At 41.2% G+C, this 72,089-nt stretch overlaps 1 protein-coding gene across 1 annotated transcript; it reads right to left on the bottom strand.

Moving 5' to 3' along the window:
• Positions 1–14,546: 14,546 nt before the first annotated feature.
• Positions 14,547–70,949, bottom strand: MMRN1 (multimerin 1). Its single transcript, XM_048847627.2, has 8 exons — positions 70,276–70,949; positions 52,513–52,632; positions 48,474–48,580; positions 41,277–41,375; positions 36,565–36,738; positions 29,256–31,235; positions 21,325–21,471; positions 14,547–20,049 (listed from the first exon to the last, which is right to left on the bottom strand). Exons 1-8 carry the CDS (start codon positions 70,830–70,832, stop codon positions 19,628–19,630), a joined length of 3,606 nt encoding a protein of 1,201 aa, XP_048703584.2. The 5' UTR covers positions 70,833–70,949; the 3' UTR covers positions 14,547–19,627.
• Between the last annotated feature and the right edge of the window lie 1,140 nt (positions 70,950–72,089).

Raw genomic sequence — 72,089 nt, 5'->3', positions numbered from 1 at the left:
GAGCTGAGTCTGTGGGGGAGGGGGAAACAGCAGAGGAGGGGCCGGGGGCGAGCCTCCTGGGCCAGAAGCTCAGGGGCGGGCAGGAGGGTCCCGCAGGCCGGATGTGGCCCACGGGCCATAGTTTGCCCACTTTTGCTCAAAAGCCTTAGCAGCTAACCAGCAGTAACCTTAGATCACATGATACCACAAGATAGAGCACTGTAATGGCTCAACAGCTGACAGGTAACCACAGGATGCCAGTTGATATCAGCTTTAGATATTTTAAAGATACGAATATCAGCAAATGTCCGACCACAAGAATGCCATGGTAGCTAATTGACGTATCCGCTAATAAACTGGAGGTAAAAGGCCTAGTAACCCATGGGAGAAGGGCACCCCAGCATGTGTCAGGTGTGGATGTTCAAATAAGGAAAAGGGGCTGAAACCCCTACTCAATATGCATTTGGCCTAGCGGTGTCAGCATAACTCATTCTGGCAGCTGTCCACTGGCCTGCGTGCCTTACGAGATGCCAGGATGATGACCACTGGTGGGGATGAAGAGGAGGATGAGGACTTACACTTCAGGTTTTTCTGCAAGGGATCGTGTGACTAAATGAATGCTCAAACACTCATTCTGTATTATCTCTATCTACCTGGCTGAGTGAAGTGTGACACTATTGCAAATACAGAAGGTTCTGCCAAAGTGTGAGTGTTGTACCTGTATACGTCAGGATTCCCAACTTAACAATTCTAACAACACTGGGCCTGGTCTCAGGACTAGAACCTATGAAACCTCAGAGTGTTAATTGGGAATCCTTAAGTAATCAGTCAATAGATCAGGCAAAACTGCTGTATAGATAAAGAGAACCTTTCTGCCCCAGAGTGGTCTGCCCACAAGTGACGACCCACCCCTCCCCAGAATCCAAATAAGCCACAAGTGTTAAAATGATATACCTCCATACCAATACCCTTTGCTTCCAGTTTCATTTATCATTCCCAAGCTGCAGGGGGGAAGACGAGAACGTGCACACTCCTGTTCTGAAGTACTTATTGTATGCCATTCCAAAAGCCAATAAGACACAGCTGAAGAGATATAGCTGAGGTTCCACACTGTTGAATTTCAGACATACTGGAAGTGTGTTCTAAATGGCTAAATTGAACAAGGAATGATAGGGAAGTCAAAAGGTGCTAATATACATATTGCATTATTTTCTTCTGCGCCTGTGTAGTTAGAGGACCAGAACCTACAATAAACTGAGAATGTGGAGTTGCCTGTTTTGATTTTTATTTAGTAACATTAGTGGAGCCAGCCTGTCATTTCTGCTGCTAGTTCTGGACACGTGTACACTCGTTCTCCATCTGGACTGCCACTAACTAATGGAAGTACCCCTTGCCCCCTAAAGAAAGAGAAACACTTTGTGAAAATTACCTTATGTCTGTTCAAACATCTATTGCTGACTGCCCATCATGGTACCGGTCCCCCGCTACTTAGCCCTACTGATAGGGTAAATGAAGGAACTTTTATATCTTCAGACTTCCCATTATGATCCACAGTGTGGTGCCCTTAAATAGCACCCTTTGTGTGTAGGTGTAATTGGCCAATATGAAGTAGTTTCTATTCACTCCTTTTAGTAAATGCACAGCACACTGAACGTGTATGCGTATAATTTATCATGTCAAAGTCACTTTATTTTACCCAGTATTGTTCTTTCCTTTCTTCTCCCCCTACAAATTATTATTCTGTGTGAATTTCCTACATAATTAAGTGGTTTGGTTGCAGTTCCAAGGTCTATAAAACGACAAAGGGAAAACTGAAATAGCTGGCTCTGAAATTGGTTTACATTCAGCAGTGCTGCCTACCATTTGCTTAGACCAGCAGATGTCAGCCTAAATTGAGAAATGGAAAAGAAATACTGTATCATAATGTTAGTGTCTCATGTACCAGATGGGAGTTTTACACAACATGGCAGGAGCAGTTAGCCAACAGTGGTTAAAATTCAGCGTTGGGACTAGCACGGTGACACTGCATGCACTGATAACGTTTTTTGATTATGGAACTTAATTGTATCATAGATCAATGATAGTTTAATTTATGAGGATTGATTTTGTTAATTCAAGCAGTTCAAAAGGCACTGTTAAAGCTTCAATCCATTTAACTGTATCTGACTTGAGCTTTGCTCACAGTATCAGAAGATAAATGACTGTATACAGCTAATACCTTTTAATTTTTCCTCTTTTTGTCTATTCATTTCAACATCTGTCATTTACTGTGTTATATTTAAATGAGAACTGTTGGTTATACATAGGGCCCTGCCAAACTCATGGCCATGAAAAACGTATCATGGACTGTGAAATCTGGTCTCCCCTGTGAAATCTGGCCTTTTGTATGCTTTTACCCTATAGAGACCAGCGTTTCTCAAATTGAGGGTCCTGACCCAAAAAAAGAGGTGTGGGGGGGGGGTGTCAAAAGGCTATTTTAGGGGAGGGTTGCAGTATTGCCACATTTACTTCTGTGCTGCCTTCAGAGCTGGGCGGCCAGAAAATGGTGGCTGTTGGCCAGGTGCCCAGCTCTGAAGGCACCATACCATGCCACCCTTACTTCTGTGCTTCTGCCTTCAGAGCTGGGCGGCCAGAGAGGGGTGGCTTCTCACTGAAGGCCCAGGTCTGCAGGCAGCAGTCAGGGTGGCAATACCATACCATGCCATCCTTACTTCTGCGCTGCTGCTGGCAGTGGTTCTGCCTTCAGAGCTGGGCTCCTGGCCAGCAGCTGCCGCTCTCCGGCTGCCCAGCTCTGAAGGCAGAGCCATCGTCAGCAGCAGCACAGAAGTAAGGGTAGCAGTACCAAAACCTTACAAATCCCTGCACAACTCCTTCTTGGGTCAGGACCACTACAATTACAACACCATGAAATTTCAGATTTAAAAACTGAAATCATGAAAACTTGATGATTTTTAAAATCCTAGGACCATGAAATTGACCAAAATGGACCGTGAATTTGGTAGGGCCCTAGTTATACAGGATATAGTTTGGGCTTCTGATATTTAAGCTCCAGTTGCAAAACAACCCCTACTAGTTTCCCTCACTGTCATTTTACTATTACCATACATCTGTAATAACAATTCGACAGCTAACCCTTCATAAAAAATAATGTTTTGGTGCAGCTACATTGAATTGTACAAGAGGGTATCTGCTCAGAGAGAGAGAGAGTGTGTATGTGAAACCACCGTCCTCCAGAGATTATGGTTTCAGGGTATCTCAGATTATCAGGCAGGGCATAACTTTGCAAAAGCTACAGCCCTGGTGCATTTACCTCACATCCAGTACCAGTAAACACAACTGGTGCCAAGTCTCATGATTTTATTACAAGTCCCATGCTGTTTGGGGTTTTTCTTACAGCCCCAAGTACTTAGAATCATTTTATCTGAGAAGCTCAGATTTATTGACAATCAATCAGTGTGTAGCCCTCAACGTTGAGGACTAATGCCTGGAAAATCAAACCTGAAAGGGTCAAACTGAATGCAGCCAATGAAGTGAGCTGAAGCTCACGAAAGTTTATGCTCAAATAAATGTGTTAGTCTCTAAGGTGCCATAGGTACTCCTTTTCTTTTTGCAAAACCCAGAAGGCAAATCAAAAAAACCCAATTTTAGTTTTTTAAATCTTATGAATTTTCAGCCCTCACTGATGACTTTTGAATGCTTGTGATTGTCAACACTGACTGTGCAAATCCCATGAGAAATAACAAACAAACAGTGCAGGAACACCTAGCTGGCTTTAACTAGGTTGCTTTTCCAAGCAAAATCCTTTGCAGGCCCCCTTTAGCCTTGGATCAGTTCCCGGCTCCTTCCTCTAACTCTTGCCTAGCCTGACAGATGGCTCGAACAGCAGTGTCAATAGAGTGCCTGCATCCCTGCACTCTCTCTGGTTTATGCATTTTACTCATGGCCCAGCCTAGCTGCAGCCTATGCCCTTTACAATGAGCTTGCAACACCACAGCCAGGCAAATCAATGAACATTTTCTCTTTGCTAGAATCTTTAATCCCAATTTACACTAAGTCACTTCCAAGTAGAAACCCAGAGACTTTTCTAGAGCCATCCCAAGTGTACATTGCTTGATGGGTGATCAACTTCTCTTGGGAGCTCAAGGAATTGGTAAAGCCTCACCAGGTGAGGAGCACTGCTGCACGGACTGTTCCAAAAGCAAATGAATCATCATCACCCAGTAAACAAATGATATGTCACTGGAGATGAGAAAATGGAAAGCTTTCCTACTACGTACTTTGTTACAACAGCACTGGCAGTGAGAAGTAAGACTAGAAATACACGTATTGCTGTTAACTTTGGTCTTGTGACTTTCAGATCAAAGACTACAACAGGCCACATTCACATCTGGTTCCAGTTTAGCTCATTAGAAGCCAACGGAGCTAGGCTTTTGCAGACCAGCTCAGGATTCTGGCATTACAGAAAAAGAAGACTCCAAAGAAAGCTTAGTATGTGCTTCATGATTACATGCGTCCCAACACCAAAAGCTCAAAAAACATGAGCCAGACCCCAAAATCTTGAGCTTTTTTTTTTTAAAAAAGGTGAAATAGTGCTTTTGGTCTGTTTTGAGTTCTGATCTCCCCCTGTCCATCCCCAGTTACAGTGTCACCAGCTCTCCCCCATTTGTACAGTCAAATGGTTTTAGACTCCCCCACCCCCTGCTACAGAAGCTGTTGCTAACCGCCTGATGGTGCAGAGCTCCCAGCTTCTCTCCAAACCCCAAATTCTACTTAATTAATTTTGTGCCCCCAGCCACATGTCTAAGCCTTGCCCCTCAGTGTACCTGTGTGTCTCCTGAAGCGGGGGAGTGGCTGCAGAAAGGTCCTCTTCTTCCCCTTCCCAGCTCCTGGAGTTCTTCACGCCTCCTCAGGCAGGGGGCAGCTGCAGCAGAGCCCCAGCTCCAGTGGTTCTCCACCCCCTTATCCCAGGCTTGGTGTTGCAGGTATGGGGAGGGGCAAGGGAAGAGTGAGCAGAATCACCCTGAACTGTTGGGCTCTTTCTGCTCTCCCCTTCCCTCCTGTGAGGACAGCATGCTGTTCCCTTTCTCCTCTTCTAACTCCACCCTCCTCTGGCTCCTGGGGAGAAGTGGGCGAGCCTGGCTGCCTCCTGGAGCAGAGCTAATTGGCTACTCTTCCCCAAGAAGCAGGGAAAGCAGCCAGTCAGAGGGGAGGCTTTCAGCCAAGCAGGGCTGAAATTCCTACAAGGGCAAGAGAGTCTTGTTATCCTGAGACTGGTTTCAGCAGGGCCCAGAGTCACATAACTTGCAAGGAAATCAGGAGAGTTGGCAACGCTGGTGAAGAGAACAGACTGGTTGATTTGCCCACTTACTATTGGTCTCGTCTCATGCCTTCTACAGAATAGCACCAGTCCTGGATGGAGAGCCTTCTCCTCTACACCTTCTGTCTTTTGGAACAGCTGTCTCGCCTCTCTTCAAATTTCAACATTATGTTTTTCCCTTTGTCTGTGACAAAAGATCCATCTCCCTTCTATTTTGTATTATTTAAATCATGGTGGGGTACGATTTGTAGGAAAGACACTGTGTAGTAAGGAGTTATACTGTATTTTTGAGGAGATGAAAAAACACCAACTGAAAAAAAGGAAGTGATTTGGCTTTAAAATAAATAAATGGAGACCTGAAAAAATTTGTTCCTCCACTTACCCTAAAATCCTTCAATTATGCACAGTGAATTCTTGATCCTGCAAACATTTGTGCAAATGACTTAACTTTGTTCAGCTGAGTAGTCCCACTGAATTCAATGGCACTACTCCCACAAGTAAAGTTATGCCTGTGCTTCAGAGTTTGTGGGATCAGGCCCGTAGCGTTTGAGCAGTGCACTAAAATCATACTACTAATACGCACAAATTAATTCCGCAACTCCCACTTCCTTATTTACTGCTCATTTTCCGTGTAATCAGGAAAAATGTGCTAAATGAACACCTCAGATTGACTAGTTAGGTCACAACATATCACCTTTTGTAAACACAAATGGACTGCCAGATTAATTGAGGACAGGGAACATCTACCCATCATTCTGTGGGAAAGAGAAATGAGCTGGAGGCGCCAACTAGTAATTGGACAATAAATAAAAACCAAGCAGAAGTATTTAAGTTATTAAAGCTAAACTATTAAGAGAAGAAGGATGGCCAAGTGATTAGGGCAACAGACTAGGTCTTGGGACTCTTGGTTTAAGTCCCTGCTGCACCACAGACTTCCTGCTGTGTGACCTTGGGTAAATAAACTCATCCTCTTTGTGCCTCAGTTCCTCTATGTAATATGGGGATGATTGTCTAACCCCTGACATGACCCGGGTTGACAGCGGGCAGGATCGAACCCCCGGGGACCTTTGGAGGATAGTGCATGAGCCTCTACCGCTTGAGCTAAAAGCCAACTGACTCAAAGTGTGTAGAGCAAACTCACTTAACTCTGTCTCTCTTTAAGTGGTCTCAGTACCACTAAATGGGAAAGAACACCACACCCAGAAGCTGTCTGTGTGGGTTACAATTGCACTGCCCTACCTCACAGGGATGTGGTGAGATTAAATGTATTAATGATTATAAGGCACAGTAATGGGGGCCATATAGTGCTTAAGAAAGACTAATTTCCCTCCAGAGATAGCTGAAGGATGAGATCATTTTCAAAAATATTTGTTTCTGCCACTGTATTCCTCTGTTCTAGTTTGCTAAACAATTGTAATCATTCCCCATTGTTTCCAGAGACTTATATACATTATGAAATGCACCTCTCCATAAGCTTCAGCCCTCTGAGTGCAAGCTAATGAATCAGTCATCTTTCTTTTGTGTTTCCTGTTTTGCTTCTTGCTCCTGCTACGTTCTATAGTCTTGTGCCTTTTCTCATCTGATTCAGCATTGCCTTCCAAGTATTGCTTTTCCTTTGTTACTTCCTGTTTTCCAATTTTGCATATTATAATCTGTTGGCTTTGCAATGTTCAGGTTACACTGCAGTTTCTTTCCTTTCCATTTTATGGCTGCCTTCCCGCCACATCTGTTTCCCCCCCGCCCCTTATATAGTACTTTTCATCATTATTGGCAGGATGCATCTCTCACTTAGTGCTTTTAATTTTTTTTTTTGCTTGCTAAAGCTTTTTGTCCTGAATCTAGTTTGTCTCTCTCTCTCTCTCTCTCCATCTCGCATTTTCAGGTTTACATTCCTAGGCTCTGATCCCGCTGTGCAGCCGCCTGTTACAAAGCAGAGCGTAGGAATCTCTGGGGAATGGCCTGTCAAATTCGTCTACTTGGCGATCAGTTACGATGGGTTGGCAGGTGGTGTGTAACTGATCGCTGCATGAGCAGAAATGTATTAGACTGATAGCAATGTTGCAACAATCTAAGACAGAGATTCTGTAAGAGATAGAAGCAGGAAGTCAGAGATAGAGAACTGTATGAACATTGGAGAAACAAAGAAGTGAACTCTATTGCAATGTAATTATATTTTCCAGAGTATCGGGTTTATTATAATCTAAATATTATCTTTAAGAGTCAAGTTACTTGTTTTAATTGTAGCCAGAGAATGTGGTTTCAGTGGCACTAGAATGAGGGAAGAACACAACACAATGTAAAGCAGTCACCACCCCTTTTTAATGTTTACATTAGGTTTTTCTTTATAAGACTTGTCTTATAAACTCATTCCATGCAGTCAGACAACAAATATTTGGCAACAAACATTGACAAATACAGTAAAATATAATTGGGCAAAGGGATTTTGAGGATTGGTTCATGCATGAAAATATTGTTGTTTTTGTAAGAATTTGTGGAGTTGATCATTATGGTTCCCCCCTCCTCCCCATCTTTTTTGCTAGCTGTTGATGGTGAAACTGGTGGCCACATGCGGGTCAAATTAAAGTGTAGTCACAGAGCAAGATCTCATCATATTCATAAAGAAAATCACAGAATTTCACAAGTAGGTATAATTTTCAAAATGGTACAGAGAGTTTCATTTCATGCTTTCAATTAGAATGAGTGTGGATTAAATGAGTCAGTTGATTTAAAATTTTTCAACTAGACCTTCTGCATCATGTGCTAAATAGTTACAGGCAGATCTGGCAGAATTTGGGAGCCTTCATACAGGTGAATGGGGCATGAAAATAACATTTCGTGGAATTTTCTTGGAAATGGCTTAACATTAATCTTTATACAACTGAAATTTTGAGCAAAAATACTTTGAAACTTGGAAAGCTTTAATTAACTCAGTTTGTTTTTCTGAATTAATGAGGAAATGTAAAGTCTCTTACTTCAATGGGTTTTTTTAAATTTTATTTCATTTGTGAATATTTTCCATAAGAACAGCCATACTGGGTCAAACCAAAGGTCCATCTAGCCCAGTATCTGGTCTTCCGACAGTGGCCAATGCCAGGTGCCCCCGAGGGAATGAATAGTCTCTAAGGTGCCACAAAGACTCCTCGTTGTTTTTTCTGAATAGAACAGGTAATCACCAAGTGATCCATCAGTAATAGAATTTTTCAGAAATGGCTCATTTGTGCTTCTGATATTAGCTGGTTCCTTTTCTTTTGCAGTGATAAGCCTTCTTTTGTTTGAGCCAAATTCTGCAATCTTTACTACCGCAAATCTCCACTAAGTGTAATGAGAATTTTCATCAAATAAATATCGCAGAATTTGGTCCACAGTGTTGAGCCCTCTCTTTTTCAATTCCAAAAAGTCAAAGGACTCAGTGCCAATGAAAGATAATGTCTCCCCATGGAAGAAAGATCCCAGAGAGAGAAACAAAATTGTTTAACTGTATTTCAGTGTCTGCTTTTTCATCATAAATAAATAGAACCTTATCGGATAGATTATTTCGCAAAAAATACTTTTAGCCAGGAAGGAACACAGGGCCAGATTCTCCATTGGTATGGGGCAGCATGGCTCTTTTGAAGTTATTTTCCATCTGCAGAGAATGTGGCCCATCATGTTCTCTTTGGACACTCTTGCTTGACATGTATTGTGTGTTTGTGGACTGATTCTATGGGGTGCGATTGTTGTCTCCTAGCTGTTGAGCACCCTCAATTCCCTTTGAAATCAGTTGGCTAGATTCTTCTTTCAGTTACACTGGTCTAAATCTGGGTGGATTTAGATCACTGTATCTGAGAGCACAGTATGGTCTGAGAAGAGTTAAGGGCCATCAGCACCTTTGAGAAGGAGCTCAACACTTCATTTCTGGCAGGAATTAAGATGAGAGAGTCCAGATACATCCTTGGCGAAAAAAAATCCACACATTATGAATGAACTACTTAACTTCTTGAGACAAAACTTCTTGTTATATGCTGGTGTATACCATCTCAGTGGTGTTTTTGAGATGAAACTCACATTTACCACTCAAAATTGCCCCCAGACTGTTGAAAAGAAATGCAAAACAGTATTTAGATGGTGGAGAAAGACACTCCTCACACTTTAACTTCAGGAGATTTTCAGACATCCCAGACTAAAATATCACTGAGGTACTCAATCAAATTTGAAATAGCTTCCCTGGGAGGTTGATAAATAAACCTGTGTATCAGCAGCATAACAATGACTGAAAATTGGGCTCCAGAATACTGAGAGAAAGCTGTGGACTCAGAACAGTGTTGGTTTAAGGATGGAGCCTTGTGGGACTTCACAGCACCTTTGTACTGAACTGGCAGAAAAAAGCATCTTACATGCAAGGAACTGCGTATAATGCACTAACTAAGAGACTAAAACTACTAACAGGCAATATCGAGGCTCATGGAGAGATGAGCTCCCATGATCAGTTCCATCACACTCAACAGACAGATTGAGCAACGTAAGGCATGGCAGCATGCTGTTATCAGCATACATGAGCACATGACTGGTAATGCAGCTCTGCAAAGAGCAGTAATCATGCTGTGGGAAGATCAAAACCCAGACAGAAATTTCTCATTAAGGTTGTTAGCTGGGAAGCAACTTCATAATTTTGTTGTCATTGTCAGTGCTTTTTAAAATAATCTTCCAAAGAAAAGTAGCAATTTTGTGGTTGTTAAAATATTGTCCTGAGTCATCAGTCTCGTCCCCCCCCCGGACCTTTCCTTTTATTTTTCCTCAATGCTTAGGAAATAAAAATGAGCCAGTTTAAAAAGGTAAAAGCAAACAAAGAGTGACATACAACATTACCATCAGGACAGAGTACTGCTCAGTGCCAGTCTAGTACTATTCACCTTGAAAGTGATTTAATTAAATAATTCTGATAATACTCCAGGTATGTAGATAAATATTATTATCCACATTTTATAGCTGGTGAAACTGAGGCTCTGATTCAGCATCCTTTCTTTATTCAGCCACACTCAATCTGACTGTAGATGCGGAACTCACGCTTCTCATGATTTCCTTCGTATAGGGCTTCAGAGCGAAGTGGCACAATGCGTAGAGAAGCCCAGTGCTGAAGGCATAAGCGTGAAATCTTGCCGAAATTGAAGTAAGTGGCAAAACTCCCATTGACTTCAAAGGGGTCAGGATTTCATGCACATTCTATGGAATCTATGTACAGTGTGATTTCCCCACATTTTTAAATGTGCAGATATTCACACCCTGTGTGTGTGTCTGTAATACATTAGTTCCTTCTGCAACCATATGCTTTCCAGACCTTTGTTTTAAATCTGTACACATAGGGCAGTCTTTTTAGCATCACCAAGCTAAAGTACTCGCGACATAAGACATTGTAGTCATTCTGCATAGATCTCCTACATATGGAAGATAGAGCTGTTCACATACATTTTATATTTATTCATAAATGTTCATTGGTACCTGTCACCGTATTACCCTGGTTCTGAAAGATTTTTTTAAAAAGACGCCTGTATATAGTGGGCAGGCAGAATAAAACATCCTACCTCCTGACTTCAGCTGGTTGGAAATTTTTGAACATTTTTACTGTTGTTGGCTAAAAAAATGGCATTTGAAACCCCCTCCCCCCCGACTTTTTAGTGAAAAATTTTCAACATTGTTTTGCTTTCAATGGATTTTCATGCTATTTTTAAGATGTAAATGACTATATTTTTTATTAAAATAGTTATCAGAATTATTCTCTTGTAAGAACTGTTTTTCAAAAATAAATCATTTTGAAATTGTTATTGAAATCCATTTTTCTGTATGGAAACAAATTCAAAAACCATTTTGATAAACAAGTCAATAACATTTTCCATTTAAATTATTGCAAAACAATCCCCACAAAATGGGTAATTTTCAAACCCTGTGAAATTAATACAATTTTGACTTTTTCACAATTTGTTTTGTGTGTGTGTGTGTGTTTGTGTGCACGTTTTGATCAGCTCTATTCCTGGCTACCAGCAATAATCAGGGAAAGGCATAACACAGACCCCAACTATGCAAATTCTTACACATGAACATAAGTGGGGCTATTAACCATACTAAAGTTACACATGTACATAAGTTCTTGCAGGTTCGAGGCCACAGCTTATGCTATGCCCTGCACACTGCTAAATAAGACTGATGTGCCTTGAGAGGGAGTGGGTTCCATCGCTTGGACCCTTCTACTGTGAATGCTTAGTCATCCACGGATCTTTTCAGGAACAGTGGAAGTCACATATTACTTCCCACCCAGCTCTACTCTTCCTCTATTCCCTTCAGTATTCTCCCCAGCAAGTTTCATAAACCTACTTAATTCTTCATTCTGAGATCAATTTTTTTATGGACAGGTAGCAAGACTGTCTCCCTTTTATATTTTATTAAAGCTTCTAAGTCCATATGTTATGTATCCATTTTCTTTTCATTCAAATTCTGTCCTAGGTAAATAGGAGATCTTTTTGCTAACTAGCACACCAGAGATTTATTCATTTAAATCGCAGTAGCTGGAATAGCAGTTAACTCTATATATCTTTCATGCAGCAGTGGGAAACTATATTCCTTACTGTGTCACATGCCTGCTCTCAGAAAAAATGCCTGATCTGGGTTTGTTGAAATAATTGTAACCCTTTCCCCCTCAAATTCTCCTCTCCCCAATGATAGTCCAGACTAGCAGATCCTGTTGTTCATGCATCTCCTTAACCATCTATCTGGGCAAGTGGAAAAACTCAGTTTAGATAATAGACAAATGATATGATAAATGCTGGATTTTCAATTTATGCTGAATAAGAAAAGTTTGTCGGTAAAGAATTTAGCCGCTTTCCTTCTTTCAACCTCATTGCCAACTGACTCATTCTGCCACTGACATTCCAACATCACCCTCCACTTTATTTCCTGTCGCCTCCACTCTGTTATTGATCACCCGTTGGCAATCCAGTAGTATGTCTTGAAATCTGTAAGGATCTCACCAATATATTTGTATACTGTGTCTAATATTTTCGTATCCAAAGAAAATTTCAGACTTTGCTGCGCCAGCATGTTCTCAGCAACGGTCACTGGAAGGGTCATTTCAGAAAGTCACCTGTGCAAAGTGGAGTAAAACACACTAGCAAACCATAATGGTATTCTTATATACTTGCTTTGCACTCACTTTACACAAAAGGAACTGACTGTACCTAGTGCAAGACAATGGAGAGTCAGTCCCATTCTGAGCAGCTTCTATTCAGAGTAGGCTAGGAACTCCATCTGCTTCCAACCTGAGAAATGTAAATCAATCAGGTGATTGAAAAAAGTAATTGTCACCAGCTCTTCCCACTTGTGCCTGAGAAATGGACCAAACCAAGCGTAACAGAAGTAGTAAAAGAGGCTAAATATTTGTGTAGGAATATATGTCTCAACACAGATTAGAAACCTGTGGGTCCAACCTTTCTCCCATGAAAGCTACTAGAGTTTTGCTATTGATTACAGTGGGAGCAGGACTGATCCCTATAGTCATTGCAGTTAACACAGCTGAATCCATATTATGAGATGGAAATTGTTGGCTATTTTGTGGTTCTAAAAAATGTAGGCACAAAAGTGAATAAACTGATTCTTTAAAAACAGCCTCCACCATCTGAATCTGGACCACTTCAGATTCTGATCAGTTCAGGAAAGTATCTATTCTCTCACAGACAGGTGTTTTCTTAGGTGATACTGGCATCAAAGCATTCAGCAGGTTTAAAGTCAGTCTGCCACCCCCAGGCGGGCTGATCTGTTGAATGGAGTTCCCTAACCTAAGGAACATACACTGGAGTATTGCAGCATGTGACTGAGGGGAAGTGGCAGTTCAGATCTTAGGGCAACACACTGGTGTGCATATTTGAATAGGATATCCAACCCCTGCTCAGCAGAGACTGACAGTCATCCCAGAATTATATTACTCAAGTTAAGGGCATCTAGCAATCAAGGAAAGAGAGTTAAGAGTTGGGAGAGGAAACATGGGAAGGTACCAAGGCTGATTGTACTCAAACCCAGGAAGGAAATTCAAGACGGAGATCAAGTCAGGGGAGTTTGGGGAAAAGGATAAGGATAGTGGGTAGGGTAGGATTACATGTAGTTGGATTGGGAGGAGATTGGGCAGTGTTTCAGATTAATACGGTATCTAATAGTACTAATGACGAAAGTCTTTTCATAACGCTTATGACTAGGAATTTTGGTTGGGAATTTTCTATTGAAATGATTTTTTGATGGAAAAAGCTGCGTCCACAACATGGAAATATACTCTTTAATTTTCAGCCAAACATATTTTCTGTTTCTCCTGTGTTTTCTGTATATGTCAATGGGTATCTATGGACAAACTGCACTATTGTTCAGGTCTCTGGGGCATACAGTGTTAAAGGGGGTGGTTAAACATATACATTTTGGGCTACATCCTGGAAGTCAACGAGATCCTTGCAGCTCTCGACCCACTGAGAATCCACTCCTGTGTTCTGAGGCTTAATGCTGTCTTTTGTAAGTATAAGCAGGTAATGGCACATTCTTTGACAGACACTAATCATAAACAACAAATGCACATGTATGTTTTTACCTTTCATGATAAAAAGCAATAAGTAAACCAGTACTAACTCATTTCCTCCCCCCCGGTAAGGCAATTTGCAGAGAGGTCAGATTGTTCAGATAGAGCCAAGGATAATTCTCCCTCTAAACAGGTGTATCATTTTAGCCATTTTTTAATTGCCATCTTTCCTGGCTTTGCAACAAGATAACAAGATAGAATACTCTAACAGATATTCAGTGTCAGACACCTGTGATTTCATCTGAGACAATCGAGCCCTCGTCATGGTAAATCTTCATCGATATGAAATGTACAGATCTTCAATAATGTGTTCACACAGCTTTCAAAAGACTTATGGTATTTACAAAGAATTTTTGTTCATTGCAGAGAAAGCACTTGTACAAATCCCATAGATTTGAATCGCAAGCTTTCTGGAAGCCTTGTATGCTATTTGTAAACAGTCACATCCTTGGTTGTGCTTTGTTTGTATGTTGCATTTTCTAAGATAAGAATCCTTTATAACAACGTAGCAACCCGCCATCAAGAAGATTTTCATAAGGATTTCTGCTTAGGTATATGAAATATGTGAATGTACGGTTGGCGTTTCTGTAAGGCAACCACCCCAAATGTCTAAGTATTGTGTACTGGGGCACTGAAGTACATTTAAAGTGAACATGCTGCCGATAATATATTTCTTAGCAATTTTATTACCAAGATTGCAGATTGAATTTTCTTGCCTAAACATTTCGAGAATGAAACCCTATTTAAAGGCAAAGGTTTACTAGATCTTACTCATGAAGACAAAATGGCATTTACAACACACATTATTGTTATAGTTCAAGAATGAGTGGCAATTTTTCACACAGAAAATGAAAAAAAGATTTCACTGTGCACATTAAATATACAGCAATGTTAAATTCATAGTATTTCTCATTGAACATTACTGAAACAGTGACTTGAATTAATGTGGTTCAGCAAATACAAAGGCTTCCCCCCCAAACAAAACAAGAAGAGTCTCCTTTTCCACTTACTTCATAGATCTCCAGAATGGTAATGATTTCACCTGGTTCAATGAAAGGGCCTGTGCATTCTAACAATAGGCTGAATGGGTAAAGAAGTGTGAAGTTGATCCATTAAGGATTAGATGAAAAATATGGACTCAAGTAGCCTAGCTTTGGTATATCTGACACCCCTGAAAATGTTAATCAAGTCTCAGAAGTTACTCAGTCACTGTGTAATGCACTCAGGATATGATCAGTAAATGAGAGTTTGATTTTACATTATAAAGCTCAGCATGGCAGAGTCCATGTCTGTGTCTTGTACAATGCCAAGCTCAGTATCAGCACTTAATTAATAAGGATAACAAAATGCTTGCAACTTTGTGATCTTGCGAAAAACTGTTGTGGGTGACGTTCCTTTGGAAATAGTCTAAAATTGTCTTTTTGGCTTTCAGGAGTATGTCTCTCTCCTGCTCATATAGTTGAATCCTAAAGATGCAGATAAGGCTGTAATAGGAGTTTCAAAAGCATGTAGGCTTCCATAGAAGAGATTTCACAGCCAAAAAATAAACAAAAGGAAAAGGACGGGAGTGCAAGGAAGCCAATAACTCTTCTATCTACAATTCATGACAGCGATTCAGGTGCTGATTCTTGAGGCTCGTATAGAGGAGTGAGGTGGAAAGGACTTGGGGGAACGCTGCTTGTTCCACTACAGAAGAAGGTATACACTGTTTGCTCGAAAAAACTGCAGATTTCAGCATGAATGATAAAAAATATGAGGGGGAATGCATTCAGTGATAACTACGTTTGTGTAGGTGAGGAAATGATAATGCAAGCTCCAGAGTAAATTGGATGGGCTTGTCAAAGCCAAATCAGATAATGTTGCCATGGTTATTGAGTCACCCAGATAAAGAGACCAATGTTCGCTCTACTGTATAAAGGTTTGGGATAGTCTTTGTGATCCTTTATGTGGGCTTTTGGGAGATACTAATGTCCAGATGTGCAACCGGGTATCTCTGTATCATCAGGGAAAACAAATCAAAGAGTTAAAATGAAGGGGAAGGGATGTCAAAATGCTGTTGGAGCCATCGTTTGGGACGATTTCTAATCGGGTCACATGAGAATCTAGATTGATTGATTTATCACTATCTTTTCTGCAAAATGGGTAGTCTTACTGATTTTTTTGATCCGCAGTTATGTTCAGTATCATGTGTTTTATTTGATCAAGTGGCTTATATACTTCGTCAGATGCCCAGAAATGAGTTTTAAAGGCTGAGGCAGATACATGCACACGCTGTAGAAACTGCATTTAAGTTTTTAACAGGAACACACAGGCAATTCTACTTTGTTTTATGAGTGAAAAGATCATTGTGAGTTAATGCACAATATATACTTGCCAGGAGATTCAGCTTATTGTGTATTTAAAAAAAAAGTTATTTTCCCCCTTTATCGGTGCAATAGGAATAGCAACAATGCTACTGGGGAAGATGATTTCCAATTTATTGCTACTCAAGGCCTGGATATAATCAGAGTTCTTGGTCCATAGCTAATGAGTTTGGAATTTTTGTGGCAGAAAAATTAAAAAAACATGATGACCTATCAAGAATCTGGCTGCTGTGAGAATATAATTAGTGCCTATGAAGCTGGAGACCCAGCTTGAAGGATTTTGTGGCAAGGGCAGCAAGGGCAAAGAAAGTCACATTAAAAAGAGATGCAATCTCTGGTGGGTCATTTGAATTTCATCTGCAGGGTAATTTCCACGCCATTTAGCCATCTCCACAGCAGGAATAAAGAGGACTAAATACGTTATTAAAATGACAAAGTCATACAAGGGGAGGGGTGGGATTTGGGAATGTGGGCAGTACGTTTGATAAAATTCAGTGAGAGTAGGATGAGTTAGTGTCAAATCAGGGATTTCAAATGTTTACAGAAAGATACGGTACACTGGGGAGGAAGGGGCTGGAGCACACACATTCAAGGTTCATGGTGTGTTGAGGATTAGTCTCATACAAGCGGAAGAGAGGATTATAAAACCACTACACTAGTGTGGTTTGCATTTGTTCCCAGCACTGGTGACTCTGCTTATTTGGGTGTCGGTCAACGAGCTGCAGGTTACCTTTCTGACAACTTATGCATGGTGAGATCCATTAATAAACCATTAGTGGATTTAGGCCTCCAGTAAATGCACTGTTATTGAGGCTTTTTTTCTCCTTGAAATTCAGATTTTTAAATCTAGGCTTTTCAGAGCAAAGCATGTGCCTCACTTGTTAACTATCTGACTGATATAGGCAAAGAAAAAGGAAGGGGCTTTCTTGCTTTCAGATCACATGGGAATCAGAGGAAAAACAAATGCAGTAGGTCAGACTGGTCTGTGGTAAGTGAGATGCATGTTTTCAGTCCCAAACAAGCCTATTGTTCCCCATTGGTGATAAACCAGGGTTAGATCAGATTGTGAGATCACTGTCTGCTCTCCCTTGAGGTTTTCATCAGTTGAGAGCAGCCTCCATTTTCAGTGTAGGCTCCAAGGAATCTCCTTGCTGGCATATGCTGCCAGGGGATATGATGAATCAACTTATCTCCTAACCACCCTAAGAACACCTCCATCCTGCTTGTGATGAATGTAGCCATGCTACTCTCCTTATTTTGCTTTCTGTGCACTGCACCTTTAACTTTCTACAGAATGCCCCCCTCTGCAGGGGGAGCTGCCAATTTTTGAGGCAGGGTTAATGCAGCATATTACAGAGGAGACATGCACTGCCCTCTCTCATGGAAACTTTATTTTTGTTCTTTCTGGTTGTGTTGTTTTCTTTTATCTAAAGTAAACACCCGACTGCACGGGAAACATAACTGTGCACGTTTAGGGGGGGCTAGCTGACTGACACTCTTAAGGGAGGATTTTCTGGGGGAAGGATCCCTATCAGGGTCAGTTAGGACATAAGGTAGAGCAGACTTTGTGCAAATTTGGCCTATAATGTTTGTTCCTGCTAAGTGTGGGAGTCAGAGCCTTTTGGAAGGACAAGTGTCTGTCCATTACCTTTACTTCCATAGAAAACCACTGACCTTCATTAAAATCACAAGTCCTGAATGGAGGCAGTATTCAAATACCTTGAATTCCTAAAAAAAAGCAGTTATGAATAGATTGCCTAGCTTTAGGCTATATTTTCAGATTATGGGACTCCAAAGTATTTCTCCTGACTTCAGTGCATTTCTTTCTTTCTTGTTTAAGCTTCAGGTATATCTACCAATGAGTACTAAGAATAAACCTGGTGTTTTGTGACTTTCTTAGAAACAAGTTCCTGGCAAATGAAAGCAATATAACTTAGAGAGCATCCAAAACTTGTTGGACCAGATTTTCAGCTGCTGTATACTGGTGTAGCTCCATTTACGTCAATGAAGCAGTGCTGATTTATAGCAATTGGGGATCTGATCCATTATCCAGCAGTGAAAGAAATTATTTAAACAAGCCCAATTAGGAGTCTGATACCCAGTGCCTTGCACCCTGTTTAGACATTCACATCTGAGAAAAGTGAAGGCCAATTGGCACGAAATGCTGCCAGTACAGAGTTCTCTGTTCATTCATGTCATTGATAGCTTTTTACACCCACTTTGCACTGGTGTAGGCGACTATAAATGGTGTCAGGCAGTGGAGAATCAGGCCTGCAATTTTTAAACCAATAACATGTTCAAACTGGTACCACCAGACATTTGGATGCATGTTCTAATTTATATTGTCTGCTTTATCACATGACATCAACTTGGAATGGCTCATACAGAAGGAACCCATCTTGATTGCATTAACAATCAATCAATTTGAATAATGTGCAGAAACAAACAAAATCTTGTATATTCATTCATAGATTTCAAGGCCAGAAGGGATAATTCTAGTTTGACCTCCTGCATCACTCAGGTCAAAGAACCTTATGCAATAATTTCTGTATCAAGCCCATAACTTCTGCCTGAGCATATAGTACACTATAGAATATATTTTTAAAAGATATCCAGTCCTGATTTAAAAGCTCAGTGATGGAAAATCTACCAATTCCCTGGCTAAGTTCTTCCAATAGTCAATTACCCTCACTGTTAAAATGTTGCACCTTATTTCCAGTCTGAATTTGCCTAGCATCAGTTTCCAACCATTAGATCTTGTTATGCCTTTTTCTAGTAAAGAGCTATTTACTACCATGTTGTTTATGTACAAGACCATGTACAAAATTATGAAGAAAATATAGCCTTAAAATACAAAGATATTCACAAATCATATAAGGCCAAAAAGAAAATACACATAGTTTTCACTTGATGCAATAAGCTAAAGAGGAGCCCAAATTCTGAGCTGCAAATCCTATGCAACACCTCTGGAGTGAAGGGGGTTGCAAAGGGAAAAATCAGGGCAAAATTTGACCCACCGTATGCAGACTTGGGGGCTGATTCTCCACTGCCTTGTAAAAGCACTCTTACCCATTCAAGGTGAGCACAAAAAATGATCAGATCAGAATTCTCCACTCACTTATGATGGTGATATTTTCATATTACGGCCCCTGTGGACTCTCTTGTCACAGGAGTAAATGGTTATACAAGGAACAAGGCTGTGGAGAATCAGGTCCCTGGACTCCTGAAATTTCACCTGTCCTGCAGGATGGGAGTATCTTTCTTAGAGAAACTCAGTGTTATGCAATGGAATTTACCTTGCAGGAGAGGAGGAAATTCAAGGTACAGACAAATAACTCTGCAGGCTGCTTCATTCAAAGGTGGTATTTTGCATTTATGGCTGACTTATGTACGGTACAACAAGTAACCAGTAAATGTAGTGACAGGTGGATACTTGGCTGGGATGGAGCCAGTTGCCAGTCTGAGCCAGACTTCTTGACCATAGTTTAACTCCAGTAAAGCATGCCCAGTTATTACCCTGTCAATGTACTTGTTACCGTTGACATTTTCAGACTGGAAAGCGAGCTTGTCTATTCCATCAACCACTAAATAGCCAGAGACGCGAGGACTGGAAGATGCAATGGTGTACTCGAAAACATACACCCCAAGATATGGAACACGGAACTTTCCACTTGCTGGGACATAGGAAGATCCATAGTTGACATCCAGATTATTAAATCTGATGGGGCCAGGAGTCGTCATCCCATAGGTGTGAGAGGCAAAGAAAGCCACCATAGGTGCATATCTGTAAGATCCTTTGGAAAAATCTGCAAAGAGTAAAGAGTATTTCTGAGATGTGTTTCTTGGTCTTTCCAACCCACTCCCCATGTGTTGCATAATTAAAGAGGACCCATACTGTATGTCAGAGTTTCAAGTAGGAATTGAAACAGACTCAGTGTAGAAACATTTAAGGCATCTCGTCAAGTAGCTTCAGCAGCTAGAATAGAAACAAAATGAGTCCCTATGCACTGCAGAAAATGCAGTTTCCTCCACAATTAGTGCCAAGTGCACCTACAAAAGCTGTATGTCAGAAACAGCAAGGGAACTTCATTGTTGACCGTACTGCATTATTATTAAGAAAAGCTTTTATTTTTGACTCTTGCCCCCACTGCAGGATCTCTTTCTTTCCCTGTGTCACAAATCTTTACACAGTGTGTATGGGTGTTCTGAAGCCAGGGATTGTGCTCACAGGCCCTACACAAATATGGGAGAGATTTAGCACTCCTGACAACAAATGGGGGAAAATAAAAATGTATGTATGGGTTTTTTTCCCATTCCAGCTGAGCATACACGCTAATATCCCTGCTACTGTACAAATGATTTTATTCACTATTCACATGTAGTCATGAATGAGAAGCAGCCAAACAGCTGCTGCAAGTAGCATTCAAATCACATTTCATGTGGCTTGGATGTAAAATGTGTATTTATTTATTTTTAAGCTTGGCTGAACAAATATATTTTCTGCTTTCCCTGTTCCCAGTAGCATTTATGTGGCTTTCAGAGTGCAGATCGTTAGGTGGCCTAGTAATTCCTCTGATTTGATTGACTGGCTGAGGATCTGGCCCCAGGCTCAGCAGTAGCTAATGGGATTTACAGCACACCCCAAGAAGTGCTGGGCCCATCATTTCCCAGTGAAGGGATTTCACTATTGTGTAATAAAATTCCATCTCAGCTTGTTCAAATACATTTCTAACACCTTCCCCAGTAACCTGTCTACTCAACCCACCACGGAGCTCTCTCGGTTTGTGGCTGGCTCTGTGACCCAGACCAATTAAACCTTGTGATGTGGGCCATGCTAAAAGAGGGTCATCAACAGGAATTAAGTCCTTCAATGCTAAAGCACAGGACTCTTCTACTTGAGCTAAAGGAGTAACTTTAACTGGTAGCAGCAGTAGTAGGCCCTTATCCTCTGTGAACCAGTCTCTAGAGGGGGCCACAAGATATTTAGTCAGTGTATGATGTTAGCAAATGCTGGCTGATTGGTGCATGATGCAAAACGCTCATATGCGTTAGTATGTTGCCTTGCTAAATACTGTACTTACCTACAGTCACAGAATTTTCATCCACCAACTTCTTACTGCAGTTGACTCCTCCAAAGGGGTGGCGACAAGCACAAATAAAACTCCGCTTTTCATTGATGCAGGTTCCTCCATTCTCGCAGGGGGAGCTAGTGCAGCCCAAGTACTCACCTGTTTTAAAGGGAAAAAAATAACCTGAATTGTCATGGTCGCTATATTCACCAACGTTAATTACAATGACGCCCACTGGGTCTTGACTAGGGCCATGGAAAACATTTTTATCCATACCTAAAATCAGGTGAAATTCCCCTTCTGAATTTGTGTGTGAAAGTCAACTTCAGAGAGCGTTCAGTCAGAGCAGGACCTTCCCTATCAGTCAGTCAATCTGTTCTACCTGCACATCTTCACTCCAGGCAGCCAGTTCCAGGAGCATTTTCTCTCTCTCTCTCTCACTCACTCACACACACACACACACACACACACCCACACCTCTACATGTCTTGTCAAGATTGGCTAGATGAGATAAGATGGAAGATGTTACAACCCTGCCTACTGTGGGTGGATGGCCCAGGGTCATCTAACAAATTTGCAGTTAGGCCATGGCAAGTAGGCCCATTGCTGGTCCTGAATCATTGTCCACCAATCCACTGCAAGCTATCTCAGGGATGGCATTCATTACCCACCACTCCATTAGGTGGCAGCAGAACTGGGAAAGGTCACCAAATTTGGGTTATTCTGGACCAAGATGGGCATCAAGTTCCCATGTCTTGGAGCTCTGCCAGCCGCCCCTCTCTTATAAAGTCAACAGGATTCATCTTGGATTCTCCTGAAGTTGTGGCGGTATGGCACAGGGACAGAGGCAATCCCTAAGATATATCATCTGAGCTCTGGAACATCATGATTTGTTCACTTAAAACCTTGCGCCTGCAATTTTGGGCATGCTACCACAGAGGCTGCTTTGAAAATCTGTCCCTGAAATTAAAGAATGTACAAGGTTCAAACTGTTCAATGGAAAGTGGTAAAGATTAAGAGCTCCCAAACCACCTGAAGGCTTATGTACTTTTCTGAGCAGGGAAGCTCGCAAATTTTTCTTCCCCAGTTATACCGGTCAATCAAAGCCAAAAATCATAGAGAACATTTTTCTTTGCTGTAATTTGTGGTGCATTGGTCTCAGCCATACTATACAACAGACTCCGGTCTTAAGAGCAGAGTCCAGCAACTGAAATTGTGTATAGTCCTATGAAAAGACAGCAAGTTGGACAACTTCTAGGTGTGTAAGAATAGGATGGTAAATTTAAAGGGGTCATTGGGAGATGAAAGGTCCTTTCAGAAAAGCTCTGATTGCCAGGGGAAGTGTTGTATTGTCTCTTTTCACAGATAAACTCCATGACTGTGAATGAGGTACCTTTAGTTTCCAGCACAGCCATTTCAGGTGCTACTGCATTTAGTCACATTATTTATATGATGAATGTTATTTCACTGAACAGAATGTTAAAGCTTTTTTTCTGTTTCTGCAATGTCTCTTGAGTTTAAACTGATCAGACTTATGGACTGAAATACCAAAAAGGTTCTTGTGTATCTCATGTAATTTTTCCCGACAGTGAGTATCATCCGTCACAATAGTGCTTGAAATAAAGCAATGTAAGATTGCAGTGTCAAAAGTCACAACACGGGCAGCTGAAGATGAAGCACTTGTTTGCTCCTGCCTGGATAATCGCTTTGCTCTATATTTAATTGAAGTGACTCTTGACTCACATTTCTCAGACTCTCACAATTGCTTTTGTTGTATGTAAGGAAGGATGGATAGTGGCTGATTGTGCCACAGTTCAAAAGCACCAGCTCCTCTGCGTGGACAGCCCAGCGTGCATGGGATGCTGAATGTATCTCAGCCTGTTAACTGGCCTGTGTTTGTGCCTAGCTGCCAGGGACAACCAAAAAGGAACACATATATCCATGAAGCAGCCAGAAGGAGAGGCCAGTGAAGCAATCTGCATTCGGAAGGAGACGGTTGGTTAAAGGGCTGCAAAGAGAGGAACACGTGTACCATGGAGAGTGAAGTTAAACTCATCAAGAGAGACCCTGAGCTGATATAAATTGGCATAAGTCAATGGAGTCACACCAATTTACAGCAGCTGAGCATCTGGCCCTCCAATTCCTAGAGACGACCAAGCCAAGTTATTAAATAATCCATAAAAAGTGACAGGTTTCAGAGTAGCAGCCGTGTTAGTCTGTATTCGCAAAAAGAAAAGGAGTACTAGTGGCACCTTAGAGACTAACCAATTTATTTGAGCATAAGCTTTCGTGAGCTACAGCTCACTTCAGCTCACGAAAGCTCATGCTCAAATAAATTGGTTAGTCTCTAAGGTGCCACTAGTCCTCCTGTTCTTTCTTCATAAAAAGTGAGGAATTTCCCAGAGGTGCTCATCCTCTAGCTATCTGCTAACGCACTGTAGGCTCTGTGCTGTGCTTGTAGTACACTATGACCCTGTCAAGCCACCAAATACTTTCCTTCTCCTTGCACCATTCAGCACTACATGACATCCCTAAACACAACTGCCATACTATACACATCTTCTGAATGGAGGAAGTTGCAAACAGACTTCACTTAGGGAAATGTCTCTGAACACAGCATTTCATCTCTTTTTATTTAAGCCTTCACAAGTCACTTAAAGGGACAGGTAAGTGAAAGAGAGGCTCAGCAAGGATAGTTAAATGAAAGGTTTAAATGGCAGAAATAACTGCACAGGATAAGATAAACAAGGTTACTAGTTACATGCCATACAGTGGGACAGAGGACAGATGTAGCATTAAGGCAGAGTTCTGCTACTCTTGGTAAAGGCACACAGCCACAGTCTCTCTTTAGGGAATATTCTGCCGATTGTGGTACAAACAAATCTTCACACAAGTAATGAAACTGTCAGTATCCACTGAGGTGCTATTTACAAAGAAATCAGATATTTACTAATCTGATGGAACAGATTATTGCAGCTGGCCTGTTTATGGAGAGGCATGAGTCCAATTATTTAATTTGGGAATGGTTTAAGAGGAAAGCATTTAGAAGTCATTTCTCAATGCTTGGTTTTCAGTAACCGTGACTGTCTAACTACCTGCAACCATTAAAAGATGGGCAGAGTTTGGGATTATCCTGAGCCAAACTGATTTCTAACACTCCCATAGGCTGTCATACTGCAACGTAGTCACAATTAGGTCAGTCGTCTGAATCTGGCCCAGTCTGACAGCGATAAAAGTAATGGCTGTTCAGTGGCACAGGCGAAATGAATTCCTGGTCTCAGTCCAGTGGCTAGATGTCCATAGCACAAGAGGCACAGATTGATTGACTGCCCTGGAGGCAATCTCAGCCGAGAGGCCAAAGCTGCATGGAATTACACTGTCACCTCACTGGTAGCATTCAGGGTTGAAGCACATTGGCCTTGCAGTGGGGAGGTAGCTTGTACTGCAGTAGCTCTATCCTTATGGGTTTTTTTTTTTGACAACAGAGAATGAGAGTCTCCAGGACCTCCGTTGCAATGCCTTTTGTGAGCACTAAATTAAAAAAAAAAAAAAAAAAGCCATCACCATCGCCTTTCATCTGCCTATTATTCTATCAAACTAAATATGCACAATTGAAGTATGAAGAGTCAAATTGAATTAGAATAATCATCAGTCTCTTGCAATTAAAACACTTAATGCAAAATACAAATGGGCTTATTTTACTGCAGGCTTGAATGATAAAGCAACAATGAAAGCTTAACATTTCTGTCAGGAAGAGTCAGAATTTACATGTATCAGTAAAATGTGACCCAAAATAGATCTCTATTTCCACATCTACAGACTTCAGAACTCCATCTTAAGCCTCATTATGAGTGTCCCACCCCCAATGGAACAAATGGGAATTGGGCATTAAAATTAAATGGTCTGATATAGCTTATTGAAAGACAAAAACATTCAGTCTGTACTGTTGTTATCCATTATTGCACATACCATGCTTCTGGGGAGTCTGAGCCAGAAACAATAAGCAGAAAGATAGAAAATAAAGTGGAAATATTATTGAAACCTTAACAAACTATAACTTCTGGGATGCTTGATTCTCTGATGAACTGTGAACGGTTGACTTTAGTCAGGTCCATGTGAGTGTACTGAGATGGAAGGAATGGAAATAAGATACAGGAGATGAGAACAAAGAGAAAATAACCTTTATGCTTATCTCTCCCTTTCCTGGTCTCTCGCTCTCTCACACACAGGCACAAAATACATCACCTGCTCAAAGACTGTCATCCCACTGAAGTCAGTTACTTGGTGGAGCCATTACTTAGATCATAACTTTGCATTTACTTATACGCATACAGAGTTCAAACTCACACTGTAGTCTCACTGATTTCAGTGGGACCCCATTAACATTAGTCACAAAATTCACATTCATTTAAGTAGGGTCAAATCCTGATCACACTGAAGTCAATGGAAATTCTACCTTTGATGTCAGTGGGACCAAGATTTGGCTCTACTTCCATATGGGTTGCAGGATTAGGCTCCTCAAGCTGTCACAAAACTAAACAGAGGGCTTGTCTTCACTACGGGGACATTGACGCCACTGCAATCGATGTAGCGGGTGTCGATTTTGCAGGTCTAGTGAAGGCCTGCTAAATCAACGGCAGATCACACTCTGGTTGACTCTGATACTCCACCTTTCCAAGAAGAGTAAGGGAAGTCGACTGGAGAGCGTCTCCTGCCAATGCAGCTCAGTGAAGGCACCGGTGTAAGTCGACCTAAGCTATGTCGACTCCAGCTATGTTATTCACATAGCTGGAGTAGCTTAACTTAGGTCGACTTACCCTGGTAGTGAAGACAAGCCCAGAAAAACAAACATCTAAGTCCTATTAAAATCAGTAATTAGAGAATTGTAACTCAGTGGCGATGCTGACCATTTGTATTTGGAGACTCTTATGGAGTGTTATGTATGGTTTCTTAAAATATGGATGGGGGGGCCTTTCTGGATGAGAAAAATCCCTCCCACAAGGAATAGGACAGAGTGGACCATAGGCGTAAGAGGGATAATGTTTAGACTATTTGTAGAACTGTACAGTAATAAACTAGTGACAGTGCTAAGGGGTTATCTACAGTGTATTCAAAAGCCTCAATCTCTTCAGAAAATCCTATAGAAACCTTACTTTCAAACTGTATAGAAAAATTACTTAAAAAAAAAATGGGTGTTTGCTATTATCTGCAAAGATCCCTGCTTTCTACAAGCACATCCAAAGTTATCAAGAAAGCTATTTGTGAAAATTCAGTCATATAAATAATAAATAGGACTGACATTTATTCATTAACGCTTAAAAATAAGCAGCTGGCAGCTTCCTGTGCTCCAGGCAGTGGCCCTTGTGACAGTTTCCAACAAAGTGAAAGATCCAGGAGGGATCAGTGACATCATTTTTTTTTCCCTTTAGTTTTAATTAGGATCAAGGTTTTTTGAGTTTCCATCTTTTGTGCAATGACAGAGGCAGGCAGAAAACAGAGATGGCTCAGAAGGAGTTGCTGTTCTTAGGATAAATAATTGAAATTTGCTTTTATTTTATGGAAAAGGTTTTGCACATTTCAGTGCATTTTTAAGCATCTTTCAGTTGCCAGATAAAAGATTGACTTATCCCCCGAAGGATAAGACAACTTTGAGCCCAATTCTTTGATCTTTGGGTTAATGGGGTTAATGTGTGTTTAAACTGAAGCATGTGCTTAAATATTCTGCTGAATAGCTGGACTTAAACACATGCTTAAATACTTGAACTGAAGCCTTAATCAGTGTTTTTTCCAATAAAGCTCAAGATCTTGCAAGCTATCACGAGAGGGTCTCAAACAGAGTGAAACTGCAGTTTTCTTTTTAAATCCAATGGATATTTAGGAATCTTTTTTTTTTGCACCATTGGCTTAGCTTTAGTAATGGATGTGTGGAAATGGGGAAAAAACTGGATAGGTTCCTGCACACAATGCAGATTCCAAGAACCTGGGGGAAAATGGGATAGGAAAGGTGGATGAGTGACACAAAGAGATTTGCCCATGCTTAGGCACGTATAAACAGGGGAGTGTAACATGGACATTTTTATTTCCCTTACCATTCCCTATCCTGCAGAGACCGTGAATAATTTTTTCAAAAAGTGCCCAAGTGACTTAGGAGCCCACATCCCATTTACCAAAGTCACTTGGACTCCTAAATCGCCAACCCATTTTTGAAAATTTTACCCAGCATCTTAATTTTTTTCTCATTTTATTTCCTCTTCCCAGAAGTGACACAGACTAAGCATTTGCTTGTGTTGTAGAATTTCAGTCAAATCTTATGCCCAATATTGTACCTCACATTTTATCTTTTTACTTTTTGATATTAGACCTCTGACATGCAGTTAGGAACCCGTTCACATGTGATTCTTCTCTGAAACGTGCCTTTGTAAAAATGACATCATCTTACTCAGCAGGATCTGCTTTTTAAGTATATTCAGTTAGACCCATTTTACTGGCGAGAGCCCTGATCCTGCAAATACTTAGGCATGTGTTTAACTTTAAGTACACTAGTAGTCTTAATGAAGCTTTCAAGTAGCTAGCAGTAGTCCCATAATATCAGTGGGACTGCTCACATACTCAAAGGGAAACATGTGCTTCAGTGTTTGCAGGGGCCTATATTTCCCCGCCCCCCGCACTTCTGTTAGTACTGCAAAGCCAGGCCAGCTGACAGCAATTCCAGGCCCCAGGGCAGAACAGTCAGTGGGCCCCATGCCCGCAGAAGCCACGCACGTGCGGACGTGGTCCGCCTGACATTTTGGCGGAGCCGCGCCTGCTCTGGCAGGTGCCCAGTGAGATATTTCGGCTGCTCTGCAGGGTGCACTCTTCCGGCAGGGCCAGGGCTTTTACATGCCCACCCGGTAGGGTTGCCAACTGTCTAATCGCACAAAACCAAAGACCCTTGCCCCACCCCTTCCCTAAGACCATGCCCCTGTCCTGTCCCTTCTCTGAGGCCCCACCCTCTGCTCACTCCATCCTCCATCACTCAGTCTCCCCCACCCTCACTCATTTTCACCAACTGGGGCAGGGGGTTGGGGTACGGGAGGGAGTGCTGGGTGTCGGCTCTGGGAGGGTGTATGGGTGTGGGAGGAAGTGCAGGACCCCCCCCGCGCCCATTTAAATTGCCCGGACCCCTGGGCAATTGCCCTCTTCCCTCCTCCTCCCCCCGTCGGCGGGCCTGTGCAAAGCTGATGCAACCCTTGAAGAGCAAACTGGATTCCTATTCTGGTTTTCACATCTTTATTCTGACATCCAACTGCAGAATCTTTATAGCTAATGCATTAGCTGGACTGCCACTTGATTTTCAGATTCTCAGTTGAATTTGAAAGGCTGGGCTGGTATTTAAAAACTAACCCATCATTACTTTTACATCCTTTCACTGAGGGAAAAACCATGGGACCTCAGGAGGTCTTTTGTAAAAAGTCCATTTCTAGAGGACAAACATACTTTAAGAGTATGTCTACACTGCAATTAGACACCTGCAGCTGGCCCATGCCAGCTGAGTTGGGTTCAAAGGACTTGGGCTAAGAGCTATTTAACTGTGGTGTAGATGTTCAGGCTTGGGCTGCAGACCAAGCTCTGGGACGCTCGTACCCCACATGGTCCTAGAGCCTGTGCCGCCACCTATACTTGAACATCTCCACTGCAATTAAACAATCCTGCAGCCCGAGCCCCACGAGCCCAAGTCAGCTGGCATGGGCCCACTGCAGGATTTTAATTGTATTACACAGACACCCACAGTCACAGATATGTTGAGAGTGAGCTGCTGCATTATTTACTCCTAGTCATTTTTTCGTCAAGTTTCCTGCCAACTCCGTTGGGACTGCTAATTGACTTGGTTAATCACATTGATTACATAAGCCTTTATGATAACATTAAAGACCCCAGCAGCTAGTGCCTGGAAAATGCATTACCTGGTTCTATAGCGTTGTCTGTGTTTCTCTGACTTCGGCCTGCCAGACTTGTGGTGGCATTCACTGTCCCTTTTTTCGCTGCAGCTGGTTTCTTTACAGTCTGTTTCATCTGCTTCTGAAGTTTGGTAATATTGCTCAGAGCATCAGCCATGGATTTGTCCACATACCAGGTTAAATTAGACAGGATTGTCCCTGTTTTTATTTCTAATACAGACTCTATGAGCTCTTTTAGGCCTCTCTGCAGCAGTGGGATATCAGGTTGAGCAAGTTTAATTAACTGGGGTACACTAGCATTCACTTTTCGAATGCTAGCTGAGGCATCCTGACACAGCCCCCAAGCCTCATAAGCAGTCTTGTTCAAAAGAGGGATATTAACTGAGAAACGGATAGACTTTGCTTCCAGTGCCTTGACTCTGGAACTCAGTGTCTGTAACTTGAGAGAGACCATTTGTTCTTGTTCCGTTGAAGCAACTTTGCCTTTTTTTAGTGAAACACAATTATTCACCAAAAGCTTGGTTATATTTGACTCAATGCTCTGCAGGCGAACTTCTTGATCTTTTGAGACCACTGTAGAGTGTAACAGCTTTTCTTCTAGTCGACTGATGTCTTGTTGGTGCTCAACCATTTTGGATGATGTTTCATTTAAAATGTGGTAAACTTGTCTGAGGTCAGGGAGGCTTTTTTTCTCATGCTCTTCATATGGAAAATTGGAAAGGTCCTGAATTACTTTTGAAGCATATTGGTGGCTTTGCTTGTCATTGATCAGTGTCTGAAGGGACTCATTCAACCGTTGGAACTGGGGAATAAATGCCAGTATGCTGTCCATCTTCTCAGCACCACAACAGGCCTCGGTCTTATTTTGCAGGACACTTAGAGTATCTTTCAGAACGTAGTTATCCTGAATAGAATCAACAGCACTGTTTAAAACTGTCATGGTCTTATTTAAGCCATCTTCTAGGTCCATGAGGCATTCATTAATACGTCTCTCAAAGACTTCATCTCGAGTTTGAGCCTCACTTTTAAGTCCGTCCTGACTTTTGACAATTTCTTTGACGGTGGAACTCAGACTATTAACAACAGAGGTTAGGTTTGCCAACGTCCTGCTGATTGCTTCCACTTCAATTTGCTGTTCATACTCTGCTGTCAGACTAAACGGTGGTCCCTGCTCAATCAAGGGTTGGAGGATCTCCATATCGTAACACAAATCATTAATTTGCTCATTCATTTTGTCCATCTTATTGCCCAATGGAAAGACGACAGCAGCTAGGGTTTTGTTTAAGACATGCACGTTCTCTTCTGTGCCCTTTAGCTTTATTTGGAAGTCATTCCTGCACTTTGACAATATGTCTTCACATACTGTATGAACAGAATCTCTCTGAATCTCTAATGTAACAGTAAGATTGCTGATCTTGATATCTTGTTCTCTTAAGTCATCATACAGCTGCAGCACCATTAGGCCATGTTTCTTCACTTTCTCATGTAGAGTGAGAATATATTCTGTAACATTATCATTCACTGCTTTATCTACTGGAGGGACATTTTGGTCCGACATCTGTTCAGCTGATAACAGTTGCTCATGGACCTCTTTCATTTCTGTAAGAGTCTTATTCAGAGATTCATAGTAAATGGTGCTTCTTGACTGCTCATGCTGCAAGTCAACTTCCAAGGATTTCTGCTTTGCCTGTAGTTCTTTGATGGGCTTGTCACAAGCAAACCTCATCTCCTCTTTCATCTGTACCATATCATTCTTCAGCTCCAGGATTTCATTCTTTGTTGGTCTGTCTTCTTTGTCCTGGGCATACTTTTGTTGGGTCTCATTCATCTGTTTGACTAATTCTTTTGTGCTTTCAAGATCCTCTGATAAACTAGACACAGTCTTGAAAATTTGGGCCACTGTCTCTTGCATGTCACTTTGGTAGACTTTAAACTGCTCTCTGATAAGGTCTTTGACTAGTTCATTGATACTTTTAGACTTGAGACCTAGAAAAAAAAACAAGAAAAAAAAAAGCAAAAACCAAATAACTAAATAGTCTTTTGTTTATAGACATCCAACATTCTTTCATCTCATGAGTACACACAGTGTGTCGTAAGGAACTGAAATGTAATGGTTGTCTCATTGTGATCTGTTTGCTTGTAAATTTAATTTAATATGGTAGTAATAAAGTGGCCTGTTGGTGTTTGAGGACCTGATACTGTTTCCAGTGAAGTCAAATGGAGCTTTACTGATGATTGCAATCAGCTCAGAATCAGAGACTGAATGTGTGGGTTCAACATTCATTTGCCTAGTCCCAAGCAGAGCAACAGAGAAGGTGTGTGTGTTCTCTTGGCTTACTCTGAGAAAAAGGCTTAATCCTTCCCCTCAACCACCATGTTTAGAAGACTAGGGGAGGAAATATCTGTTTTACCTTGTCTGTGTTTGGTCAGGAGGGGGAGAAAGAAAGAAAATTCATTGTAGCCTACCTGTCATCCATGGAGAGTGAGTGGATAAAAGGAGATGGACAGGAAAAAGGGAATCAAGACAGAGGGGATGGATCCTTCTAATTTTGGTACAACTGACACTTTAGAACTTGTAGGCAGCAGCAAGACCATTGAAAAAGGCTGGTGCTTTGCAGGTCACACCTTTGCCTAGTTGTAGTGGCACCTCTTGTACTTTTAATTTCGTTCACATAAGTACTAATTCTAGAAGGAGTTATGCCAGTGGAATTAAACCATGGTGATATTTGGCCTTAGGAAGAGCATAAGTCATACCTGACACATGGCTCTTTACAAGTAGCCAAATGTTTGCAAAAGCCACACATGCTTTTGGTTCTTGCCTATATAACTTCTGAAAATTATTTGGGCTGCAATTAGGATTCAGAATGAAAAGTGTTCCATTCAACAAGCCTGACTATATAGGAAGCTCCTTGTTTTAAGCATCTTGAATTGTGTGTGTATTTCCAGCTGGAAAAGCAGTGAGCCAAATTGGTAACAGTAGCTTTTTAGGAAATAAGAACAGACCTGCTGTGTATTGTGTCTGGTGAAATGACCGGTAAACGCCCCAGATGCTTCGACAAAGAAGCTGTCAATAGTTCAGCTAGTGGCTTTTTTGAGCCAAGAGAGATAACAGGGAGGAGGGGTTGTAGGTGCAAGAGCATGAAGAGATGCCATTTAAGAAATGGCAGGGAGTTCTCCTGGCAATTCACGCACTTATTTATTGTGTTCCAGGGTCACAGAGGTTTGGGTGATTTTTACACACACACACACACACACACACACACACACACACACACACACACACACACACACACACACACACACACTAACAGAGCAAAGGAATAAAACTGGGCTCTCCAAGCAGAGTTTTTTGTTGCTTAACTGCTGGACACAAATCTGCTGCAGCAGGAAAGAGGCAAAGTCAGAGACGATTGTAAGGAGGAAACCTGAGAATGAAAACCCAGTGGGTGAAGAACTGAAGATGTGGTTTAAGAATAAAATAATTTACAGACGCACTGTGGGTGTCTTCATCCAGGAGTCAGAAAAGTTGCTTCAGTTTGAAAAATGTTCCAGATTTTTAAAAGCGTAAACACGGGGGCAGGGCAGGACCTTAATGGATACGGAGAGGCACAAAGTACCCTTGTCAGCGCTCTTCATCTAAGCAGCATCAAGCCTTGCTACTATTTAGATGGGAGACCACTTCAAAGGAAACCTGGGTGCTGCAGAAAGAGATGTTTGTTCGGGGCTATGTGGTACCCTTACCTTCCCGGTCAATCAGTGCTCCGCCTTAGTGGAAAGCAGCCTGTCTTTTGTGGAGCCGCAGCACCCCTGCTTTTCGGATATCCCCCCCATTATCAAGCAGATTGACAAAATGCACAAGCCTAGGTTCTGCCCTGCCACTGCTGGGGGGGCATGGATGAGCGTTCACATTGCACTCCCCGCCAGGACCTGGCCCAGGCCGGGGAAGCTAATGATTCAACCAGGGGACCAACTCTGGTGAGGAATCCTGGTCACATGCCACCTAAGACTCATTGTGCATATGCTAAGAAGAAGGATGCTTGCAGATCAGGGTAGCCAGCCAGCTGCTACACAGGGAGTAATCTGCATCCTTTCAGTGGCTGCAGTGACCCTTTTTTTTTTTGCCCTGGAGAGAGCAGGGCAGGAATTGTGCCTTCACAGGGGTTTCCGTCTCTGAATCACAGTCACTTCCTCTTGGGGCTACTCCTTGGGTGGTGCAACTTATATTGCCCCTTTGCTCAGGGCTGTGCTGGCAGCTGTATGTTAGTTAATTTGTAAACCAAGGTCCCTGCTACTGGTGGTCAGTAAGGATCCCTGTCCATTTTAGCAAGATTACAGGTATTAATCCTGGCCAAATTCCAATTTGGCTACTTATTTATAGTCTGCAGCTATAAATTCCCTTTGCAGTTTCAACTATTAATGAAGGAATAGCATGTATCAAGGTGTACATGCAAAAGAGGGCAGAGTTAAGGTTTCATGTCCAATTGTAACTGGCATTTTTTGACTTCTAATTGCTTAACTCTACAGTCAATTTAATATTTTAAATATAATATAAAGATACTGTTATAATAATGGAAGGATTCTATTTAAAAATGTCAGAAGAGAAAAAAAGCAAATGGGAGAGCAAGAACGTAGTTTGAGGGAGAAAATAGATATAAAATTTAGACCGAAAATAGAGGGGAAATGTTCAGAGAGAATAACTTGGGCATGAAGAAGGAAGGGAGGTCTGTTAATGCAGCGAAGAACCTACTGAAAAGGTCTTTCTATTCTTGGAGTATCTGATACTCATTATACAAATGCAAGGAACATGACAGATACCCTGGTGATTGGTGCCATATGTCTAAGGTAGGACAGAAATATCCAAGTATGCTCTGAGGTGCAAAGAGATGAAGAATTTGGCATACATGGTACTGTCAGTACACAGAACAGAGCTCAGCAAGCAGCCATTGTGGCCGAGCAAATAGAGCACTGTACTGGACACAGGAGACATGGGTTTGAATCCTGGCTCAACTGATACCCTGCTGGGTGACCTCAAGCAAGTCACTTGTGGCTCCATTTCCCCATCTGTAAATTGTGGGAAATGATACTGGCCTCCTGTGTAAAGTGCTTTGAGACCCACTGATTAAGAGCGAGGTACTCGGTAACCATGACTGAAAAATTAACAGATATTACAAGTGTTGGGATAAGGAGGAAGAGGAAAAACATGTGGAGAGCACAGGAGAGGAGCAGAAGATCTCAATGGAAAGAAAGATGGTCTGTAACTGAAATAGGAGGAACGAAGTGGCGTACAATCCTTGTGGGCTCACCCCAATCTGGTATGCTGTTTTCCCTAGGGGGAATATGGAGGGAGCAGTACTTGTGTACCCCAGACCACAGAAACTGCAATTGTCCCTACCCCGATGAAGGCTCCATGCTCCTCGGAAACATGTGTTGCTGCACCTTTTCATGGGGTGCAGCATCCTATCCACTGTGCATCTGTCCTACTTCTCAGGTCAGTGCGGAGGTGGTCTGAGGACATGGCCCTTCTCCACCTCACCCCAATCTGGTATGCTGTTTGCCCTAGGGGGAATATGGAGGGAGCAGTACTTGTGTACCCCAGAGCACAGAAACTGCAATTGTCCCTACCCCTGATGAAGACAGCACCAGGGAGAGATGTGATCCTAGTTTCCAGTCTCCCCACAGCGCACCTGAAAAAGATTGGCAACAACCCGGGCCTGAGGTTTATAATTAGAGCTAATAAAGGCAGTTGATGGCAGCACTTTCATCATAGCAACTTGATTAGGAGATTGATTTATGTTGGTAATCTAACACAGAACTAGTAATGGGAGATTTCATGTAGCCAGGTAAAACATGGGGCATGATAGGAAAAGGCAATAAAAACTCGAAAACCATTTGTAGACAGACATAGTATAAAAACTGCTATTCTTATAATGTACATTCGTAATTAGGTTTATAATGAGTCCAAAATATAGGTAGAAAGCATGGGCATGGGATTTCAGCAATGCATATCTTGGAAGAATGTGTAAATGATGGATAACACAGAAAGGAATAAAGAAATGGATAGAAAAGATGCAGAGGGGAAATGGGAAATGTTTGAAGACGAATTAAATGTGTGCCCAAGAGTCAATAAATGTAGAAGTGAAAGCAGGCCAATTTGAATGAGAGAGACAGTACAAATGTGATCAGGGGTAAAGCAGAACCACACAGCATGTGGAGTATACAACTCTGGAGACAGAAGGATTGGAAACATGAATTACATTTCGTAGATTTAGAGAAGCGAAGTTTAGAGAAGCATGTTGTTTATGCCTACAATACCAGTTTCCTAAAATTATTCTTTAGCCAATGGATAAAAAACCAAAGTAAGTAGTTGGGGGCAAATCCTGGGAAACTGAGCAAAATGTTGCAGTTCTGAGGGAAGGAATTTTCAGCCCTGATCAGCTGAGGTATCTGTGCAGCTGGACCATAGCTATTACTACGGGGCATGCAAAGGAGTAGTTGATGTGTGTCCTTGCTCCTCCTTGTTTTCTGCAGGTGGATCCGCACTGACCCATTGGCCATGCCCTTGCCACCTTCCCAAAATAGCTATTTTCTATTTTCTTACTTACTTTAGGGGTTGGGGTTCATGTCATGTTTTTTTTAAAAAAAACAAAGAAGTCAAGAAAGAACTTGACAACAAGTACCTTGTCTTTGCTATGTTTTTACCTCAGGAGAGCTCTCACAGGTAACACAAAGTATAAAAAAAAAGAAGTTTTTTTTTTTTTTAAAGCAGTGAAGACAAGCCCTCATTCAAATGCCTTAGCCACAGCTATCCTTCTCCTTGGAGATAGGGCTAAACCCTCAATTACCATTTGGAAAATTTTACTCTTTATCACAAAGGCAAATTTTTCAATAGAATGAATGCTGGATTGTAAACCAAACAACAACAAACCTCCTTAAAGGTTTGCCCCAAACCTGTGTGAAACATGTATTGCACAAATATTATTCAGGCTTCTCAGAAACAGAGCAAAACCCATCTCTCCGACAGCTAGCAAAATGGAGAAAGTGCAAAGGAAAGGAAATTTGTAGAAGTTGTAGATAAACTCATATCCCCTAATAGTGGGTTGGTTTAACTTACCTTGGAGAGTACACAACATATTGTATTGATTATTTACTATTAAAGAGACCAAAATAAAGGTCTTTTAAAAATTGTACTGTCAAAAGAAACAAAGAAAGAGTTCCCTCTGCAAATATGGAATAATAATAGAGGTCAGCATAAGAACATTTTTCCTGGCACCTTTAACAGGGTGAGTGATTGCATTAATTTCTTTCTTTCTTTTACCTTTTAGGAAAGACTGGAAGTCTCTACCCTTATCTTCACTGATTTTGCCTTCCAGAGAGGAGAGTGTCTTGCTCACATCACTCATGGTAGCAGAAATGTTGTCAACCTTCTTCTGTAGAAAAGTCAGTTTCACCTGCTGGCTGCTAATCTGCTCTTTCATTTTTTGTGTCACTGCTTGGTGGAAGAATAGAGCAAAAAAGAAGCTTTATTAAATCATAGGGGAAAGAGGAAGTGGATTTTTTTCTGAGAAGAATTCGCTGAAAGTAGAATGCAAAGTTTCTGAGTTACAATTCATGAGTGAGTCATCTTAATTTTTGTCATATATCACATATTAGTGACATTCAGCAGCACAGCAGTAACTAATTACTGAAGCATCCCATATCCATTATCAAGTATTTATCGTTCTAGAAGAGCTCTTTGAATGGTTAACCTATCTTAATCAGCATAATCCCAGTCTTCTCCCACCTACCACCCAGTGGAGGATTCAGTGATCATTAATTCTTTGTCCCTTAATAGCACCAAGATATTTATTTTCACTGATCATTTACAAATCAATCAACACATGTCGTTTGAATATTCAGTTTTAAGAAGATACATCCATTTATGAGTGATAGGATCAAAAGAAGGACCCTCTGAACAGGGCGGCCAGATCCATCAAGAATGAGCACCAGAAAAATAAAAAAATAATAATACAGGATAGAACCTTTATAGTTCTGACACTAGCATTCAAAAAAGAGCTAATTGCCCAGTCTGGGAAGTTCAGTTATTAAAATATCAATCCAAATTGCCCCTCCTTGTGGTTGTGGTCTATTGAGATTAGTGGATGTCTGGTTCCCAGCTTTTAAATTAGCCAGTCGAGAAGTAAGGCCCTGATCCTGCACTATTAGGGCTTCACGCATACGCCTGCATTGAACATCTTGCAGGAGTGGGTTTTAAGATTGGGATTTTCAAGAGCCTGAGAGAGTTAAGCACTCAAAATATGAGGGAGTTGCGTGCCCAACTCCCTTAAACTCCTTTGAAAATCTCACCTAAATGACAACTTTAAATATATAGATAGATAAATACAGATTTGTTTGCATTACCCCATATGGACCAAACCATGTTTTGACTTAATAAAGCACCTTGCAATGGATCCATACAAATATTTATTAGTGGAGATCCATAGTATTAGTATTGATCTTGTGTCACTTCTCATTATGGCCTCAGTGTCTTTTTCCATGGCAGCAAATGGCAATAGTCACAAATTTGGTGGAAGTATAAAGACTACACAAAGGAAGTAGCCTGCAAAGGGGAATTTTCTTTCAACTGTGCAGTAGTGCAATGGGACAATGATTCTTCAGAATTCTAGTTAGCAGACTCGGTGTTTACACCATCTAGTTTAAAGTGCGGGTCTATGTTGAAAAGTGACTATTTACCACTGGCACTTTCTTATTTAACAGTTCTCCCTGTGGGTAATCTTAGGGTATTGTTGTCCGGGATAGGTCTACAATATGCATGAACACGAGGCTGCAGCAGCATGGATTTTAATACAGGGTCCACAAGCCCACACAGGCCCTGGGTTTACTCAGGTGACTAGCCTGCTCTGAAGCCTGTACTGCTGCAGCTGCACTCCTATTACTACCTGAGCTAACTAGAATAAGATAGCTTGGGTATGTCTGTGTGCTGCAATTACACCCTGATTGCAGTGTAGATGCGTCTTTCCTCAGCTACTGGCCTTAGTGACATTAATAAGAGATTTTGACTACTTTTCACTCCTGTTTACACTTCAGCAATGGGAAAGCAAGTTGAATTCCATTTTGGCTCATGCATAATTGAGAGAACTGTTAACTATATTATATCTGCAGATTCTTTCCTCAGTTATGTTTGTTGATCCTCCCCCCTCTCTTTGCGGCCCCTTGTAGACAGTAGAATTGGATAAGCATAACAATGGTCTGCAGAGAAGGGGATTGCACAGGTATAAGAGAGAACAGAATCTGGCCTGCAGAATTGGTGTAACTGGTAACGAAGCATGAGACAGGAAGATTTGAGTGTCTCGGCCCGGGATGTGTTTACAGGGCTGGCAGCCAGAAAAGACATCTTTTTACTGGTCAACTGAGCAAATCTGATCTAAAAATCATTGAGTGACAATACACATGAGATCCTAAGATACTATCTTTAGAGAGTCACTTTTCAGGGTAGACTTGCACTGTAAGAATTTAGGAGTGAAATAAAATAGTGAAGAAGTGGTGTGCATTCATTTGCCTGTTTATTTTTACGGCTATTTTATGGTCTGCAATTGAGCTCTTCTTTGTCTTCTCACACCATCTCACCCTTGTTGTTGGTATGAGAGCTTTCTCTTCTGTAGCTCCCACTTGAAACACCCTTCCTGTATGTCTGTCCGGCAGCCACTCCCTTTCTTCTCTTGCCTATTCCTTTTCATTTCTCTCTTACTCTTGGTATTTCAGGGGAGGGAGGGCATTCTCCTGTCAGAGTAGCATAGCAGGTCTGAATTCTGACTTTCTGCTCTCCCTATGAATCTCCCCAAGGGAGAGTGGCATACTGAGAAATGAAACTTAAGGATCAGAATTTTACCTACAACAATTATTTGATCTGGCAAAGTGTATTGGAATACAAGGCCAGATGCAGAGGGGATGTAAATGGAGAGGTAAGTAATAGGGTACTTGTTACACCATGAGCTGGTGCAGGCATGTGCAATTCAGACACCAACAGGAAAAAGCAACTAACAGAAAGGTGTACAAAAAGGTGTAATCTAGCTTTATATCTTACACTTTCTTTCACAGCCCGTGGATTCCTTTTCTGGCATCTCACCAGGTAAGTTATATCAGTTCACTACTGCTCACACTGACTTGCCCACGTGTGGGTAACAGCACCATTTAGAGAGGAACAAATAGTTTGCTGTACATAATTTATCGGCAAATGGAGTCTTGCGTTCTTCTTGGGAATAAATATATCACAAGCAAACAATTTCTTCAAACATTCTTCCTTCAAAATATTCAGCATATTTATTTTGTGATTTTTTAAAAAACATCATGCACTGATCTTGAGTAGTTCTCTGTCAGTATCCGATATATAAACTGTTGGCTAATTGGAGTGGGCTGATAAGTCATATTTTATTGGATGTATTTGTAATTCACCCACTGGCATGAGTAAAATTTGGTTTCCTTGACTATTTGTACAGTGTGGCAAGGCTCCTCCTTTGTCTCGCCCGACTTTGCACTTCCCCCTCTGACAGTGGCATAGCCTGCTTTAAATCAGCCCCCCTCTAGTCAGTGTTAATCTTCCCCCTCTGTATTCTCGTATTAATATTTTCAAAGTAGGCCGTATCAAGACAGGCCCAAGGAGTGTTCCTCCAGCAAACAAAAAGAAATCATTTTACAAACACAAAACAAAAGGGGAACACCTTTCCGGGGGGGGGGGAGGGGGTTGTTGTCCTGCTGTTGGCTGCAGGGTGTCCATCCTTCTCCTCAACAGCCATTCAGCTTGGGGGGGTTCCCGCCTTCGGGAGGATTGCAGCTGCTCACCTTAGAGAGGTCTGCCTCTCTACCACCACTAGCCCCAGAGCAGCTCCTCTCTCCTTCCCCTGGCTAACCAGAGGAAGGGGCTTTTAAAGGTCTCAGACAGCCTAATTGGACTCAGGTGTCCCTCACTGACCTGAGGTAACCCTTCTCAGCTGATAGGAAAAAGGGCCTTTATCATTCTAGGCCAAGGTTAACATACCTGCCTTCCCTCACACTCTTGCAGCTGCCCAGCCTGACTTTGTCACCACAGGCGATTACGGAATTCATTGTCTGGAACATTTGTGCTCATAAAACTCCAACATAAAATAGTCGTGGAAAATGAATACAAAAGGGAAGTGAGCCTGGCCAAAGCATATGCATTCAATACTGTAAAAGAATACAATATGTGAGGGGGTCTTTTTTAAGGTATCTAGCTTCATCAATGTTTAGGTCCTCTCTGACTTTAGCTTACTGATTGTATAAAATTACTCATGTTACTGATTGGGGTCTGACTTGGCTTGGCTCTGCCTACATGTGCATAACAAAGAGCCAATCCCTGCCCCAACATCCTCACACTCTAACTATGAAATGATAGACAACAGGTGGTTGCAACTAAGAGAAGGGAAGAACAGAGTAACAGAGAGACAATTATGATTAGCACAATAAGCTGGGGTCATATCACACTCTATTCAGAACAGACCCGTAAAGTATTATTGTATAGCTTGCTTGTGATTCCATTTGGGAAGATGACAATCAAGTGACACCAAACTCCTCTCGTCAAACATTGAGCACTCTGGCGGAAATGCTACTGAACTGGTTTAGAATAAACATATCAGTCTGATAAGAACATATGCAACAGAGAGCGCTAAATCCTCAGCTGGTGTAAATCAGCATAACTCCCCTTTCTTCTGCAATGCAGTGCTAAGCTTTGCTGCCTGTGGATCTGGCCTATTTTTAATAGAGGCGTTGTGGCCACAGTGGGTTTTGTTTTTATTTTGGAGACTGAATCTTTTAGTTGCCTGCTCTTAGACACGGATCCAGAAGGTTCAGTTCCCTCCCCCCTCTCAAAGTAGCACCACCAGTAGAACAGAGCTACAAGAGAATCTGATGCTTCATCTCACAGCTTTTGGCAGCTGGGGATGTCTTTTGTAGTAGCTTTAATAAATAGTGTTGACAATGATTGTGTTAGAGATGACAGTAATTACAACTGCTGACCTGGGTCATTGGGGTCCTGCTGGTTTCCCCGTGTCTCTGCATTGATAGCTGTGTTGCTCTCAGCTTGGTTGCTATGTATAAGCAATGGATGTTGTTGGTCTAAAAGAGGGGGGGAAAGAAAGGAGGTAAGCAAAACATTCAGCATGACTACTTTATCCCGTACTCAGCAATATTGGTACTGCTCTTCATTTCTCCATTCTATCTCTCCCAAAACCTAATTGTCTGTGGTGATTCCTCAGTTAGCAATTTAGCCCATCTGTAACACATGTGGACCATTGGTGAAGACAGTGACTGGATTTAATTCTGACCAGAGAAGATTATAAATGTCTCACAGATGTTGCAATTCATTGTGATTTGTAGAAGTTGGTGCCAATACAAGATTAAACCTCCCCTATAATTAGGAACATTCAGAAATCTGGATTAAATTTAGAGTAGAGGCTTTAAGACAGATATAAAACAAAACTAATTTATAAAAATATCTTATGTCTTTGCCTGATGGCTAGCTAAAGAAATTTTCAGCTGGTGTCTAACAAAGAATAGAGAATGGCTTTTTGCTTATTGAAAATCAAACATTTTAAAAAAACAGAATTGTACAAACAATACATTTTGTGAGCATCAAACTAAGTACAGAAAGGTAATAAAAGTCACCTTAATTGACTACGGAAAGCAGCATAATCTAGTGATAGGGATTCGGTACTCATATCTGACTTGCTCTGTGACCTTCATGTGGCTTCTCTGTGCCTCAGTTTCCCTAGATATGATGGGGGTTATCTGTGCTTTACCACTTCAAGTATTTTGAGAGCAGCAGATAAAAAGTGCCACATAAATGACAGGCATTATAATGGATAAGTGAACAACAGAGCTAATTGGATACACATTTACCAAGAGTTAAGCTACAACAGAAACAAGAGATGTGCCTGGGCTGCAAAGTAAAGATTCATGTTTGGATCTGAACTTTCCCTAAACTGCAAGAGGAGAGGAGGGAGATTTGAGATGAGGGCTTTCATGTGCTACACACCTCCTCTCTAAATGGAAAGAGCTTTTTTGTGTGAAGAGAATGGCAATATTAAAGTATTGCAGGGCATTTTTCTATAAGTCAACCACAACATTTAATAAAATAACAACTCCCTATCTATTTAAAGAGGAGATTTTCTAAAAGCAGGAAAACAGCTGTGGGATCATGTATTTTAACCACAGTTGCTGTTATACTAGTTTCCTTAGAACAAGCAGTATTTATGGTAGGATTTTCAAATGTGAGGGGAGCTCAAATCTTCAAGTGAATGTAAACTAAAACAGAAACTGTTTTAAGATTAAGAAAAGATTCAGATAAGTAGTTCACTCAGCCCTCCCTCCCTTTTTTTCCTTCTCTTTGTATCAGTGTATCTGTTGGGCTGGCTGCTTTCTTTAGATCTCAGGGGTTATGAGACTTCTTGAGGGCCACAGGGTGAGTAAGAGAAACCTGAGAAGCAGGGGCCCTTGGCAGCAGGAAGTCTAATAATGAGGGGTCATAGCAGTGCAAGATACCTGCAATTCTCTCTCTGGCAAGGGGTCCTACCACCAATGGAAATTCAAAGTGTGAAGCACTACTGGGGAGGAGGAGAAAGATCATGGAATGGGCTGATTCAGCACATTCCCTGGGCAACCTTTGCTGGTACAATTCCTAATGACCCCAACTGTCATTTAAAGCTCATCTCTCCCTCTAGAACCCCGATGCAGCTTGCCAAAGCAAACACTCTCTAATCTCCTCAGGAGTGAACCCAAACTGAATAGGGATGAATCTAGCCCATTTCATTCAGGGGCTCATCTGACTCAGGCAAGATATGGAGATTGCTGTAGATGAGGGTAGTATTAGTCCAGAATTCAAAGGAATATTTAGACTAGAGATCTCTACACCGTAGAATAGCATTCAAACTCCTTGGGCTCAGGGAGGAGGAGCTGAGAGTCAGGCTAAAGGGAAGGTGAGGACAGGGGAAGGGAGAAAGATCTGTTTGGAGTGAGAGAAGAAAGGCAGAGGCAAGATGGAAAAGAGCAGGGATGGAGACCTGAAAAGGTTCAGATAAATTCAAATATCCAAATTTTGTAGGAATTGTCTGAACCTTTTGAAGCTTGCCCATTATTCGTATAATAATCAATACATACTTTGCACAAGGTGTCCCTTATGGACCTTCATGGAGATGCAGAGCTATCCTGGTGACTCTCTCTGGCAACCAGACCAGATGGGTCCTATAAGTTCCAAACTTAGAATATTGAGGGATTTGAGTGTGTCTGTAATGTAAAGAGAACTAGTGGCAGGGACAGTGAGGTTCTGCAAGGAAAAACTCAAAACTGCCACCCAGAGGAGGAACCTTAGGCCGAAGTTGATATTGATTGGTATTTAAATGAACAATAAAGGCAAATCCAAGAAAGGTTGTAAGTTTGGAAAACATCCATTATCTATATTGGGAGCTGGGTGGGAACTCCATCCATTTATGCACGTTTGTGGCACGTTTCATATGAGGATCTCAAAGCATTTTACACAAGTAGGCAAATTGTATTATTCTCATTTTACAGGAGGGGAAACAAAGTCTCATAAAAGATATTGTCTTGCCTGTGCCAAACAGGGAGCCACTGGCAGAGTTAAGAATAGAACCAAGGTTTCCTGCCTCCCAGGCCTCTGCTTTAACCACTAGACAATGTTGCCTCTCTTATGCCTGTCTTAATATTGAAATCAATAGGACGGTTTGCAGTGTAAAGTACTACTTACCCTGAGTAGGGGTGGCTAAAATAGACGCTACACATTTACTAAGTGTGCAAAATATTTCATAAATAACTTGGGTCTAGTTGGAAGGTTATGGACAGGAGCAAGAGTGATAATTTGGTTGACAGGATTTCTGACCCCAAATACAGGATAAGTAGAAAAGGATAGGTTTAGGGAGACTATTTTCAGGTAAAGAACTGAAATCTAGTTTGGTCCTAACCTGACTCTCCAAGGTAACTGAATGGAATGAAATATATATATAAATTTCCCTACTTTCCATCAGCCTCATAACAATATTTATGGTAATCAATCAATGACATTTAAGGAAGATACAAGGAGCTGTATTATGGGGTAAGTGAATATTGGAAATAACAATTAGCTACTGAACAGGTGCTCATGACATCAAATTATCACCTGGTCTGTTCCATGGAACCCAATGGAACTGCAATCATGCTGGGTAAGAAACCGAAAGGTCTGTTTACGATTTCAATAGCTGCTGTTATCTTCTTCTGACCATGGTTGTTGACAGCAGTTAAACTCTTACATTCATCCCAATTCATTCTATAGTATTTATCAGGAGGGGAGAGATAATATGATCTTTGACTGTGGAGTCAGTTACTCGCCTGTGATAAAGGACCAGCTGATGGACATCCTTTTATTCTTTCATTTACCAATCTCTCTGTCTTCCCAAATGTATTCACCAGCACCCTTACGGCTAAAGACACCAGATTTTTCAATCAGTCTTATCTTTCATCTCCCCCCACATCGAATCAAGCAGCTTGTTCATTGCTTCAGACAAGTGGTACATTCCTGATCCTTATAGTGCTTTCTATTCACTTTTATAGTTTCAGGGACTTATATTTCTCCTTTCACGTTTATTTCACTAATGTTGTAAATTGTCTAGTTAATTGAATGCCTGTGAGAACGGGAACATAGGAATTGCCATACTGCATCAGACTAGTCCAGTATTCTGCCTCCTACTGTAGCCAGGACAAACTGCTTCTGGGTTTTCTTGTACTTTCCTCTGAGTGACCAGTTATGGAATAACCTGCCCATATGGGAAAGGTACATGATGGACAACTTTAGAAATTAGGGTCCTTTATCAACAAAACAGGTTCAGAACAGTCAGCAGCAACGTGACTTGTCTCACCACATCCCGCTAACTCGTCTCAGTCCCGTTCTGAAGGAACCATCTGGAGGGATAAGATGGGAGTTGAATCCCTATGTTTATCTATTCATTGGACACAAGGATGTCCTAACAAGGATGAAAATAATGCCAGCTGTAATTTGAGCCCCGGACTGAAATAATTAAATTTGTTTCCCTTAGGCCAGCAAACAGTCACCGAATGGCAAAAACTTTTGCTTTCTATCCACATCTTTTGCTTCCCATGTAATTGGGAGAATTGGCCACAAGTCTAAGGCTCGATTTCTCAGCCAGTCTGGCCTTTAATTTTGTGCGCAGGAAGTGTACAGGCCTAAATGAAGAAATTGCACATATGGAATTTGAGGCTGCCTTTTAAAAGTTGCACCCACAATGTTAAATTTAGGACAAGATTTTCAAAAACACAAGACTGAAGTTAGGTTCTTAAATCCACTCTTAGGCATAATAAAGAAAACAACTGGTCGTTATTTAAAAGTGCTGAGAAACCAGCAGCAGCTGCTGGGCACTCAGCACTTCTGAAAAATTAGGTCACTTATTCAGGAGCCCAACATCAGACTCCTGTCTTTGAAAATCTTGGGCTAGATATGTAATATATTGCTGCACGTATTTTTAAACACATATATGCATGAAATGATTTTCAGGAAGTATTAAAATATGGAGATTAGATCGTCTTTTTCTCTGAATATATTTGTGATGCAGCAGGAGCAGCTAAAGGAGAATCACCATGGGGAGTTTCTGAGTTTCATTACAAGAATCCTCCCCATCCCTATTATAATCCTTCTGAGAGTTCTGTGCTTAAATTTGAATTGCTGCCCATCGTGTCTTTTACACTCCGCTGTGGCTTCCTTGTTTCTGTTCAGAACATTTTAGAGCCATCTGCTGGAAAAAGTGTATTATTGCAGACATATTTAGAGTTAAGAATAGTTACTGTACTCTCTCTGCAATTCTGAGAATATTGTGTGCCCTAAGCCGCAGCCAGCATAGATTAAATCATTCGGGGGAAAGCGGGAGGAAACTGAATCCATGCACTTAAAATCAACTTACATTGCAATGCTGCATTTGGATGCAACCTGACCTACATTTACGAGGGTGCAGTTTGTCCTTTCCAGAAATGATTTGTGATGCATAATGCACTGTATGTAAGCAGACCTGAGCAAAAATCAGAACTTTTATCCTGTGAGGAAATTCCAATATTTCAACATTTGTTTTCATCACATATTGGGACGAAAAGGTGATCATTTTATTTTATTTATTTGAGGAACAAAATGTTACAAAACATTTTGATTTGGAGGTGATGAAACATTTTGTTTTGGCATTCTTGACAAAAAACAACAACATTTCAATATTCCCATATCAAAACATTTCGTTTTAAACTGACCTAAAACATTTCATTTCCAGTCAATTCAGCATTAAACTATGTTTTCCTATGGTGCTACATTGCTTCATGAGAGTTATAATTCAGAAACCTTATGACCTTGTTCATTCTTTCTTATGGGTCAGGCTCCCTGACTGGACTACATCTCCCATGATGCACTCATAGTCACGGGACTCCCATAAATGCATCATGCAGCCACAGTTCTACTGTGTAGAGAGGGCAAGGTCAGGAGAGGCCACATCCACCGCTCAGCTCTGTGTGAGACAGAACAGTGCATACATAGTCATTCTCTCTGCAGCGGTGTGAAAGGGAGGCCTGGGCACATGGCCATTGGCTCACCACTCTGCAAATTCACTGGCCGAAAGCCCTGTGTGGGAGGTGGGTGTCAGTGGCTTTGGAGTGGTTGGGCAGGATTCTGGAGAGAGAAAAGAGAAATACTTTGTCCTTACGTAACACTTTTCATCCGAGGCCGCCTCTTCAGGTGCTTTACAAGCATGCATTAATTAAGCTTCTCTATGCCCTTGTGTGATGTCTCATCCCATTTTTCTAGATGGGCAAACTGAGATGTGGAGTGGTTAAGTGACTTTCCCAGGTCACAGAGCAAGTTAGTGGAAGATTTGGGAGTGGAAACTAGAAGTTTGATTGTTGGTCACCAGCTGTAACCCAGCACAACTCCCCTTTCTATTTTTCTACACTAATATATAATGAATTGGGGTATAAACATCATTTCCCATATTTCCTTGATGCTGGACCAGTTACTTTGATTGTACTTTGCCTCCTTCTTAAGCCTTCATTTTTGTAATCTGTTTTTGTTAAAGTTTTGTATTTTTTTTAAAATGTCAACTCTGAAAATGTCAAACAGGGGCTTTGGATATAAATCATGGTGGCTGATCGTGCCACATTAGAGCCTGACCCAACGCTCACTAGCTTTCAATGCTGTAAGAGAGATTCTCCCGACTGCTGGGGTCCCAGCTCTTCAATATTTCCCTCTCCTAGATGGGAATGGCTGTGGCTTCTCTACATTCCTCTACATTAATTTTTAATGACAGCCTCTATTCTACCACTGTTGATTGAATTCCCCACCACATCTAATAGCCTTTCTTGTAATATTCATTCATTTAAAATATGTATGCTAATGCCATATCTTATTTTTCAAGGGCAGTTTGTTTAAGGCCAGGAGCAAAGTAGTAGCAGTTATACAGATGTTAAATGACAGCACATTGCCATATGTTTGATCACCAGGGCAATGGTAAACGCTACATGCTTTGTATAAAAAAGGCACAGTTGTACGTAGGCCATGTACAATATCTGGTGTGGCTTTTTGTAAAAGTCAGTCAGCAGGTCCAATCCTGCTACCACTGAAATCAGTAACAATTTTTCTATTGACTTCAGTGGTAAAACGGATCGGGCACATTATCTTATCTACTGGCTGAAATATATTCCAAGTGGATGAATCTCAAAAGGCAAAGGGGTCAGCCTACTATAGGTCGATTAATTTTACAGTAGGTACACAGTGAAAGACCTTGATTTAATATCCCCAAGACTGCAATTCTGTACGCCCTCTCTGCCCCCCAGAAAGGTCAGACAGAAGTAGTGAAGCATTTAATACAGATTCCAGGTTGCCGTATAATAGAATCAGAATCAAGAGTTCGTGAGTTTTATTTATTAAGGGAAGAGCTGGGGGAGGTAATTTCTCTCTCCCTCTCTCTCTCTCTGAATAATGTGGCATGAACAGTAAAAATTGAAAGCAGGGACAGTAAATAAATGCTGCCAATCTGCACTTTTCTGATTTTAATGGATTTCATTCTGTTAGGAAAAGATCTGAACTAGGCTGATTTTCATCTGGGGCTTTTGCTCTTGAATCAGATTGCCTTTTCTCTCTTTAAACTGAACTGGATTCAAATCAATACAACTCTGACGCACCTTTGGGTTGGCACTTTTCTCCACTGTACCCAGGGCAGCACTTCCACTCCAGTGATGTCACAATTTTATGTTTGATTCTGTAGGCTTGGCGGGTCATCGTCTGGGATCTGGAGATCAAGAAGAGTTTGGAAATCAAATGTTACGCGTCTGTCTCAGAAGATTGAATTTGATGTTGGAAGATAAATCTGTAATCAGAACATTACACTGCACATTTCACCTATGAATATTTTTTTACAACTACTTTGGAGTGAAAGGAATTAAAAAAATCCCAACGACAAAAACCAAAAAAACCTTTGTATATTTTCAATACTAACGACTGATTCTGGGTGCCCAACTTTAGACATCTAAAAGGGGCCTGATTTTCAGATGAGGGTTAACTCAGTGCTTTCTTAAAAAAAAATCAGGCCTCTTTATGGTATCTGAGATTGGGCACATAAACATTCAGGAATCCAAAATATCTAGTTACTTTGGAAGGCCTGGGCCATAGTGTATGCTCTGCTGTTTATAGCAAGATAAATTCTGAAGGGTGAAATCCTGGCCTCATTGAAGTCAGTGGGAGTTTTGCTATTGACGTCAACCAGATCAGGATTTTAAGTCTTTATTTAGTCCTTGTTCATGCAAATCTCCTATAATAGAGAAAGAGAGAGTATAAATTGGGTAAGAACTTCAGAATTAGGTCCGGTGTTATCGTGAAGCAGACTTTGTACTGATGGTAACATTTCTCTCCGAAATTCATAAAGAAGCGCTCTCTCTCTTTCTCTCTCTCTCACACACACATAGTGAAAACCACTAAAAGCTTAAGCCTTCTCTCCCGTTCAGAAAAAGGTTTCATGAGGGCATTTCTGTCCATTCTGTCCATACTGATGTAATTACATCACACTAAAGAGCTGGTGTTTGCACGGTCCCTCCTCCTCCATGCAAAAACCAGCAGCTGTTGTGCACGAGGGAAGAGTGCAAATTGAGTAAGGACTCATCTTTAAGAAGTAAAATTATGCATAGTCCTAAAAGATGGGCATGACTATGAATAATCAACAACGTAAATATATGGAGTTTGGAATATTAATTCTGGTTCCAAATATTCATAGCCATCCACTCCCTCTGCTCGGATTCCCAGGATCCTCATTAGGTTTCCTTAGCCACATACGGCTATCTCTCAGGCTCCAGTGATCATCTTGCAACTTGGCTTCTAGATGCCTTCTGCTTTCCTGTATACCCTAAAACATCTTTCTCTTCCCGCAATGTGAAACTATGGGGCAGGATGTTGGTAACAGCAGAACGGCTAAGAGTCTATTCTGCTCCCCACTGGTGCTCCATCCAGATCTCACGTTCTTAGTGACTTCCCCTCAATGGAGTTTCTCAGAGTTTATTTTCCAGCAGAGATTGTACAAGATTTGAATAGGGAGGTGAACTTTGGTCCCTCAAGGAATTGACTTAAGGTGGAAAACCTTGTGGAGCGGGACAGAGATGGAAGCTTGGTGAAGAACTGAGGGAGGATGGGAAGAGAGAACCCAAGAGCCAATCTGAAAATCAAATGAAGGTAGATATAGCTGTGTAACTGTGCTGCCTCCGTTTGAGGTGTACTGCACCTTTATAATTAAGAACTTTGCCTGAGTGCAGAGAAAGTAGCCATTTTGTTCTCAGAGTTGCTTGGCCCATCAGGGAGACAGCATACACTTGCCACACTCGCTTTTGGGCATTTGGTCTTTCTTGTTTTTTCCCCCCTTAATTTCATACAAGAATCAGTCTAGACTGGAAGCTAGTGTGTGTGTTTATGTATATTTATATATGTATATATAAAATCTCCTCTTCCCCTTTTAACATTCTAAATATAAACGCCAAACAGAAGCAGTGATAAAAAATGCTACTGGCTACTAGACACTGTTCCCAGTGAGAGGGCTAAAGTTACAAAGTTTGGGAGCTCTGAAGATAGCTGCCACAGAATTCTCAGTCCTTTTATAGCAGCACAATCCCAATCTAAATGACTGCTGGAAGAAGGCAAACTCGAAGACTAAATCCACCAGGTTTGTGTCGGAAAACATCCTCCCAGTGAACTCTAAAATGCTATTTTGTTTTACTCTACAGTTAATCTCAACACTGTCTCACAAGGGATAGTCTTATATCATCTACTTTTCTGCAGCTGCCAGAAGCTCTCCCTTTGTCCTACAAATGGCCGAGCTCTGACTAGTAGAGTAAGACTGTGTACAATATTTACTTACACAACCAGCTGAAAGAGCTTATTTTCCTACAAAGGCATCCTGAAATTTTTGAATTAATAATAATTTAAAAAACCCTTAAAAGAGACAATGTTACAACTGCAAGATTCATCACATGCACAGTGTATTAGTAACACATATTATGGCCTTCCCCAGAGCCACTTAAAGCATTCCCAAAATGTGGAGCGTAATTTACCTGCTACCGATAGGCAGTAGCAAAGCCACAGGCAGACTCCAGCACGTGATGTTTATACAGTACAAGAGAATGGTATAGTCTAGTGGTCATCGCCACAGATGGAGAGCCAATAAGTCCTAACTTCTGGATTAGAACAACTCAGACACACTTAGGGGATGTCTCCCTTTGCTTACCCCAAGTAGCAGCGGAGGTGTAATAGGGAAACCACCAAAGCACACACCAGACCAAATTCAGAAGACTCTGGCAATAAAACTTTTTAAGAACAGGCCATTAGCCTGGGTTGGAGGTTATCACAGACAAGGAAAGAAGGAGCTGAAGGCGAGATGAAGGACAGCAGTGTCCAACTTCAATCTACTCCTAACCTAAACTTGAATCCTGTCCTCTGTACACAATCCTGCCACTAAGTGGAAAATGCATGAAAAAGTCCAGGCCAAACTGAGGGGCTGGAAGATAAAGCTCGTCCGAAACAAACAAACAAAAAATCAAATTGTGAAAATTTTCACTAAAACAAAGGACAAATGTTTCGCAAACTTTTTTTGCAAAAATGTCATCCCATCCCCCCAATCCTGCCCGAACTCTACTAGCAGGTCGTTGAAAACTAACATTTGTAGAATCCAGTGAGGCAATCCAACCACAGCCCCGTCAGAGGGAATAAACAATATGACTATGCTTAGCACAGTGAGTGGGTCCTAATCAGTAAACTACCCCCAGGGCTCAGTCTTCAGCCAACTCCAGTTGCAACAGCTGTGACTGAGATGGTTTTTTGAATTCTCTCTTTCACAGAACGTTTCAGAACTTAAAGGTGCAATGAAAACACAAACATCATGGTTCTTAAATGGCCATATGCCACACAATCAACTCCCCCCCACCCTTTTGTAAGACAGTGAAACTTCTGCTGCCTTCAGTAGGAGTTATAATTGCTCACTTCAGATTTGAATTTGATCCCTACAGAACAGGTGTTAAGTTACACAAATTTTGCACCTCCACCAAATACCAACTCCGTTCCGGTAGCACTGCTTTGCTAAACCTATGTGCACCCGTTTCCTGGCAATATTACAGCTCAGTCTGGCCCACTGCCTTCAGACCACATGCTGCATGCACCGTTTGTGTGGGGAAGGCCTCGTGATTGTGGTGAAGCTGTGGGTGTGGGGAGCTTGAAAGGAAGCTGTGTGTGGGAGGCTCTGACCACATAGGTGCTTTCATCTGGAGAAGGATCTGTACTGGCAGAGGGAGTGCCACACTGAGGGACTGCAAGTGCCCAGCTGCTTCTAGTATAAGAGTGTCTGCATCAAGTCTGTCAGTCATTCCCTGGCAGGGATTCCTTTCTTCCGTGGGACCTCTTCGAACTCCGACACAAAACCTGGTTACCCTGACGGGCGAAGGGCCAGTATTTGGTCCTTGGTATAGAAGCTAAAGAGCAATTTGTACCGAGTTACCTACTACGTTTTGCTTCAGAATTTTACATTGATATGATCAAAGAATCATACAAGATGCTTGTCCCACCATATTTGGCTCAGGGCTATAAGCAGGATGGATTGAATTGCTATTTTTCATTCAAAGTAATAGCAGGTTACCTGCTGATTCATAATTAAAGTGCATGCAAATGCTATTTCTGAAAAGGATTACGCACCTCACAGGACAGGCTCCAGTAGTCCAGGTACATGGCTTCGCTTTGCCTGATGTCAAGGTTTCCATGTTGTCCACCACGACGGTAGGTAAGAGTCTGGTGTGGACATAAGCACACCAGTTCCTGTATGAGAAAGAAGGAACAAGCTTAATTGATTTTTAAATCACAACTGTGATATCCAAATAACATTTCCCCAAATACAATGGGAACATGATCCTTCAAGAGGAAGGATGGCCTTGTGATTAAGGCAGGGGACTGGGATACAGGAGATCTGGGTACAGCACCAAGCTCTGTCATAGATTTCCATGTGATTTTGGGCGACTCACTTCATCCCTCGGTGCCTCAACTCCCCGTCAGTAAAAGGGGGATAATAATTCCTTTCTGCCCTTCTGTAAATGTTGGGGCATGGACTGTTGCTTACTAAATGCTTGTGGAGCATCTAGTACAAAGGGATCCTAATATCAGTTGAGGCCTTTAGGTACTACAGGAACACAAACAAATAACAATAACAGTATACTTCAGCAGGCATTTTCTAGCTTTGAGGTCATAGAAACTTGTTCTCTGGGATTCACAGAAGCGGGTCCTGGAGTTTCAGCATTCACACATCTATCAGTATTTCTATTTCATTGATCGGTTTTCACACCCCACATTTTTAACCAGTTTTAATATTTACCCACTTTGTGTTGTGTTTTGAGAGCCTTACAGGAAAGGTACTATGAGCACCGAGCATATGGTTGGTGCCTGAGCCCAACTGCACTTGTGACTGCTGGACTACAGAGATTTGACATCCACAGAACCTGCTCTCTGTTTTGAGAGGTACTTCACACTCAGCAGCACTCATGTATACCACATTATGGGGCACGCAGACACAGCCCATATTATATAATTATTGAAGAATGTGCTTCATATAAGAGTTGTTGTGTAGTTTCTTTGATCTTGTTTCTCTTACTCATTGTATATTTCCTTGGGGGTTTACATCAGGAAAAATATGTCTTTTTAACTGGGGGTGTAAAAACTCTGTGCTCTCGTATGAGGCTCTGTTTATATTCTCTTTCCTATGGCTGGGACTCGTAGCTTCATTCTTTTGTGTCAGTTTGCAAACTGCATCAATAAATATTTGGAAAACATAAATGCAGCCTCCAACAGTAAACGTAAGGATCAGATTCTTCTCTCACATAGAGGGTGTTAATCAGGAATAATTCTTTCGATGTCTATGGAGTTACACTCATGCAAAACCGGTGTAAGTAAGTGGAGAACCAAACACTATAGTCATAGCAGAGAGATCATAAAACCACTTACAACAACCATGGGATTGTATGGGACATAAAAGTCCACCAATGGAGTGAGGAAACAAGGGAACTTCAAAAATTATCATAGTTATTCAGAATAAAAATGACACGTTTGCTAACTCCCTATCCTGTGATATACAGGTGAGTTAGGTAAGGGGAAAAAAAAGGCACAGGTAGCCCCTTCCATCCCAGAACACTTATGCAGCAGTAGGAAAAAATATGCTCCTAGCAGTCTCTTGCTATTGAGTGGTAGCAATGAATTCTGGCTGTAGCACCTGCTGGTGCTCTGTAATCCTAAGGGAACACAGCCTTCTATGCATGAACGTGGCCAGGCCTCTTGCCCTCCTGTGCATATGAGGTGGTTGCAGGTTACACCCATTTAGAACGTCAGTTCTCAGCGTGCACCCCTCCAGCACCTGAACCACCATGCTTTGCATGTCCAACCTTTGCACCCGGTACAGCTCAGGTGAGGATTCTACATGGATAACAATGAGATCAGAGATAGTCCTTATCTTTGACACACAGTACAAAGGTGAACTAAGTCTCCCATCATAGATGTGGGGTGAGTATTATCTCCTTTTTATAGATATGGAAAAAAGACTGGATCAAAGTGAGTCATGGTATTCAGAGGTGGAGCTCCTACTGAAGCCAGTTGTTTATGCTCAAGCTGCATTTGGTACGTGGCTTATAATTTTATGTGCCCCATCTATGACATGGAGAGCTTGTTTTGCAGTGGTGCTGAGTATCCTCAGTTTCAACTGTTGCAGGTATTCAGAATGTCAGAAAAATCCTGCCTCTGAATTTCTAAAGCTGGCCACCCAGCAGCTAAGGCACTCAAAAGTAGAGGCAAAAATTTAAAACGGGGCCCAAAATAACTCACTCAAAGCTACAGTGAGTCAGTGGCAAGGTTAGAATTTAAGAATTCCTGGCTCCCTCACCTGTGCTCTAACTGCTAGATCACACTTCTCCCCACAGAAATAAATTAATTAAGATAAAACTGGTAGCACTCTTAAAATTAGATATGTTTTTACACTTGAACAAAGGACAAAATGAAAAAAAAGAAAGCAGCCACAAGAAACAATTTTAAAATACATTAAAGGCCTGAAACACAGAGAGTGTTTACTTTTCAGAAACGTAGCCTACTTTTTAAGATTCATAGTGCAAATCCACTAATCATAATTATGGAGAGTGGAAGAGTTACTGAAACTTGCACACATCTTTGTTGCTGAATGCATTCCAATGGGGGATGGGAAAGGAAGCAGCCAAGCCCACTCCAAAATATTGGCTAAGCGTTGTTTTGTTTAAAAAAAAGTCAACATCAATTTCTGATCTCCGTAAAAAATTAACTCTAGTGTTGCCTGCAAAGAGCATTTGTATTTAAAATGGTTAAACTGATTTCAAGCTGCATCGGGCAATGGCTGAAGTGGTTCTCTGTAGCCTAGCAATCTTTGATCAGCCTAAATTGGAGGAAATATGGATGGTAAAAGAGCCCCTGGTGAGACTCATAATTAGGTTTGTGCTACCAATGAAATAAGCTCATTAAGTGATGTTGAAAATGTAAATATAATTTTGAAACCAAATAGTCTGAACAAAATTTAGGTTTAAAAATAGAAAATGAAGCATGACGGAAGGATGATGATAGGGAGTGTAAAGGCAAAGGCAGCCACTCAAAACAACTGTTTTGCATAAAGTGAATTTAAACCTGAAAATCCTCTTTACCTTTCATGGAATAATTTATTACAGATTGGAAATACTGATTTCTAAACCTGTGGGCTTTGTCACGACCTGCAGTTGCTATTGCCCTCCTTTTGCACTAACTTAGATTTGATTCGTGAAACATTGTATTTAAAAAACAGAAACAACCACATTGGTAGTAACAGTGGAAGATCCCTGGGTGGCCTAAAGTCCACGTAGCAGCTTTTCACAATCCTCTTGCAGCTCCCTGCATGCGGGGGCAGGAAAACACTGCTGGAAAGAGGCTGCAGTAAGAGTACCCCTACGCTCCCACTGTTCCTGGCTGTTAGAGAACACCCTTTTGGCAGGGCCAAATTTAGGATCGTGTTTGAGTGTAAAGCCAACTTTGCTCCACAGCCACTTAGTCCTGCACCAAGTGCCTCATGGCTAAATCTGAGAATCAGAGCCATATTAAGTAATGACAAGGACATTGTCTGGCTCGCGATAAAGGATCAAGTTATGGTGCACTGCAGATGAAGGAAAGCAGGAAGCCTGCTCCTCTCTCCCCAGTGCTCCAATATAAAAAGCAGCCGTGCTGTCCCATGCTCCTTACGGTGCATGCCAGGAGAGTTTGGGGTTGTTGAGGGAATCCATGCTGGACCTACAGGAAAGGTTAGCAAGCATCACTCCCACTGGCACCAATGCAAGCATTATGGAGACTCAGGGTCCAATTCTCCTGCCAATGCAAGCTAAGAAGCCAATGTAAATAATTCTCATGTTGTAGGGTCTTGGGAGTGGGACTAATCAGGACCATGAAGCATCCAGTCCCCACCTCTCATGCACCAAGCACATTGCCATGCTGTGGCACATATTCACTAATAATGCATTTTCCTCCTTAATAGGCAGAACTTGTTTCTGAAAGTATTAAACTAACTACAGGGTTTGTAGCTGTCTGAGCCATCTCTGAGTAAATGGTAATAAGCTCATGCTATCATGGTGTGGATGGAGCAGGAGTATAAGCAGCATTTTTGACCTTCAGAATGATCTAATCCCCAGAAAAAATGCTCTCTCTCTTTCTGTGGAGTAAGAACAAGTAGCACACGAACCCTGAGCTGTGGCGCATCCTTAGGAGATGAAAAGTAGCGAATATCAGTGCTCGCATTATTTACTGTACTTTTGTTTAACCTTTGATAAGAATATAAGAATGGCCATAGTGTGTCAGATCAATGGTCCATCTAGGCCTGTATCCTGTCTTCCAACAGTGGCCAGTGCCAAATGCTTCAGAGGGAATGAAGAGAACAGGGCACTTAACACACGATTCATCCCCTGTTGTCCAGCCCCAGCTTCTGGCAGCTGGAACACCCAGAGCACGGAGTTGGGTCCCTGATCATCTTGGCTAATAGCTGTTGATGGACCTATGCTCCGTGAACTTATCTAATTCTTCTTTGAGCCCAGTTATCCTTTTGGTTTTCACAACATCCCCTGGCAACCAGTTCCACGGGTTGACTGTGTTGTATGAAGTAGTACTTCCTTTTGTTTATTTTAGACCTTCTCCGTATTAGTTTAATTGGGTGATACCTGGCTCTTGTGTTATGTGAAGAGGTAAATAACACTTCTTTATTTACTTTCTCCATACCGGTCATGATTTTATGATAACATTCATGATAATGAGCAGACATAATTCACTGACTGGCTGAGATTCTGAAGTTATCATGGATTATGGATCGTGTATGTTGAAGAAAGAGATGGTTGGGTTAAAAAGCAAGATTGCAGGGACAGAAACGTTCATCTTGAAAGTAAAATGTATGTTGCTCATTCTTGGGCATCCTGGGATCTGCACATGATTAAGTCCATTGCTGAATTGGGGTTTAGCAATAATACCAACTCCCCTTTCTAATGTGGTTCGAGCAAGTGACGTTCTTCCCACTGCCCCAAATCCAGTTAAAAGCTAGCAGAAGGCTAGTAAATCATAAACTTGGCTCAAGCACAGGGTTCATTGGTGAAGGTCTGTTCTAATTTCTTTGGTTTAATGTCTGTCTTTTTCTAGGTGCTGAAACCACCCTTTTCTGGGCTGATGAATTTCTTTCAATGTCTGTATTAAAATCTTCCATCTCAGTATATCTATTTCACCCACTAACAGTAACAGCCAGCAGGTGGCAACCTTTCCCAACATATGCAGCTAAAGGACCCATGCACAACATTTCACTCACTATATCCACACAATGAAATACACCAGAACGATTCACCTTGCCCCCCGCACAGCAGCTTTTCTCCTGTTTCCCACTGTGTAGTGTGGTGGGTGCATGTGAGAATCTTAGATTTTTGCTAAGAGAGCTTCCCCATATGAATAACAATTGTTTTTTTAAAAAAACAATTTATAACATTTTTGCTTTCTAAACAGTATTAGAAAAAATATTTGTTAGGGTCATGGCATCCAGAGAAATAGCTTTCCACTCAAAGTGCCAGATCCTCCAGAGGAACAGAGCAGCGAAATCTACTGAAATCAATAGAGAGTCACCAATTTACCCCCGCTGAGGATCTTGTCTCCTTGTGAGCCAGAATTGTTTAGCTGCACTTCGTGGTTGTGCAAAATTCACACACAGCCGTAAAGGTGCTCCTAAACCCATCTGTTAATATAATAGATTGCCTTGAACAAGCAGAATGAGGACCAAGCCAGGGTTGTAGGAACGATAGAGATCACTGAACTGTAATTAAAAACAAGAAAAAAATATTCTGTATAATTCCAACAACTGCAAGAAAAAGGGGATATTTTTAAGTGGGGAGATGTGTATCCTGCTTTGGAGCAGTTCAATCAGCACCCTTTCTATAAAGAAGGCTAGCCTTGCGAAGTTGTCATGAAAATTTACCAGCCCGCTGACAAAATCAGCTTGTTCATTGGGGAATTGTACCAAAGGCCATTGAAGCGAATGGGGGGAGTATTTCTATGGGCTTTGGATCAGGCCCCTTATTACTAGGATGAGTGATGCAAATGTAAAGTGAAATGTGATTTATTCAACCATCAAAAAAATGTTCATTTCCCTGGGGCGACTGGGAGAGTGGACGTTTATGAGACTGTAAGAACCATTTCCGTATCATGTTGCCACTGTAAATCCATTACAAAGCAAAAAAAAAGAACATCCACTGCCAGCTCTGCAACTTTGCTTCCATTTGCTTAGAAACACAGATGATGCGTCTGAACAATCCTTGCAACTGTTGCTAAACCCTGGCAAAATGCACACTCCCGCTAGCCAAAAGCCCAAAGGGCATGGGTTTAGTTCTGCTCCCTTACTTGTTTTGTACCACTGCGGAAAAGGGGTTTATTTTTATCCACAAGTAAATTAGATTACTTAGCTTTTAACTCATGCGATATTGAATCTGCACAGTTGAACTGCATTGAACCATGGGATTACTGTGTAGCTGAAGGAATACAAAAGGACCTAGATCTGGAGCACTAATTAAAGGCAACACATAGCTCTGTGATTGATTCAGATGATATTCACTGAATACATTGCATGGAATAGTGTAGGAGATACAGAGCTTCATTCTCCCCTACTTTGCACTTTGTGTCATCATTTACACCAGTGCAAAATGGTTGTAAAATGCTACCCAATGAGAATGGTAGCATATTACACCTGCTGTGCACTGATATATACGTCTTCCCAGGATACAGGGCTGTGGAGAATCAGGCTCATAGAATAGCAAAGTAAAATGCAGGAATAGGGGTGTTGGGTCCAGCATTCTTACCATATTCCAACTTGTGAAACCTCATTGCATCTATGTAAATTCCCCTTACAATTTAAACGGGATATGAGGTTCTTCACTTTCTTTCTCAGGCTCCAGTGCAGCAAAAGACTTAAGCACATAGTTAACGTTAAGCATGTGAACCTTCCCCTTGATTTCAAGTTAAGCACATGCTGAAATGCTTTGTTAAAGCATGGCCCTACAGTGTTGTGTAGCAGTATAGTGTGCAAAGAAATACTATTTTTTTAAAAAAAGGATGATTTTCCTTTCCTTAAGTCTCAGCTTGCAGCCTTTACCACATTTAGCTACTCCGCATTCATGCTGATAATTGGGCTAATTTTCTACTGCCTTACACTTTTTATAGTTACTTGCACCTGTTCAAAAGAAGTGCAGAGTGAGTGTAATATGCCAACCCTGGTATAGGTGAACCCTTGCATGTATTAGAAGTGGTCCCAGTTTAAATAAGGTGTATTTTTAAATCAAATGTTAAAAAAGTACAAACCCTTCTGTGGCTAATTTTAAATTGATTGACTTATTGATTGATTTAGATACTTAAAGGAGTCTGTGCCTGTTTAATTATTTCATTTTAAAACACTTTTTCTTAAACAGGTACATGTTTTAATTCAGAAAAGCTGAGAGAGAAGAATTCTGTTCCGGTAGCATCTTACACTCATTCTGCATAAACATAAATGCTTATCAAGGTGCAAGTCAGGATAGAATCTGACTTCAATGGGACTGCTCATGTGAGTAAGGGTTGCAATGACTATGTCTTTTATTACAAAAAATTAACCTCGTAATAAGTTTTCCCCATCTGAAAACAGAGTTATTCAAGGAACACTTGTTAGGTTGAGTCAGGCCTTGAATTTAGATTATGTAGAAACAAGATGTTACAAAGCCTATGATTAATAGAAATGTATCCATACTTTTTTTTTTTTTTAGAAAAGATTCCAATGAGAATATTTCTTAGTTTGATTGAAACAGCCTGCCAAGTATTTGTACTGAGAGAGTCTACACATTTATATAATGCAAATCAGCATACTCAGAGAACAGAAAGAAACATCACAGCGTTTTGCTACTGCCCCATAGCCCAAAAATGACAGGATCAATTTTTTCCCCCCTCAATGATTTTCTTGGTATCCAATGGATGACACAATAAGAAGCTCTTCACCTGTTCCGTACCTAAAGACATGATGGATTCTAGATCGCCTGCACTCTTTGAGGCTATGTCCATACTATGAGCTAGGAGGGATGGGATTCTCAGCTCACGTACACATTCTTATGTTAGCTCAATGAGAGCTAGGCAAGTGCAAGTAGGAGCATAGTCGCACAGGCAGCCGTGGCGCTGCTTACCTATGCCGAATACGCCTCCACAGGGTTCAGGTGAGACTTTGTATTCAGCACGGCTGAGCCATGTTGCCACTGCCCATGCTACTGTGGCTACGTGGCTACCGATACTCACGCTAGCTCTCATTGAGCTAGCAGAAATGTGTGTACATGACCTGGGAATCACACCCCTCGATCACAAGTGTAGATGCCACCAGAGCTAAGACTGGAGATCTTGTTAAAAGATATGCTGTAACTCAAGCAAAAGTTATGGACTTGATGGGGAAATTATTGGATGAGGTTCTGTGGCCTGTATCATGCAGGTCAAAGTAGATAAATGTAATAGCCCCTTCTGTCCTTAACATCTCTGATTTTATTAATCTTAATTGAAAATAAAAAAAATGCTTAAACGACTAGAAATGGACTATAAAAAGTGAAAGTGACTAGTCTATTTTCATTGTCCATGCTAAACGGAATGCAAAAAGGAAACTATATGTGAAGTAAATTTGCAGAATTCCTTCAGCTCAGATCACTTTGCAGGTAATGGTACCACATGCAATGGAGGCTGTCTTTTAAATATGTAGTTTTTATTGTGAGAGAGAGCACTCTTGTTGATACAGAAGAATAGTGGAAAATAAAGGTGTACAATTTGTTTTCTCAGGATTCAAGGCCCTGACATTTTTTCCTGCATTCTCCAAAACAGATGCTTTTCTGTCATCATTCATTTCCTTTGTTGCACATAGCATGTTGAAATCTTGGACAATGAACAGTCCCTTTGTTTTATTCAAATTTTGATTTAACATCATGAGCCATTAAATCTTCTTTCCAATGCTGCAGTGTCAATCCTCAGCTTCCACTCACCTATTAGCATCATTTCTAGAGATCAGTAAACTTGCTCAGATAAAATAAGGACCATTCATCATGTCAGGTAAGCTGGGGTGGGATTTGATACCTTTACTCCACTGTTTCAAAGTCCAACTGCCAGGTACGCCTGACCTTTCTGAGCTCAGTCAAAATAACCAACATTTCCCGCAGTTGAAGTGTAAACTAACCATTCAAAAACACTTCCATTAGCCTAGTTTGAGAGTAAGCCCTCAAAATAGAGTTGAGAAACCAACCTATATCCATTCTCTAAAAAGATCATAGTTACAGTTAAATTTAAGATCTTTTCTCTCTAATAATTATCTCCCATTACCTAATCAGCCACAAGCATGAAGTCCCATATGCTATCATCCTTTTAACTTACGGCCTACTTTTGTAGATGATATTTACATTGCTTATGTTAAAACATACCATAATGCTTAGTGGGACAAAGTTTCCCCTGGATAAACCCAAGTATCCCCCAATTACTTCGGTGATTTGAGTACCATCACCTTCTCGGTAACAGTAATTAGCAGTCCAATGTGACTGCATGGAGCTGAGGACAGGATAAGGCCCTGATGCAAAACCCACAGAAGTCAATGGGAGTTTTTCCAGGGACTTCAGTGGGCTTTGGATGAGGCCCTTAGTACTTACTAGGAGCACAAGTGGCAGAATCTTCCCTTCCTTCATTTTCAGTATGAAATCTGCCTTTTAAACCACTTTCAGCACACAAGAAACAGGCGGTGAAAGAAAGACCTTATGAGAACATATGGGGATACCTAGCTGCTGTTCTTTTTCTTGACACATTTATTCTAAGAATTAGTGCATTAATTTTCTAAAGTGTTAATTGCATTCATATCTGTGAGAGTTCATATTTTCTGTGCACCTGATAAGAAATACAGCAAAGAACTGAATGTCAGACCTGTGTGAATGGTTTGGAACTAAATCCTAACACTAACTGGCCAAGTTGTTAGTGTAATCTTAATCTGTATAATGGGAAGAAGTGACAATAATGTGAGAAACTTGCTGCTCACATGGAATGTGAAACAAAGCGTATGTTGACCATTAAGACAAAGGGCCTATTGTTAAGTGAACTAAACCCCTATCAAACTTTAAGAATAATTTTCAATAATAATGTTAAATTGTGCAACCTTTACGAAGAGTGGAAAATTTAATTTAGGAAGAGTAGAATGTTTCATATAATATCCTGTGTATCAGAAAAAGTGTTTTTAACTGCAAAATGTACTAACCACATTACTGTGGAAAGTCTTGATAGTGCAATATGTACTTGGAAGTTTGCAACATGTACCAGAGAAAAGGAGGTATATGTAAGTGTCATGTGTAAAAAGGGAAGTTATGGCTTGACAACAATCTGTCTATAAAAGATAAAGTTTGGGTTACTGATCCAACAGACAGAACTGGGACCAGACTGTCATTTGTATCATTGGTTGCAAGCTTTGGTTCCATAAAGATTAGGTATCATACACCTCTTCTTTTTATGAGCTATTCTTAATAATATAGGCAACTTTATTAATAAAGGCAATCACGCTTGACTACTTCTATCTCACGATTTTATTGTTACTAAGACCGAACCACTAAATACATATGTTCTTATGTGTTACCTTTATATAGAGAACAAACAAACATCTCTATCATTAAAGTAATTAGTATAACGGGGAGAGCGGGAGCAGTTATTACCACCTTAAAAATATTGCAGACTTGAGAAAGCAGAACCATCTGAATTTAGAGCATCACTTCATCACAATCTGATCTGAAGAGGAAACTAAGTACCCCAATTTGGCCTCTTACTGAAGGAGCTAAGTGAAGAGCTATACCAAGAGTATTCCTCTGTAATAAATGCCTAGTTCATGTTGCAAAAATGCCACTTGGAGAGATGGGCTGGATTCCTTTAGTACTGTATTTCCAATACCATAGAAAACAGAGCCTGCCACTCCAATACCTTGTAATCTTAACCACCAGCCTGAGGCTTAGAAAACCTGCATTTTAGATGTTGCTGTTTTTCTAAGCCACAATGTTTGTTTTCAGCAATTAGCATTTTCACTTAAGTTTCATAATTACAGGGCACCTCACGTAACACCTCCTTCTTTCCTTCCTGAGCGGTTGCAGGCAAAGATAAGTGATAGTTTTTAGTGTGTTATGATACCTGCAGAGCAGAACTCCAACAACCTTAGGTAGCCTTTACTGTCACTCTGTGTGCCAAATCCCCAAAGTGACTCATCCCAAACTATATATTGTAGTTATTTGTAATGTTAATATCACAACCGAACTACATCACCTGTCTATTCATTCCATGCATGGGGCAGTACTACTGGGAGTGATCATCCATAACGTAACACTGTTGCAGTACTGATTCAAATAAATCAGTCTCCCACCATCTCCCTGAACTGTATCAGCCCTATTCAACCTAGCTAAATGAAAAAGTCCATGCAGGTTGCAGGTTTTCCTTTGTCACCTTACAGAAGCATGTTTAGTGACCCATCAGTACTTAACCATACTAAACCTTTCACTTCTGCATTCATCAGTGACTTTCTTGTAAGTATTCTCTGTTAAAGTTCTATTGGGACATTAGCATTTCCTTGCCACAGGGCTATAGTGACATATCAGGTAGTTACATGGACCAGCCATGGAGGTACATTATTACCCCTAATACCTAGCATATAACAAAGCAATGAGTTGGTGAAATAATGCCAGTACCTGGTTTAGCAATACGCTTTGGGCGTTAGGATCATAATGGAAGTAAATGTGCTCAGAATACACAGATAGGAAAATTAAAAACTGCTAGACTGGGGGATTAGAGACAAGGTTCAGGAATACCATCATGCTCCTTACACTACTGTAGAGGAATGGTATGTTGCAGAAGTACTCACTTAGGCTTTGGGAAGGAAGGTGGAGGACCATTCACTCTTCAAGTATCTCCAGCTAGTTACGAGAGCAATCTTACACAGGAGGCCTCTCTCCATACAGACTGTTGTGAAAGTACAGTAATCACAGCCAGCAGATAAGATAAAAAGCAGGGCTTAACATGGTGTGTCTTTAAAATACAGGGATATCCAAGGTCTTCCGAAATCCACTCAAGAATCCCTCTCCTCTGAACTTAAAAATCCAAAAGGCCAGATTCACCACCATGTGCAATTCTGGTGATGCAAAGCGTCCATAAACGTGGCTTAACCAATTGGTTAAACCCGGTTTACAGCTATTCTCTGTCATCGAAGCAGCCAGATTATACTGGTGAACATTGCACATCAGCTTTTATTTCTATGTACACTACACATTCCTCCTTGTGAAAAACATCACAAAAAACATACAGGGAACTGCTGATAATTTCAGAGCTCTGGTTATGTCTAGGAATTGCTATAGCACACACATCAGCTATGACAACTGAGCAAATCCATCATGGTTGTTGGGTTTATCAAACCTTTCTCTGCTTAATAGATGTAATAATAGCAATGAGCAGCAGCATAGTCGGGGTGGAAGGGTAGGTTTATAGATGTCTCAGACCCTGTATGGATTAGCCTGTGACTGGCTCTGTAACCCCAACATAATAAAATCATTACACTACCACTTGCAGTGAAATATTGCAGTAATCTAACCTTTGTTGTAAATTAATACCCTTGAGTCATATTGGACTCCAGGGTGTAGTTCCAAAACAACTCTTGATTTAATTTTTATTGTAACTTTCTTGCATATGGCATTTTAAGTATTTAAATGACAACTAGTCCTAAAACAGTAAATTGCTATCAATTCAGGGTTTGGCTTTTTACAACACTTACAGCAGTAAAGCCCTATAACAGTTGTCAACCCAGTGTTGTTAATATTAAACAGCAGCTCTCTCTCCGAGGCCCACTGAAAGTCAGTTGTAAGGTTTTGCGCTTCTATAGCACTTTCCATTTTAGGAACATAATTAAGTCCAATTCCTGAGACCAGTGGCCAGTCTGAATAGCCATGCTCGGCTTGGATATGGGAAAAGGATAGCAAGATCTGTTTAGCTGCAGTCATGCTGCTCTGCCCACATAAAGTCAATGGACTTTCTCTGAATATACACTAACTGAGAACAGAACTGGGCCCAAAATGATCACATATATCATCCAGCAAGTCAATTTGAGCTGGAAAATTAGCTTTGGTGCAGGTTGTCCAGTCAACTAATATTTGTCTTATGTGGAGTCAACAGTAGTAATGTGCTTAACTAATTAATTAACTTAGTAGATAACAAGGAGACAGAGACAGGGTCTCTGACTATAATCCAGTTCTGAACAATGTTCAACTTTGTGTGTCAGGCTCCATTTTTCACTGCTCAGGCCCACCTCTAATTAGCTAGCACTCATTGAGTGTTCAATTGTGGAAGCCCTGTGGTGTGGAATACCCACTAACTTAAAGAACTAAACCCTACTCTGTCACTCAGAAACTAGTTTGAGTGGTTGGTAACCTTTGGTATAGTGATGAGCGGTGGCAAAAAGTATTAATACTGTTCAATGGATACATTATGCCCCTCTTTGAGACTCATTTCTTCTGCATGCCCTACAAGAAAAGAACTGCGCTGAACAGAATACAAAATCAACCAAACCTCTAATTAGTTTTTCCCCTCTGAGTTTCTCTGTGAGTCCCATCTTCAAAGGGTCATTCGGTGAAAGTGAAGGTGGCTATTCAAAAGAAATATAAGGAAATATTTTTTCACATGATGTACAATTAGACTGTTGAACTCACTGAGGCCAAGAGCTTGGCCGAATTCAGAAATGCTTTAGACATCTATATGGATAACATGATAATCCAGAAATATAAAAGGAACTGCTTACAAAAAGGTTATGAAGGGACAAAAACCCTCATGTGTTAGGGCTTATTGGGGGAGAGGAGGAAATTCTTTTCTGAAGCAGGTTATCCCATAACTGCCTACTGCAAAACTTTTTGCACCTTCCTCTGGAACATCCGGTCCTGGCCACCACTGGACGCAGGATACCGAACTACATGGGCCAATGCTCTGATCCGGTATGTTAGTGCCTATGTTTGGTGTTTCTGTCTACTCGAGTTGAAGCTCTTTGGCACAAGCACTGTCTTCATTGTGCATCACGTAGTGCTGAGCACATTACTGTCAGTTAACAGATATAACCCTGCCATTAGATATTATCATGAATGCCCCAATTAAAGGGACAATAACTTAAATCTCCCTGTATCCAGTAAGTATTTACCACATTTATGTAACTACATTAGGCTAGAAAACTAAATTTTAAAGTGGCTAATCCAGTTTTTAATTCTATTTCTGTATAGGATCCCCTTGTTTTTGGGTTGCCACATTGTTTGACTTTCTGCTATTATTTTAATGGATTTCTATAGTGAATTTCATTTTGCTTTGATTGTCTAGCATGAAGTGGCCTGGTGGGGGGAGTATTATCTAAATAAAGTGATCACTAATAATGATTATTTAGTGCCAAATTTAAAACTATGATAAACTTAAGAAATAAAAAAATATTTCTCTTAAGCATATGCATATACATATACACAAACAAAGCAGCACACAGCGAACTGATGGAATTTTTCCAAAATTTGATTTTGACCATTTTTTGGACAAAATTTTGAATACTGACCAAAAGGAATGAATTTATGAACATGCTTGTGAAAAACAGGCATTTTTTGCATGCTGTAATGTATATGTAAATATGCAAAAGAACTTTATCTGAATTTCTTCATTGTCCCAGAAGACAGTTGGACAATAATCAAGGTTAGGTATCACTGAGGGAATTTCCATTTGACAGCACTGGAAACCGAGTTCCTCCCTCCACCAAATACATCACTTTTTATATGATAAATAAACTTATGTTTTTTCCCCTATTATCTCTTCGCCTTCAAGGTCTCTGCCTATTGTGCACGAACCTTTCAACAGCAGTGTGCCTGTACAGATGTTAACACACTGGGTTGCTGTAAAGGGTATGATGTCAGCTTATACAAGGTCACTGGAAGAGTCTGTTTCAAACTGAATGTAACAAAAGATTGATGTTCCCATTCAAAATAAAGTAAAGGGCAAGTTGGATTTCTAAATTAACTTAAAGATATGCATTTTAAAGCTATTAAAACCCGCTATTGATGTATTTGTGCTATGCTAATGTGTTACACAATGAAGGAAACTCAAAGAAAGCCTTATGTATTGACATCAAGTTTTACCTTGTGCCAGTCTATTTTTATTTAACACCATACTGCAAAGAAAAAGGGGGGGTTAGCTGTAATCATCTTTAAGTACTTTGTGGGGATGTTAAAAACATTTATTAAAAATAGTTAATACTTAGCTCTTAAATAGCACTTTCATCTCTCAGTCGATCTCACAGTGCTTAACAAAGATGGTCAGTATCAGAACCCCCAAATGTTAGAGGGGGAAACTGAGGCAGCGGTGAAATGACTTGCCTAGGGTCACCCAGCAAGCCAGTCACAGAGCCAAGAATAGAACCCCAGTCTCCTTAAATTGTTGTCAACATACTCATATAGTTATGACTAGACCTATATTATGGGACGACAGAGAATTAGGATCTTGGAATGAGAAGCAGAATATTAACCATTCTACCTTAAAGACCATCAGCATGAAATCTAATCTGGTACTGTAGGAGTTAGCTCAGAGTGACAGGTCATGCAGCTTGAGTTTGGCATTCTGATCCATCTTATTGCCCTATACTGCAACTCATCCCTGGAGTATCTGAATGCAATATCCAATTCTTGCTTTGCAACTTCACCTGCTGCATGGGGCCTGAGCAAAACAAGGTATTTGTGTTGAGAAGTAGCTTAGTCCTCAAGTAACCCCACTAGCTTTCATGGGGCTCTTCATGGAAAAAAGGTATTGTTTAACATGAGGTATGGTAATTTCTACTTCTGAGTCACACCCAGCCCTGATGGGTGTGACTCCAGTGAGCTCACTTACTCCAGGGCTGAGTTTGACCCTCTATATCCATTTCCTCATCTACAAAATAGGGGCAATATGTACCTATTCCATGGTGGTATTGTGAACATTAATTGAAATTTGTGGGATACTGCAAAGGGAGGTCTGCCGGAGTTGGCTATGGCTGTTTGAGGGGTTGAGAAAAGCTGAGAAATGCCACTTCCTAGTCAGTAGTTACACCATCTGGAAGCTGAATTAATGTGGAAAAGCCTAGGGACTTCAGTTTTATCAAGGGTTAAAGCTGTCACCCATTTCTTGATTCAAACAAATATGAAATTGGTGATACAGTTCCATGATCTCTCACCAATAGAGAGATCCAGTTTAACTTCAGTTTACCTAGCCCACTGTGACAAGCAGTTTGTTTTAACCCACTATATTCATCTTAGAGAACTTCAGTGGAATACTGCTTCTATGGAAGTGCTCTCCTTACTGTAATCTCTTCCTAGGTTAAACCAAATAGACTTTTGTCGTTTGTGTCTGTTATCACTTGTACACAGATCCTGCTCCAAAGCCCAGTAAGGTCATTGCCCAAAGGTTTTAGATCAGGTTGCTGCATAATGTGCATAGAGATGTTTAAGAGTTTAATTTTGTTTAGATTAAAAAGAAAAACAAGTCTACATTTTTAATGTTAAAATGTAAATAAGCACTGTAGAAAAGGAAACCTCTATTGTATAGCCACACAGCACTAGATATTCCTGAAAAATAGCAACACCTTGCATCATTCCGCCAAATATCCAAACTCTTAACAATTAAGGAAGCCTCAACACTTCATTGAGGTAAGTAAGGATTATTGTCCCCATTTAAAGTTTAAGAAATTGAGGCACAAACAAGCTAACTGACTAGGGAGACTAGACAGCAAGAGTGAAAAATCAGGACAGGGAGTGTGTGTGTCTGGGGTGGGGGGTGGTGGTGATGGTGGTAATAGGAGCCAACATAAGAAAGACCCAAAAATTGGGACTGTCCCTATAAAATTGGGACATCTGGTCACCCTATAAGTGACTCACCCAAGCGAGTCTGCCCAGTGGTGAGATTATTCACTAAAGACAGTTGGTCTAACAAGTACCCAGTCATGAATGTTAACTGTGCTGCAATGCCACTTGGTCTGGCTTTCAATTAAAACGTTTTGTTTGGCATCCTCATATTTTAATAGTTTGTGATCCCTTTAACAAAGAGACCAGGTGGGTGAAGTAATACCTTTTATTGGACCCACTTCTGTTGGTGAGAGACCCAAACAGAAATGCGTACAATAAGAGATATTACTTCACCCACCTTGTCTCTCATCTCCTGGGACCAACATGGCTTCACCACCACTGCATATCCTTTAAGAGGGGCAGTTCAAGAACACAAAGCCAAACATTTTTTAAAAGGCCTCTATGTTTGTGCACCCAAAGAAGTGGGTGTGCAATCTCTTGGACCCACAAAAATGAAAATTCAAGAGGGAGAATTTATACACCACACTGCTCAATATGAGTGCCTAAAACAGCAGGCATAGACCATCTACAATAAAATGTGTGTTGTGGGCAGCTACTTAAAACCTTGAAGTATATTGACCACAGATAATTAGGTTATTCCATCTACCATTCTAGTCATACATGACAGTGAGGACTTGTACATTGGGTTTAAAATAATAAGCATGACAGGCTAAAACTCTGTAGTCTTTACTCAGCCACTACAATGGGCATGATGTTAGGGGGCCAAAGGAACTTGGCAATCATGAGTTTGCAGTTGTGGGTGCATGGACTTGGATACACTGAGTGTAGACAGACCTTGAGTACGGACTACAGATGTTGGCTCTGGCTTCCTCCCACCCCAGCCTTCCTCAAATCCAAGTCCTATTGAAATCAATAGGAACTTTGCCTTTGATTTCAGTAGGACCAGGATATAGTCCATGGCCTTTATAAGCAGTTCATAAGATAAGAGAATAAAATATGTCGCTTTCCTTACTTTCCTCGGGTAGTTTCAAAGCTGGATTTTTTGAAGTCAGCATCCTTCTTAGTGCTGGTGGCACTATAGTACGACAGCCTGGGAGATCTGTTCCCTGTTCTTTGCTGGCTTTTAACAGCCCCTTGTTGGGGAGGTATCTTTCTAGGAGTGCTCTGTGGAAAGCTCCCTGTGCTGTTGGATAGGGTTCCTTGCTTAGGATTAGCACCACCACGATTGCCGTTTCCACTGGACTGTGTTGTAGGGGTAGAGGTTCTCTTCTCCTGGGTCCCTGGCAGGGTTTTCAATCCCTGAACCTCTTCTATGGGTGCAGGGGTGATTTTCACAGCATGTTCCCATGATGTACTTGCTGCAGCTGTTTGGGTCTCAGAAGGGGTAGATATAGGGGTTGCCATCAGGTTTCTGAGGCTGTGTGTTGCAGTAGGAGGTGAAGTCAAGTCTGCATGGCTTGGTTGGGTTTCACTATCCCTAGTCATGGACCAGGGCTTGCCAGTGGTAGCAGATTCCAGGCTGCCACTCTGTAAGTGAGATAGAAGCAATAAGAAGATTATCTCCTTCATCCTGTGTTGGTTTGTAAGAGTCACACGATGTCTTGCACGTATTCCTTGTGTGAGGATCCTGCAGCCGCCTTCTCCTCCTCCTGAGGCGCGGCTCTCAGAGTGAACCTGCACGGAGAGTGCTCTGCCAGTTTTGTTTCTGCAGAAGAGGAAACAGGTTTTTAGTATTTCAAAACTGACTGAGGAAGCTCAATTTCCTGTTTCTCTGCAACCTGTGCCCCCTTACAGGCCTGGAGCCTGGAAGCCTTAGGGGAAAAGAATAAAAAGGGTTATCTGCTGAAGCTACAGGATGAAGATTAATGGCACAATGTGTACATGGAAACTTTGTCAGTGAAGTTAGTTGGGGATGGGGGGGGGGGGTGGGAAACAAACCAATTAAGTAATTTCCCTTTCCATGTATCCATGCACAGAACTGTCAAATGTGCCACTTAGTTGTTCATATTTGCTGTGAACTTTCTATGGAGTTCCCTAGAAAAGAACTTGGGTGGACATCAATACACTGGTACATTATGTAATGTTTGCCATGTTTCTCACTGGAGTTTGAATACTCAAGCAAACAACTGCTGCAGGAATGGAGCTGGTGGGAAGAGATTGCCTTTGCACTAGACTGAAAAAGTATAAATGAATAGAACAACTTTATCTACATGCTATGAGCCAATACCTGGCCCCTTCCTTGTAACACTACCCTGTAGGACCAGAGCACTCTGAAGTTTATGACAAGGAGTACTATAGTTATTATGGACGCATTAGCAGTAACTCCAGAGTTGAGGTTGCATTCAAATTTTGAATTTAAGACCTTTTTATATTTAACAATTGAATTTAATCTCAAAATTTAATATATGCTCTTTGTGGGTCAACTGAATTTTCTATAATAGCTTTGGTCAAAGATTTACTAACTTTACCAGAGGAAACTTTTCTGAATGAACCTTCTTTGAATTTTTTCCCTACACTTATAAAATGTCCCCCCATCCTCTAACTAAAGAGCCACAGCAACTCACACACACACACACTTCCATTGCAACTCTGACACAGGCCATTTCTGAAAACATTAATTTTAAACACAAACAGACTTATTCCCTGTCCTCATTTTAACCTGCTTTATCTCTCGGATGAAAAGCCAGTGGACATTTTGAGTTCTATTGGCTAGTTTTGTCCTCTGATGCTGCCAGCCTGACTCCCTCCATCTCCACTCAGCACAGAGACCACGAGGAGCTAAGGAAGAAAAACAGGCAGCAGTAGGTATTAAAGAGCTTTGGGAGC

Source organism: Caretta caretta, chromosome 4 (genome assembly GCF_965140235.1).
Source record: "Caretta caretta isolate rCarCar2 chromosome 4, rCarCar1.hap1, whole genome shotgun sequence".
NCBI classification, from domain to species: Eukaryota; Metazoa; Chordata; order Testudines; family Cheloniidae; genus Caretta; species Caretta caretta.
The sequence above is the reverse complement of the archived record's forward strand: the minus strand, read 5'-3'. Positions and strand labels throughout refer to the sequence as shown.

Bases quoted from the DNA above. Each gene is read 5' to 3' on its own strand.
- MMRN1 (XM_048847627.2), bottom strand. From the start codon at position 70,832: ATGAAGGAGATAATCTTCTTATTGCTTCTATCTCACTTACAGAGTGGC. The intron at 48,581-52,512 runs GTGCGTAATCCT...CTTGATCTCCAG, and splicing joins ACTGGAGCCTGTCCTGTGAG to ATCCCAGACGATGACCCGCC. The intron at 31,236-36,564 runs GTAAAAGAAAGA...TTTTTTTTCTAG, and splicing joins CTTCCAGTCTTTCCTAAAAG to GTCTCAAGTCTAAAAGTATC.